Source organism: Leptodactylus fuscus, unplaced genomic scaffold, assembly GCF_031893055.1.
Source record: "Leptodactylus fuscus isolate aLepFus1 unplaced genomic scaffold, aLepFus1.hap2 HAP2_SCAFFOLD_245, whole genome shotgun sequence".
Taxonomy (NCBI): Eukaryota; Metazoa; Chordata; class Amphibia; order Anura; family Leptodactylidae; genus Leptodactylus; species Leptodactylus fuscus.
This window is the reverse complement of record NW_027440268.1, coordinates 79579-147500: the sequence shown is the minus strand read 5'-3', so window position 1 is coordinate 147500 and position 67922 is coordinate 79579. Positions and strand designations below refer to the sequence as shown.

At 45.6% G+C, this 67922-nt stretch overlaps 1 protein-coding gene across 2 annotated transcripts; it reads right to left on the bottom strand.

Annotated features, from left to right (window-relative positions):
* Nucleotides 1-19701: 19701 nt before the first annotated feature.
* Nucleotides 19702-58282, bottom strand: TGFB1I1 (transforming growth factor beta 1 induced transcript 1). Of its 2 annotated transcripts, XM_075261645.1 has the most exons (12): nucleotides 58134-58282; nucleotides 48794-48885; nucleotides 48558-48679; nucleotides 48413-48477; nucleotides 48214-48323; nucleotides 45735-45798; nucleotides 44106-44184; nucleotides 41660-42004; nucleotides 38037-38210; nucleotides 37444-37525; nucleotides 25646-25794; nucleotides 19703-20291 (listed from the first exon to the last, which is right to left on the bottom strand). In XM_075261645.1, the coding sequence occupies exons 2-12, from the start codon at nucleotides 48804-48806 to the stop codon at nucleotides 20025-20027; spliced, it is 1470 nt and encodes a 489-aa protein (XP_075117746.1). In that variant the 5' UTR covers nucleotides 48807-48885; nucleotides 58134-58282; the 3' UTR covers nucleotides 19703-20024. The 2 variants fall into 2 exon arrangements, with proteins under 2 accessions (XP_075117748.1, XP_075117746.1); XM_075261647.1 differs by lacking the exon at nucleotides 41660-42004 and having other exon boundaries at nucleotides 19702-20291.
* Nucleotides 58283-67922: the final 9640 nt, after the last annotated feature.

Here is a 67922-nt window from a genome sequence, read left to right as displayed (position 1 = left end):
ACCTGTGAAGATGTCACCGTCATGTGACCAGTATATGAGGGGCGGAGCTCAAGAGATGAGAAGAGGTACATGAAGGACCTGTGAAGATGTCACCGTCATGTGACCAGTATATGAGGGGCGGAGCTCAAGAGATGAGAAGAGGTGGATGAAGGACCTGTGATGATGTCACCGGCATGTGACCAATATATGAGGGCGGAGCTCAAGAGATGAGAAGAGGTGGATGAAGGACCTGTGATTATGTCACCGTCATGTGACCAGTACATGAAGATGGAGCTCTATAGATGAGAAGAGGCGGATGAAGGACCTGTGATGACGTCACTGTCATGTGACAGTACATGAGGGGCGGAGCTCAAGAGATGAGAAGAGGTGGATGAAGGACCTGTGATGATGTCACCGTCATGTGACCAGTATATGAGGGGCGGAGCTCAAGAGATGAGAAGAGGTGGATGAAGGACCTGTGATGATGTCACCGTCATGTGACCAGTACATGAAGATGGAGCGCTATAGATGAGAAGAGGCGGATGAAGGACCTGTGATGACGTCACTGTCATGTGACAGTACATGAGGGGCGGAGCTCAAGAGATGAGAAGAGGTGGATGAAGGACCTGTGAAGATGTCACCGTCATGTGACCAGTATATGAGGGGCGGAGCTCAAGAGATGAGAAGAGGTGGATGAAGGACCTGTGATGATGTCACCGGCATGTGACCAGTATATGAGGGCGGAGCTCAAGAGATGAGAAGAGGTGGATGAAGGACCTGTGATGATGTCACCGTCATGTGACCAGTACATGAAGATGGAGCTCTATAGATGAGAAGAGGCGGATGAAGGACCTGTGATGATGTCACCGTCACGTGACCAGTATATGAGGGGCGGTGCTCAAGAGATGAAAAGAGGTGGATGAAGGACCTGTGATGATGTCACCGGCATGTGACCAGTATATGAGGGCGGAGCTCAAGAGATTAGAAGAGGTGGATGAAGGACCTGTGATGATGTCACCGTCATGTGACCAGTACATGAAGATGGAGCTCTATAGATGAGATGAGGCGGATGAAGGACCTGTGAAGATGTCACCGTCATGTGACAGTACATGAAGATGGAGCTCAAGAGATGAGAAGAGGTAGATGAAGTCCGTAGAAAAAACACACTCAGCGGCACCACTTTTAACAGGACATATTCATTGGGAGTATGCGGCAAATCTCAGCGGTAAATCTGCACTCATTTCAACCCACACATATTATGGGGCATAACACTGGATATAAAAGACGTCTTCCAGTGAATACATGGCTGGGTGCTCTCTGTGTTATAATAGAAGAAAGTCCACTGATATACAGCACCATAGAAAAAAAGCAGGGCACTAGCCAGCCAGTGATTAAAACTTGACAAAATTTTAATTCATTCCATTAAAAAAAAAAAGAAAACACACATTGTGTCACTCACATACGGGATTGGATATAGATGAAACAAGGTATGACAGAAGCGACGATCGTTTCGTGCATGTTGCACTTCATCATGCTCCCTCCAACCAGGCGTTTCCGCCCGCTATTTAACAGGATATGCAATTTTGCCACTCCTACATCAATCACGTTAATATGACACTTCAAAATCAACATAACATTAAAAATCATTTAAAAACTGCTATAAACAAGTCAAACAAAACACTTATTACATCATATCACCTCAACTTTATTACTTTACAAACTTTCGTGTGACCTTTATTCTCTAATGATGTATCTTTCTTCTGATAGGCTTAGAATCACTTTAGCCCCGCCTCATTGGCGGACTTGAAGGAAGACTACTTCTCCCAACTCCTGTCTAAGTTACAGACACGCCTATCCTCTTACTCTAACTAAGTTGGGAGAAGTAGTCTTCCTTCAAGTCCGCCAATGAGGCGGGGCTAAAGTGATTCTAAGCCTATCAGAAGAAAGATACATCATTAGAGAATAAAGGTCACACGAAAGTTTGTAAAGTAATAAAGTTAAGGTGATATGATGTAATAAGTGTTTTGTTTGACTTGTTTATAGCAGTTTTTAAATGATTTTTAATGTTATGTTGATTTTGAAGTGTCATATTAACGTGATTGATGTAGGAGTGGCAAAATTGCATATCCTGTTAAATAGCGGGCGGAAACGCCTGGTTGGAGGGAGCCTGATGAAGTGCAACATGCACGAAATGATCGTCGCTTCTGTCATACCTTGTTTCATCTATATCCAATCCCGTATGTGAGTGACACAATGTGTGTTTTTTTTTTTTTAATGGAATGAATTAAAATTTTGTCAAGTTTTAATCACTGGCTGGCTAGTGCCCTGCTTTTTTTCTATGGTGCTGTATAGAGGTAGATGAAGGACCTGTGAAGATGTCACCGTCATGTGACCAGTACTTGATGGGCGGAGCTCTATAGATGAGAAGAGGTAGATGAAGGACCTGTGAAGATGTCACCGTCATGTGACCTGTACTTGATGGGCGGAGCTCTATAGATGAGAAGAGGTAGATGAAGGACCTGTGATGATGTTACTGTCATGTGACCAGTACATGAAGATGGAGCTCTATAGATGAGAAGAGGTAGATGAAGGACCTGTGATGACATCACCATCGTATGAAGGCGGAACTCAATAATGGAGAGAAGTGATGCTGAAGGATGTGATAGTTGATGACGTCAAGAATGGTGACCTTCCCCCCCCCCCCCCCCCATATATTATAGGACAGTGAACCCCCATACAATGGTGACCCCCTTGCTGACGGGGCAGTGACCTCCCATACATCGGTGACTATCCTGCACTTCGTGCAGTGTCTGCGACCAAGTCCAGTCCTGTGACCGTGTCCCACACTCCGTGCAATGTCTGAGAAGTCCAGGCCAGAGCGTCTGTGACCACAACCTGACAATCCCGCAGTGCTTGCGACCAGTCTAGAGTATCTGTGACTCTTTCCTGCATCCCATGCGATGTTGGTCCAAGTCCAGTCCAGAGCGTCTGTCACCACCTCCCACACCCCGCGCAGTGTCTGTGACCACCAATTCCTGAGTGTCTATGACTGTGTCCTGCGCAGTGTCTGTCACCACATCCCTTTGTGTCCAGTGTCTGTCACCACATCCCACACCTCGTGCAGCGTCAGTGACCAAGTATAGTCCTGAGTGTCTGTGACTGCACCCCCCTATATGTTCTGTGCCCTACACCCCGCACAGTGTCTGCGACCAACTCCAATCTAGAGATTCTGTGACACTGTCCCACACGCTGTGCAGTTTCTGTCACCACATCCCACACCTCATTGTCTGTGAGTAACCCACCTACATTGACCAGGCCCACTTCCATGTTGTTTTCAATTTTTGTCATGAGTAATATAAAATATGAAGTTTTGGCAAATGAGATGATTCGCAAACAATTTAGGGTGCATTTTATATAACTAAACCGTAACTAACAGGTAGTTGTGTGTGGCCTATTATCTGTATAGATTCTGTCATCCCACTATATGTCCTCATAGCTTGTCACCCTCTTATTCCAGGGAGAAGATTGTGCTGATTGGTAAACAGCAGAAGACAAAACGGAGAACCAAGAGGAGTATGACCCGCCTCTCTCCACCCAACTCAGCTCTGCTGCTCATGTAGGTGTATGATGTATGTATAGTGGAGTCTCCAGGGTGTACTACTCGCTTGTATCACCAATCCCTCCCCTTGTTCTTACTTTTGCTCCCCACAAATCTCCTTCTGCTGCTTATGTCGGTGGATTATGTATGACTGAGGTGTGTATGGAAGAGTTTGGCAGAGCCTCAGGTTACTAAAGGTTGGTAATCTTGCCCTCACCTCCACCACACTGGTGACCACCCTGCCCATGGGCTTCAGGATGGGTGAGTATATAAAGCATCTTCTGTATCTGTTCTATTGTTTTGTAGAGATTAGGAAGTTCTGGGTGATCAGTAGAAAGGTTTGCAGGTGAAACCTCAGGATGCTGACAACCTTTTCATACAGCTGCTGAAGTCTGGGGAGCAGAAGGAACTTGTTATAGAGGAGAAGCCGTGTCCTCCATGTATGAACCCCAGTTTCTCAACCAAAAAAACAAAAGGTAAATGTGAGAGTATCTGGATTAATTCTGTCCAGTCGCTGGTGAGGTAGAAGAGTCTGGTAGTAGGGAACGCTTTGGGCCTGCATTATGTGTTCATGCTAAACTCGATTTCTAGCATGAAAAAGTAACAGTAATAGGATATGTATAGTGACAACCAAAAATGAGACAGGACTAGAGGAGGCACACAGGTCCAGATGCTGCAATGGGAGGGACAGGCAGGGCTAATGTACAATGTGTGTTATACTCCTGGGTGGACTGTTCTATCCTGAAAAAGCGCAGCAACAAGGACTACTAAAAAATGAACAATATTTATATGAATGTGGTGGAGTAAAGTAGGCCGCGCTTGAAATGTGTAATAACTGATGTTTTATGTGATACTACAGGATCTAGATGTGTTATACATGTGTAATGTATATTATATCTGAAGAGCTTGTGATGTGTGATCTACATGTATGTTAGATTATGTGTCATGTAAATGTATGTTGTACATATGTGCTGCTTGTTAGAAGAACAACTTAAGCTGAGTGTGACTTGTGGATGCGTAATATATTATATGATGTAGATGCATGTTATTGTATACAGTGACACCTCTCAAGAAAACCACTCTTACTGATATTTCTGTATACTACTCCGTTACTGATATCTCTGTATACTGTTGTTACTGATCACTTCTTGGCTGCTCACATTCCAGCTATACCAAAAATTTTAATGTCCATTTGTCCACAAACAGTCCTGAAAACCGCCTCTTGGGTCAAACTGGTATAAAGACTCCTATGGGTTATTGTGTTAATTAGTCTCAGCATTGACCATAAAAGTAGGTTCCTTGCATGTCTACAATTCATTGAACAATGGGTATATAAGGCTCCGTTCCCAAGGAGTAACGCGCCGCTCATTCTGACATGTAAACACGTGTCAGAGTGGGGCGCTTCAAAACAAATCCCATTGACTTCAATAGGTGCCAGCTTACGCACACTACCCATTGAAGTCAATGGGAGGCATTATTATTATTATTCCTACTGCTTTCAATGTGATACGCGCGTAAGCCGGCACCGATTGAAGTCAATGGGATCTGTTTTGAAGCGCCTCACTCTGACACATGTTTACGCGTCAGAATGAGCGGTGCGTTATTCCATGGGAACGGAGCCTATCAGTACATGAAATATAAAGGGGCTACCCATCCAGGGATCTATTGCATCATTTGTAACCACAGCTACATATTATTTCTTTTCATTTATTAAACACTTATTTTCTGTCCTGGTGTGATTACAGTCATTCTTTCACCATCTTTGAGTTAACCTGTTTAAAAAATAACAAAACAAAAACATTTACCTATACTTGCATTCATATATAAACTGTACAGTCTCTAAGGGTATATACACTGAACAGTATAATCCAGTAATCATATATACTATATAGCAGGCATAGGGAACCTTCAGCTCTCCAGCTGTTGTAAAACTACAACTCCCAGCATGCATACTTACACTGCTGCTCTTGGAGCTCCCAAGGAAGTGAAAGGCGCATGTTGGGAGTTGTAGTTTCACAGCAGCTGGAGAGCCGAAGGTTCCTTAATAGTGATGAGCAAGTAGTATTTGAATACCTGGCCGGCATAGGAATGCGTGTAATCGGCCGAAAACCAAGGGGTGAAACTCTTCGAATATTCAATGCATTTAACCCCTTGGTGTTCGGCCGATTACACGCATTCCTATACCGGCGAGGTATTGGAATACTACTCGCTCATCATTATTCTCTACCCTTGCTCTATAGGAATCCACAACATCACACTTTCGTCTATGATGTAATATAACTAGAAAAAAAATCCAAGAGTGTTAGAATATTAAGAACCCTCCGCATTTAACATCTGTGGCTAGAACAACTCATGCAATATGTCATGATGGAGAACTGGTCTTCTGAGGTCAGGAACCCATGGTGACATTGCCTATGGCTGCCATTACAATGTTCAAGGCTCCTAGGCGGGCAATCCTGTATGTGAGAATCTTCCAGCACATTCATGTTCCCTGTCGTCCTCAACAGCGGCACAATGTGGGGTATTTCTGCCCCTGTGTGCTGGTAGGACAGGCGGATATTTAATTAGCCAATCAAATGCGTGGCAGGCCCTATAAGAGGGCACAAGAACCTCCCCTCTGCGTGTTTTTTTCTGTCCTGTGTGGACAGAGGACAGGTGGGAGGACTTGTGTCCTCTTTGAGAAGCTCAGCAGGATCACTCACCTCCTGAGCGGTTGTTTTCTTCTTGTCACCTTCTGTGCCCTGCGGGGAGAAGGTGCTTGTTAGCCATGTGTGGCTACCCCCCTCTATCCCCCCTGCCCCCCCTCTCCTCCGCTTCCCCTGCTCCTTGCCCATTCAACCAGGGCAGTGTCCACTTCTCGGGCAGAAAGAAGTTCTTTGTCTGTGGACCAAATATATGCAGCTGCCTCTTGGGCATCTGAATCCACCTTCATTCGGCATTACCGCCTGAAGGACCAAGTGGCAGATTCCACTGCCTTTGCCCAGACCAGTTTAAGATCGGTCATGGGTTTGTCCCACCCATCTTGGGGACCTGCTTGCTATATCCCCACATTGTGCCGCTGTTGAGGACGACAGGGAACGAGTGATTATGAAGATAATCTTGTTTCCCTTAGTCCTAACAGCGGCACAAGATTTCCCACCCTGGGAATCATATCTTATGTATAAAACTGTATATAAATGTAATGGAGGTACTTTTGTATTTACACGCAGAGGGGAGGTTCTTGTGCCCTCTTATAGGGCCTGCCACGCATTTGATTGGCTAATTAAATATCCGCCTGTCCTACCAGCACACAGGGGCAGAAATACCCCACATTGTGCCGCTGTTAGGACTAAGGGAAACAAGATTATCTTCATAATCACTCGTTGGCTGCTACTCCTATACTATGGATATTGCTGCAGACTGTACTCTGCATCAGCACATAGTGATCTATAAGGAAAAAGACCTGTTCAGTGCACCCAGGCTGCACCATATCCTTCAGAACATTCACTGGTGGCTGGCGACACTAGACAGCAAAAACTGAACAGCTCAATTACATATGGAACTGCCGCTCAGTGATTTAGAAGAAATTTAGATGACAGACTCACTTTAAGTTATCAAATGTCAGGAATCGCACAAATCTAGAAAATACTTTATTCACTATGAAATGTCATATATACAGATGCGAAATATTGTACAGATGTTTCGGTTATCCCTATCTGGTATCTACATGGTACATTGTATTCCAGCGGTGACATTAATATCATACATTTGTCTGTGGCTGATGAGGTTTTATGTTCTGGGTCCAAGACTCATCAAACTGGTTTAAGAGTGGCAGCAGAAGACTGTCTAACACCGCGAGCTGCCTCCATGTGCAGCGAAGACCACTGAGCACAAGACAAAGATTATTTTATTGTATGTCATTTTCATGTTTTGTTTTGCTTTTTTTTTTTTTTATGAAGCCCAAGATAAGTATCGAAGTGTCATTTAAGCAGTGAGTAACATGTGAGGCTAAAACTCCATTCTCTCTGTTATCAGGCAGGGGATGATTTGGCAACTCTGGTGCCACAAGTAAAGTTATATGTGAAACACGCACACTACACTGCCCCCTTGTGGTCCCCACACAAACACTTCCCCCTCAGTGGTCACCGCACCCAGTACACAGATGCAGATTCAGCAAAACCTAGAAAATCATTGCAATATGCAAATTATCAGGAGTCATGCGGTTGTTGCTGATATCAGGAAGAGTCAGGAAATCTGGATTGATTGCCATGCCCCAGGTTGTGCTGTGTCATCTCCAACTACCTCCTATGTTCTAGCAGCGTGGCACATATAGTCGTGAATGAAGCCAAGCACAGTAAGACTGCATGCACACGGAGTTACGCCAGGCTTGTAAAAATCCTCATTCACAGCCGTACACACGAGCACTGCGGACGGCTCCCGAACACTTCCCATTCACGTCCCATTTAGCGCGTGTACGGGACGTTTGCACTGCGATTTGGACGGTGCATGTTTGCGGTCGCGTTAATGCAACCGCAAACATGCACCGTCCAAATCGCGGCGCAAACGTCCCGTACACGCGGCGCATTGCGCGCCACTTTTACTCCGTGTGAACGAGCCCTAAAGCTCACTTCAGCCTGTCACTGTGCTATACTCCCCACGTATAGGAGGTAGTAGTAGACATGTTAGACAATACTGGATTGTATGTAGAGGGACTGGACAACAATCAGATGACTCCTAATTGGTCATTTTTATACTGCAGGCATTTATCTCGTTTTATAGTTTTTTTGCTGCATCTGCAACTATACATAGAAGCGACTTGTACTACCGCACGGTGCCAATTTAAGGGGCTAATTGTACTTGTGAAGTAGTGCTGCTGGTGAAATCTCTGGCCTGCAGGGAATTGTCATTATGGGAATCCGAGATGGCTTCAGTTCTGACACTACCAATGAAACATCAAGTCAAAATTGGGAATGAGAACATAGAAAAACCCTTTAAGAAATGATTCAACCTATACACTGCTGCCTAAAAGTCTCCTCTAAGTTCTAATTTGACTGATTTTTAGAGATGAGCGAGTACTGTTGGGATCAGCTGATCCGAACAGCACGCATGCATTGAAATGAATGGACGTAGCCGGCACGCGAGGGGTTAAGCGGCCGGCCAGCGTCAAAGCGGAAGTAGCAGGTGCTTCCATTCATTTCAATGTGTGCTTCCTGTTCGGATCGGCTGATCCCTACAGTACTCGCTCATCTCTACGAAGTGATTTTCTTACATCTGGTCCAATAGAAGGAGTCCGTTCTCTTGTAGAACCTTCAGTTCCTGTGACGCTTCCAACAAGCCATGTAAGCTAAGTGTAGAGGAAAGCTCCCGCCAGCGCTGCGGAGTAGAGAGGATAGACGGAAGAACTGATAGTGCAACAAGCGTGGAAAATACATTGTGAGAGTGTTCAAGTCTCGTCATTTTAAGCAAGTCCACCAGATAGAGGAACAAGGATCACCAGTATATACAACCCAGTTACCATGGGCCAGGAGATTAGAACTATGTACAACCCTAAATGTATCACTTTACTTGAACTCCTTAAAGAGGACCTTTCACCATATCTGGGCACAGGCAGTGTTATATACTGCCAGAAAGCTGACAGTGCGCTGAATTGAGCGCACTGTCGGCTTTCCCGATCTGGGCCCGGTGTAAAGCGCTATCGGTCCCGGTACCGTAGCGCTTTACAGTCAGAAGGGCGTTTCTGACCATTAGCCAGGAACGTCCTTCTGCCTCGCGGCGCCAATCGCGCTGTGCTGTGGAGCGGGGAGGAACGCCCCCTCCCTCTCCTGATAATGCTCGTCTACGGACGAGCTGTGTGAGCAGAGGGAGGGGGGCGTTCCTCCCGGCTCCACAGCACAGCGCGATAGGCGCCGCGAGGCAGAAGGACGTCTCTGGCTAATGGTCAGAAACGCCCTTCTGACCATAGAAGAGCTACGGTACCGGGCCGTAAGCTCTTCACACCGGGCACAGATCGGGAAAGCCGACAGTGCGCTGAATTCAGCGCACTGTCAGCTTTCCAGCAGTATATAACACTGCATGTGCCCGATCTGATGAAAGGTCCTCTTTAAAGAGGGCCTTTCACATCCTCATCGATGTGTGGTACTATATACTGCTAGAAAGCCGAAAGTGAGCTGAACTCAGCTCTGCTTTCCGGTATGTGGGCCACTGCTGGAGATACCCCTGATAGTACAGTCATAGGGGGCATTCCTTACTGCCCAGTGATGATACTGAACTGTACAGACCCAACCTTCCTGCAGTGGGGAGATATTGGAGCTGAAATTAACGCCGCCGATATCTCCAGGACTGGGGCACATACTGGGAAAGCCAACAGTGTGCTGAATCCATTGCAGTGTCAGCTTGGTAGTGGTATAGAATAGCACACATTCATGAGGACATGGAAGGACCTCTTTAAGGACGCAGACTAGTTTGATAATACAGGACACTGCCTTTTGTTATTCCCCTCATAATCATATCTTAATAGCCATAATTTTTTCGATTCCATTTCTACTGGTACCATTGTGGATTATGAGTGACTTTTTTTTTTAGCAATATAACCAAAAAAAAAAACTGTTTCGCTATTTTTAAAATTTTTATGACCTTCATCTTATGGGATAAATAATGGTTATTTGCAATATTACAATTGTACAGTCACTAATCATTACAGTCTTTAGTAATTATCAACTGCTAATATATTGCAATCCCATGGTATATATGTATACTACCAATTCCTTTCAATTGCTGACATTTTCACATGTGGCCTTGTCATATAAATCAGAAATGTTCACCTATCATCTTGTTACTTGGAACCTAATAAGTCCAGAAACATTGTTTTAGATAGAGGAGTCAATATAGGTGATGAAGGCCATCTTGAAGGGAGACAGGCCCCATAATGTTCTTTACCTTTGACTATAAGTCACATGTATAATTATGCTAATTCTCCTATGAGAGTGAGGTTGGCTGTAAGGCCTGGTTCACATGTGCGTCTGTAATCCGTTTGGGCAGTCCATACAGTATGGGTGCTTTCCACACAAGTCATGCGGACAGGAAAGTTGATCGTGAACTACTTTTCTGTCCACATGTTCTGTGCAGAAAGCACACAGACCCCATTATAGTCTATGGGGTCCGTGTGCTTTCACTGCTTGCCAGTGCGTTCGGTAGTCCATTCAGGGGGTACCCATGCGGATTACTGACACAGATGTGAACGAGTGATTATGAAGATAATCTTGTTTCCCTTAGTCCTAACAGCGGCACAATGTGGGGTATTTCTGCCCCTGTGTGCTGGTAGGACAGGCGGATATTTAATTAGCCAATAAGATGCGTGGCAGGCCCTATAAGAGGGCACAAGAACCTCCCCTCTGCGTGTAAATACAAAAGTACCTCCATAATATTTATATACAGCTTTAGACATAAGATATGATTCCCAGGGTGGGAAATCTTGTGCCGCTGTTAGGACTAAGGGAAACAAGATTATCTTCATAATCACTCGTTCCCTATCGTCCTCAACAGCGGCACAATGTGGGGATATAGCAAGCAGGTCCCCAAGATGGGTGGGATTAACCCATAACCGAACTTAAAACGGTATGGGCAAAAGCAGTGGAATCTGCCACTTGGTCCTTCAGGCGATAATGCCGGATGAAGGTGGATTCCGATGCCCAGGAGGCCGCTGCACAGATTTGATCCACCGGCAAGGCACTTTTTTCTGCCTGAGAGGTGGACACTGCCCTGATTGAGTGGGCATGAAGAAATGCTGGAGCCGACAAACCTTGGGTGGCATAGGCGATTTTAATAGTCTCGGTAACCCATCGGGATATTGTGGTTTTAGCGGCTTTGGCGCCCTTGTTTCTCCCCGTGTAGCTGACCAACAAGTTTTCAGTTCGCCTAAAAGGGCGAGTGCGCTGTAAGTAAATCTGTAGGCATCTGACCACGTCCAGTTTGTGCCATCTTTCTTCTTCAGCAGAAAAAGGGAAAGGAAAAAATACCGGAAGGGAGATTATCTGGTTTCTGTTTACAGCGGATGGAACCTTGGGATGAAAACCCGGGAGGAACCTAAGCTGCACATGGTCAGAGAAAAAGGTGGTATATGGCTCCTCAGCGGACAAGGCTTGTAGTTCACCAACCCGTTTGGCAGTTGTTACTGCCAATAGTAGCGCCATCTTGCCGGTTAATGACTTGAGGGAGATTTCCTCCAAAGGTTCAAATGGATGAACACATAGAGCGTTTAGGACCGGAATAAGGTCCCATTGGTGGACTGGGGTGTTTACCACCGGTCTCAGCCTAGTTGCCCCTTTAATAAAGGTGCTCACTAAGGAATCTTGAGACAAACGCCTCCCCAGATAGGCGGACAGGGCCGCTACGTGTACTTTGAGTGTGGCCACAGCAAGACCTCTGTCTAGTCCGTCTTGAAGGAAGTCCAGGATCGCCTCCGTAGGGGGATCGGTGGAGTCCACTTGATGCTGCAGACACCAGGCATTAAAGATGTTACTTATTCGACGGTAGTTCTTGTTAGTCGAATCTGCTCTGGCGCTGGATAGGGTCTTCAAGACGGCTTGTGACAGTCCTCTATTTCTCAATAGGGACTGGTCAACCTCCAGGCTGTCAGGTTGAGTCTCCTCAGATCCTGGCATCTCAGCTCTCCTTGGGTTACCAGGTCTGGGAGTGGGGGAAGCCTCCAATATATGCCCTGACTCATTTGTATGAGCTGAGCAAACCAAGCCCTTTTTGGCCAGAACGGGATTATGGCTATTCCCGAGGCTTGGTCCTGTCTTATTTTTATCAATACCTTCGGTATGATTGAAATTGGAGGGAAAATGTAAAACAGCCTGAACCTCCAAGGGATGGACAGGGCATCCACTGCCAAGGGATTGTCCTCCTGGTACAGGGAGCAGAAGGTCCCTACCTTGGCGTTGAGTCGGGTAGCCATAAGATCGACCTCCGGGAGACCCCATCTCTGGACGATCTGTTGAAATATGTCTGGATTGAGAGACCATTCTCCTGATACGGTAATACCCCGACTCAGCTGATCCGCTACTATGTTCAGGGAGCCCTTTATGTGAACAGCGGACAACTGGACCAGATTCTTCTCTGCCCAGGTGAATATGAGATTCGTCTCTCTCAGCAAGGTTGGTGACCTGGTGCCCCCTTGTTTGTTTATATAAACAACCACCATCGTATTGTCTGACCGGATCTTGACTGACTTGCCTTTCAATTCCGGGGCAAAGTGTACTAGGGCCAGGTACACTGCTCTGAGTTCCTTGAGATTGGATGACCCCAGCTCCGGACATCTCCATCGTCCTTGTACAGTTTTGTCTTGACAATGGGCTCCCCATCCCCACTGGGATGCATCTGTTGTCAACAGGGTCCACACTGTCGGGACCGTGGACCTTCCGTCTTTCAGGTGTATCCACCATCTGAGGGAAAGACGGGTAGCGGGAGAAAGGCAGATCTTCTTGTGCAGTCCCCGTGGAGACCTGTTCCAGGTCTTCAACACTTCCATCTGTAGGGGACGCAAATGCCATAAAGCCCAAGGGACCGCCCTGGCCGAGGATGACATTAGGCCCAGAACTCTCATGGCGGTGCGGATGGTTACCTGCCGAGTGAGCAATAGGAATCACGCACTGGCTTGGATCCTTTCTTTTCTTGGACGGGAGAGGAAGATCTGCATCGCTTCTGAATCCACTAAAAAACCAAGGAATTTCCTTCGGGTGGATGGAACGACTTCGGACTTCTCCCAATTGATAATCCATCCTAATTCTTGTAGGAAGTTGGTGGCAAGGTTGAGCTGCTGGAGGAGGGCAGCAGGAGACTGAGCTTTCAATAGCCAGTCGTCTAGATAAGGGACGATGAAAAGACCCTGAAGTCTGAGGGTCGCAGCGACCGGAGCGATCACCTTGGTGAATACTAGTGGGGCGGATGTGATGCCAAAAGGCAGAGCTGTGAATTGATAGTGCTCCCTGTGGCCTGCCATAGAAACGGCAATCCTGAGGAACCTCCTGTGGGAAGGAGCAATAGGGACATGTAGGTAAGCGTCCTTCAAGTCAAGGGTAACCATCACCTCTCCTGGTTGAAGAAAAACAGCCACGGAATCCACGGTCTCCATTCGAAATGACCTCTTTCTGATAAACTGGTTGAGGTACCTCAGGTCTATTATCATTCTCCAGCCCCCGGTGACTTTGGGGACCAGAAAGACGGGGGAGTAAACTCCCAGACCGTGATCTGAGGCTGGTACCTTCTCCAGGGCGCCCTTGGTAACATAATTGGCGACCGAGGCTTCCAGACTGGACTGCTGAGAAGGTGGAAGGATTCGGGTGATGACGAACCGATCTGGAGGTGGAAGGTGAAAATCGATATGATACCCGTGCTGTATAATCTTCAACACCCATGGGTCTTGAATGTGGGTGGACCATGCTTTGAAAAAGGAGGAGAGACGTCCTCCCACAGGAAGAGGGGCCACAGGGAGCTGCCCCACGTCAAAACTCAGGCTTCCTCTTGGCATCCTCCTTGGAAGCGCCACGTCCGGCACCCCTAGGGCGGTATCTAGAACGCCGCTGCTGAGCCGGGCGTCTATAATTAGAGGAAGAACCTCTGCCTCTAGAGGGAGCACGTCTGCCCCTGGATGCTTCAGGTAGGGACCTTCCCCTACCTTCAGCTAAACCCTCCATAATGGCATCCAAACTTTGGCCAAACACTCTTCCCGGTTCAAAGGGGAGAGCGCAGAGAGCTGCCTTAGATGCAAAATCTGCACGCCAAGGCTTTAGCCACAGGGGTCTACGGGCAGCGGTAGATAACACCATAGATTTGGCGGAGATCTTCAATTGATGGCGGGAAGCTTCCGCCAGATAGTCTGCAGCCCTATGAACTCTCTTCATAGAGGTCAGAATTTCGTCTCTATCCACGCCCGCATCTATATCCCGCTCCAAGGCGGCTAAACGGTTGCGCAGAAAGTCGCCAGCCGTGGAGGAGGCTATGGCCACAGAGGCTTGTGCAGAGGAAGCGGAGTAGATCTTCTTTAGAACAGAGTCCGCCCTACGGTCCAGAGGGTCTTGAAGATTGGAACCATCTTCTAGGGGCACCAGGGTTCTGCGGGACAGCTTGGCTACGGCCAAATCCACCTTCGGGGGAGGCCCCCAGGAATCCCACTGGGCAGTGTCAACAGGAAACAGAGTCTTGAAAATCCTGGAGAGAGAGTGTCCCTTCTCTGGCTGTTTCCACTGCTGTGCCATAAGGTCGGACAGCGTGGCGTCCGCATGGAAGGCAATATGTCCCCCAGAGGCAGACGTGGAGGCTTCCCCGTCAACATCTCGGCCCACTGTAGACCGGATGGACTTCAGCAGCCTGCCTGTTTGTTCATAGTGGAACACAGGTCTGCCGGAAATTACTGAGTCGTCCTCAGAGGAATCATCCTCTGCCACCCGCAGCTGTTCCAAAGGTGGCAGGGAGGAGGAACGGTGCTCAGGGCATGGTCTCTTGGTGAGCTGAGACAAGGTGGCATGGATTCCTTTGAGGGAATCATCCTGCAAAACAAAAGGAGAATACAAGCAAGGGAAAACCTATTTACCCAAGCGATGCCCAAAACTCACCATCTCCTTGACCCAGGCCATCATATCTCTGGGAGAGGGCTCCTCAGGTGGAGGACCTCTACACCCGCGACAACGGGCCCATTCATAGCCTAAAAATAATAGGCAAGTTATAGGACCACAATACATCAAAGGGACCACCCCTTAAACCGCTACCTACCATCAGGGAGCGGTGTGTCGCAATTAAAACAGGAAAGGTGTTTCCTCTTGGCAGAGGATTTCCTCCTACCATCCCCAGGAGGGGTAGTAGAGGATGACATATCCTGCAATAAGGAGATAATAGACCATGCAATACTGTCACCATGCATCATACCATTGCACTTTAAAAAGGGTAGATCTTACCAGGTTCAGAAGACCGGATCAGTAAAGGTGACAGACAATAACCAGACTCAAGGTTAACAAACGCAATTTAAGCTAGTGAGACCAGACTCACAACAATAGCACAGCCTTCCAGGTGCAGCAGGAAGGTACAAGTGACACGGCCGGCCTGACCTTTAACCTGGCCGGCCGGAAATGGGAGGAGCTAACCGCTCCCATCCACTACCCCAAACAGGGGTTAATAAGGCGTTTATCTCCCCTCCCCAGCAATCCCCAAGCCAGGGGAACACTCACCCTCTCCTCCGTAGGGCTCCGAGTACTGGGAGTGGAGCCTGAAGTGAAGATAGCGCTGGCCGCGGCCGCCGCGCCGCGAACTTCCGGTCAAAACCGGAAGTGAGCGCAGGCAAAGTGCGGCCGCCGCGAATGCAGCCATACGCAGAAGTTCCGGCTGCTGCGCGGACCCGCCGTAACCACGGACGCCGCTGCACAGATCAGTGGCGTGGTGCGGCTCTGAGGATCAGCGCTCAACAGACGCTGAAAGGGTAAGGAGGAGAGGGGAGGGAAGGAGGGGGAGAGGAGAAGGAGGATTCAGGGGGAAAAAGCCAACGCAGGCTAACCAGCACCCTCTTTCCTTAGGAAAGAGGGTGACTTTGAACAAAAACATCAAGCTCAACAGCTGAGCCCTGTAAGAGGACACAAGTCCTCACACCTGTCCTCTGTCCACACAGGACAGAAAAAAACACGCAGAGGGGAGGTTCTTGTGCCCTCTTATAGGGCCTGCCACGCATCTTATTGGCTAATTAAATATCCGCCTGTCCTACCAGCACACAGGGGCAGAAATACCCCACATTGTGCCGCTGTTGAGGACGATAGGGAACCAGTCTTAAGAGGATGATCTGATGGCTGGTTGCTAGAAATTTGACTTAAGAACCCCAGTTTCGTGTCATTTGCCAGGTTTCTCTGCACTGTCAGAGCTACATCTGTTTGTTCTGGTTATTATCTCTACCTCTAAGACTCTTTTTGCTGTAACCTCACTTCTACCTAAACTTTCATCTGCTTTATCCACCCGAGAGACAGTTTATCTCTTGGCTTTGTGCTAGCTTCCATAACACCTACTGTATAACCTGAGGTATTGTGGTATTATTATGATTATTATTATTATTATTATTATTCTGTTACAAAAAAAATATTGGGAAAAGGGATGTTTACTTCTTTTTTTTTTTTTTTAATTTAATTTACAATTTATTATTTTTTTTATATATTACTAGCCTCTGCCGGCAGCTTCGTCTGCATGTTGTTGGTGTCAATGATATGTTTATATTTAGCAAATTGCTGCCTTTGATGATCTGCCTGCTCCGGCGTTTCGGCACTTCTACATCTCTGCATATGCATAGCATACCCAGTGCTATTTACATCTCTGCATACGGACAGCATACCCAGCTGTGCTACATCTCTGCATAAGCTCTGCTATTTGGGTGAAAGGATTTTCTTATGTCAGTGTCTGAGCAGCTTCTGTGTTATAAATGGATTTCAATGAAATTTGGCACAATTCTCAACCCCCAACAGAGCCTGAACCCCACATTCCCTCCTCTTACTCACAAAGTCTACACCTCATATACCCCTCTTGCCCACACACAGCCTGCACCCCTTTCTCCCCTTTTGCACCCCCATATCCCCCTCTTCCTCACACATGTTCTCCTATCACCTGCCATTAGACTCCATTCCCAGCAGTTTGCACATTGTCCTGTTCAATCCTATATAGCTCCGCCCACACAATAGTGTGATCATATCCTAGATGGCTAAAGGACCTTTGATGACATCATCAAGGGTCCTTTAGTCTAGTATGAACATAAATTCTTTCATATCTGTTAAGAAGCCATGTCATTTACCGGAATAAAAAGTAGCCTATGTGTTAATCGAGGTCACAAACTATCTGTGCCAAATTTCATCCAAATCCGTTAAGCCATTTATGCATGATTGAGGAATGAACATCCAAACACACAAACTTTTTTGGTTCTTCCACTTCCTTTGTTTTTTTCTATATGGCTTAAATCTTTTTTCCTTATATATATCTCCATTTTGCTGTCAGCATATATATATATAAAAAAAAAAAAAAAAAAAATCTGGTTTTGCTTAAATACCGATATATATATATATATATATATATATATATATATATATATATATATATATATACTTGATTCATATTCACATTTAGATCCTTATGTGGCTTTTCGGATCCTATCATACAAATGCTTTTTTTTCTTTGGAAGAAGTGGTCATGGCGGTCCAAAGGGAAGAGACGGGAAATGTTGGAAGATGTCTCATGTGAGTATTACTGCGCAAAATATTACTGCATTATAATTATTGTAATGTTGCCGCTGGTACCCCCAACCCCAACCCCCCACCCCGCTGTCTGAAGCGGACACTCAAAAAATGAACAACACCCCCTTTGCCAACCCCCTCCCCCCCTACCCAAGACTTAATACGCCGGGGGGCGTGTGTCTTTTGATCGGCCGCCTCGGGCAGCAGTGAAGCTAGGTTCACCAACCACTGTGTACAGTACTACTGTATGTGAAATATATCTAGAATTATATATGCAAACTTGCACATACAGAGAATAGAGATGAGCGAATATGCTCGATCGAATACTTCGCCCGCATAGCTCCCGCTGCAAAAACACTTCCAGGGCTTTGAATTTTTTTCGATCCAGTATAACAGAGAAGTGGTTAAAATATTTTGTTCAGATTAACAACAATTCTCCTTCACATTGTGTAGGTGTTAGGCTAGCAGATACAGTTTGAGAGCCAAAGGAAGAACCTGTACTAGATATACTGATTATAATGGTTAGCATGGTGCAATGTGTTAAACACCCTCCGGGTTGCACCAATTCCAACCCCACAATGGAGTTCACCAGAGCCCCAGATGGTGGGGATGGACTTAGATGTGCTGCTGGGCAGAGCAGTGTAGATCAAGAAAAACAACACACAGCGCACCAAAAATCACAGCAAATCAGACATAGACTCTTGCCAGCAGACATTTGGGGTTGTGGTGTTGGTCCAGGGATCCAGAATGTTGAAGCAGGTGGCGGCATAGAGTAAATCGCAGTCATATGGTCCGAGTTGTCAGCAACAGGGTAACACAGTACAGAGGGGAATCCAAGTGGAACATCAGGAAGGTCGAGTCTGTAACAAGAACTGTAGCGGAGTACAAAGCGGAGTTCAGAGAGCAGGGGTCTAGAATGCAAGCCGAGGTTGTTAACAGGAACAGGCAGAGTACGGAATCAGGAGATGCAGGTAAGGTCAAAGGTCAAGGCAAAAGGGTCAGGAACACAATCAGATCAGGGAATGCTTACTATCAGGATACGGACAACAACTGAATATCCAGCACTGGAGTGCTTCCAGAACCCAGCTTAAATAGTACACCAGAGGGTAGGGTAGAATCTTGGGGAAAAACACCACCCAAAACCAGAGAATCCAGACATATAGAGATTAACCCATACCAGCCCCCTAACAGTATGGGTTAAACACCAGACCAGAGTGGAAAAAAACATAATGAAATTCCCAAATGTTTTTTTTTTTTTTTTTTTTAAGATTTGCGCAGGAAAGACTTTATATTGGGTGAACATTACAACAATGGAGTTATGATTATTTATATTTATTTATTTTTAAGATTTGTGCAGTCAAAAGAAGCAATGCTTTTCTGTTCAAGTATTTAATGAAAAAATGTTTTCCTGCCCAAAAAAGTTCTTAACAAATGAGATGCAGTGAGATAGAAGACAGATCTGTTTGCATGTCTACCATTTCCAGCAACTGAAGGTGTAAACTAATGCACAACCTTATGTAGACCATATGACATCAGCACTGTAAGGTCCACCTAGCACTGTCTATTGGCTGAGAGGCTGTCAGATCTTGCTATCACATGATGTGCGAGTCACTGAACACATGACATCTCTGTATTTGCTGGTCTAATACATGGTGGCGACCATTTTCTCAAATTTAAGTATTTCACTCATCTTTACAACTTCTTAAAAATCACAAAACTCATACAATATATTAAAGACAATTTATTTTCTTTAGTGAGGCAATACAAGAAAAATAAGTGTATATGAAGTTTTGAAGTAGATCAGTTCTCTCTAAACATATTTACTAAGGATTTTAAAAGTGGTGAAAGCAAATAATGAAGTTTTATTATAATGGACTTTAAACAAGTATAGAATAACATTAACTATTACATTACTGTTAAGTACAATATCTATTGCAGAAAATCTATAAACATTTATCCGATCCCACTCCTTGTGTACAGGAATAAATCCAAACACATTTCTTGTTCTAAATTGTTAAAAAAAACAAAAACTTACAAATCTCATCTAAGGAAGCATTCACACGGAGTAACGCCACCGTTACGAGCGCTCCCATTGAAGTGAATGGGAAGTGTTCGGCAGCCTGCCGTAGCGCTGGCGTGTACGGCTGTAATACACGCCCGGCGTTACTCCGTGTGAATGCTCCCTTACACATAAAGTAGCCTATATGAGTGAATATTTACCCATACAGCCGGGCAAAACAAGCCTGACAATATGGTTTGCCTTCTTGTTCACGGAAGGTTCCCTTGTTAAGTTGCCGTAGGCAAAAAGTGCAACTCAAATGCTGTGGATGAAACTTTCGTCCCATTGCAGTCACACATCGACCAGTTATAGGTTGATCACATCCAGCACACAGAGATCCACGACAAGAGTGGTAATGAGTCTCACATAGGGGAAGGCCGTCATTCTCAAAGAAACTTCCATTCAGGAAAGGCGTGCGACAGACCTATCACAAACCAAGCAGAACGTGATCAAATTAAATAGAGGAGGAGGAAAGAAAGGGATTTTTGTACTCTCTATAAATTCCTTTTCTCATTTTATTCATTGGATGACAGCATCATGGGTATAGACCTGGCCATCAGGAGGCTAACACTAAGAATAGGAAAAACAAAGGTTGGCTTTGTGTCTGGGCTACACCCTCTCCACAGACACCGTGCTTTCCAGTTCGTGTCACAGCAGTAGGAGAGAGACAGAAATAAGCAAAAAGCACAGAGCCATCACCAATATGTCCTGAACCCGAAAACTAACCTAAACAGCCCGAGAACAGGAACAGCAAGAAAAAAAAGTGTGGGATCTGTGTCCCCCTATGAATACATTGTTTATTCCATTGAGGAACACAGTACTATAGGACGTACTATAGGATGTGCTAAAGCAATCTCAGAGGGAGGGATTTACATGGCCATGTGAACAACCTAGCACACAGCCATTTAAAAGAACCTTATGACCCAAACTAGCATCAGCAGAGACCAGAGAAAGGATCTGATAGAGCCTGATGAAGGAATAGATAGAGGCTCACGTGGCAGCCTTGCAGACCTGGGTGACAGAAGTCTGATGCCAAACAGCCCAGGAGGTTCCAACAGCTCTTGTCCAGCTCTTTATGAGGACCCTCAAGGAAAAAAGAACAAGACATCTGAATAACAGAAGGGGTGCTAGGATTGTGCAGCAGGTGCGGTCATAATATCACAGTCGCAGCCTGTTCCACTACTTGATTCTGTCAGCTCAGAACCTGGGTTTCAACAGCTACACTGTTAAACGCAGTTAAGGTAAGATAGGGTGGAAAAGTGGATCTTAATACAGAAGGTTAACTTGCAGAGGAAGAAGCCAAGGAACATCCACCAGCAGCAGGAGCAAGAGATCTGCGCACCAAGCCAAGCAGGGCCAACCCCCAAATGTGAAGCACCATGGAATTAATGGTGCTATAGAAATAAACAATAATAATAATTTAAAAAAACTGAGCCAACAAGATGGCTGGAACCTCCGCGGTCTTGAGTTTCTTGAGAACCCGAGGAAAAATAGGGAACAGGTACACAAAGTGGAAGTCCGACCACAGAATCACAAGAGTGTCGGAGGTAATAGCTCGAGGGACCTGGCCATGTAGTGGGGGAGCTTGTGGTTCAGGTGGGAGGTGAAGCCCTGAACAATCAAGTTTCTGAAGATTGCTTCCCAACCAGAAAGGCTGGTGTCAGTGGAGATCATCTACCAACAAAGAGGAAGACTTTTTTTTTTCTTCTTATCCCCTGTGAGATTCCTGTGGAGGAAAACCACCAAAGAATCTCTCATTGAACTCAGGAAAGCAGGAGGATAATGCAATTGAGGCGGGATGGAGACTTGTCTCAGTGTGCCAGAATCGCCGGTTGAACAGGATGCGCGCGATATTGATCAAAAGGGATGGCCTCAAAGATTGAAACCATTGCGCCCAGGACTCACAAACAGCATGGAGAGTTCCTATGAAGGTTGGACACAACGGATCAGAGAGACAGAATCTTGCCCTCCAGAAGTAGAATCTTGCCTGGTGTGTATCAAAGATCATGCCCAGGAATTCCATGTGCTGAGAAGGCACAAGACAGGACTTTTCCTCATTGATGAGCCAGCCAAACTGGTGAAGAATGTCCAAGGTGATCTGCAGGCTGGACAGATTATCCATCATGGAGGGGGCTTTCACCAGACAGTTGTCCATGTATGGAAACACAGCAAGTCCTTTGGAATGGAGGATGGCCATGAGGGACACCATGGCCTTAGTAAATACTTGGGGGGCAGAGACTAGCCCAAAAGAGAAGCTGAAACAAACTGAAAATGATGCAAACCCACCGTGAAACAAAGAAAGCGATGATGGCACAATACGATGGGAATGTGGAAGTAAGTGTCAATAATGTCGATAGAAGACAGGAATTCGCCAGTCTCCAGAGGTGCCACCACTGACTGCAGGGACCCTATGGGGAACCTGCAGACATGGACAAACCTGTTAAGCCCATTCAGGTCCCGGCTGGGGCAAAGAGAGATGTCCTTTTTGGGAGCAGTGAACAGGGTGGAATTAAAAAAAAAAAAAAACATCCTGGAAAAGGTCTGAAGTGGGGATGGGGATAACGACTCCCTGCTGGCAGCCTGAAGAAAGGTGGCCACTTGAGGGGGAAAGGAGGCAAAGTAGATGTAAAAAAGCATATGTGTGATAGGAAGGAGAACTCAATGGAGTAGCTCATTTGTCACCACCTCTCAGACCCAGGCATCATTGACACTGTCAAGTCAGATCTCCCACAAGGCAGCAGCAGCCCCCTCCAACCAAGGAGCCAAGACTGGGTGGAAGACCTTCATGCAGAGGAGTTCTTGGAAGAGGAAGACCTGGATAACTTGGTATGGGACTGCCGGTCAGGTTTGGGCTTTAAGGAGGACTTCTTGTAGCATGAGTCCTGGAAAGGCTGTCCTCCGGTGCAAGAGGTGGAGCTATGAAAGGAGCTAAAATGTTGAGGTTGGCTGGAAGATGATGGCTGGTCCTTAGAATGCTTTTTTTTATGCCTTTGCCAAAAAAATTGTCATTGTTTGTCCCAAGAGAAAGGAAGAACCATGACCACCTTCATAGAGGCGGAGTCAGCATTCCACAAATGTACCCAAACATTACGACTGGCTATTACTGCATTGGCGGCTATCTTGACAGAATGGCAAGCTACCTCCAGGGAAGGTACTTGAAAGCATTCAGGATTTGAGAGATGAGCATCTGGTTGTCCTGAATGTTAGCTTTATTTGGAGAGACCCCTCTGGAACAGTTTGGCCTAGGAAATGCAGGCCTTGCAGACCAAAGAAACAGCAAGGAAGGCCAGAAGAAGGTGCCAGCCCTTAAGAAAGCTTCCTTGGCAACAGAGTCTACCCTCTTCTCTGAGGGTTTGCTGAGGGAGCCGGAATCAGCTAAAGTCAGAATAGTAGCTTGGAGCCACTCAGTCTGGGGGAGAGCTGCTGGAGAGGGTTGGCTGGGAGGGTCCTGAGCTGACTTAGGCAGAAGGCAGAGAGAGCAGATGAGTTCAGGCGAGTAATAAACATTGTGGCACCAGGCAGGGCCAAGGGACAGGTTGGCTAATTGCAGGAGAACATGGCAGAAGGGTCCCTAAGCTTACCAGACCACTGGAGAAGTGTGCTTGCCATACCGCTGCAGGAGGCTGCACAGAGATGTTGCCAGGTCCTGTGTCCCATAAGGAAATCTGGAAAAGTGATGAAAACTGCAGGGAACTGAAGAGGCTAAATGGAGCAAAAAAAGCCGAGTGCAGCTCAGGGAAAAAATAAACAGGAAGTAGCAGGTTTCCTGTGGAGAAGGACCTCCCCCGTAAGATTTCCTGTGTCCATTAGATTGGGAGAGGTACAAGGGACCTCCCCTGGGCCAATGGGGGGCTAGGAGAAGTCCTGGAAGCCCTACTTCCAGCCTAGTCCCTAGAGAAGCTGCGGCTGGTGTCGAGTAGCCCCTGGTGCAGAAGGTAGTGGGGTGGCTCCAGAAGGCCCAGTGAAAGCTGATAAAGGAAGCTGGGGGCCTGGAAACGAGCCACACATGAAAGAGAGCTAAATGAAGGGGAAAAAAACACCCCCAGGGAAGAAGAGAGGCCATGGTGCTAGCAGGAAAAAAGGGGCTTATTATCTAAAATTGTGGCCTCGGGAAGGGACACCATAGTGGGAAAAATGGCCTAGAATTGGGCCTTGGAGATGGGCCCATTAGAAAGTAGCCCAGAAGGCAGGTGGCTGGGGGTCAATGAAGCAACTTCAAGTGCTTACCTGATCCACCATCTTCAGGTGCCGCAGGGTCACCCTTTTGGTGGACCTTGTACATGGTAGTGGGGACACTGGCATTTCATGACCAGCAGGGAGCTCTTGACAGAGCGCAGTGCTCACAGGGTTGTGCAACTAGCATGGTGTACACACTGAAGATCCCCCCTTGCACCTGAAAACAATGCAAAGCAGAAAGACCTGAATCAGGTCATGTCTGCATCCTACGAGTACTAGGGTAAAACTGGTTAGCATAGTGCCTGTGGAGAGCTGGAGTTTACATCTTTTCCTATTCCAAGTGTCAGCATCCTGTCAGCCAGGTCTATACCCATGGTGCTGTGTCCCCCAATTAAATAATCAAGAAATAACAATTGAACACACAAGGTTTAAAAAACAAGGCCCTGAGTTGGTCAAAAGCTCATGAAGTGGCCAAACACAGATAAGGATTCTGAATAAGTGTCCTGCATGGTTATGTTCCTCTACAAAGGCCAATAAATAATTTCTTGTATGATTATCAGATAAAGAGGATGAAAAAAGACCACAATGAACCTGAGGGAGAGAAGCCACATGTAAGTTAAGCCTCATGCACATTACACTGATGAACCACACGGCTATTTTTCTACACACAGTTGGATTTAAATCTCATAAGGCTATTCAAAAGTCTGGTTTTTGTCCATTTGCATGGATCCATCAATAAACTTATGTCTACAAGAGTTCCATATAAACGGCTGCCCACAGATGAAAAGTAGGCATGAAAAAATGTTTAATGGCTGATTTTACAATGTTCATTTGCATGTAGACTTGTGATTTTGGATCCAGCAGTAAGTGACCCACAGTCTCACAATTGGGTAAAATGGAAAAAACATTGTCACTGATCTATGTTTCAACAAACTAAGGCTATTTCCCTGTTCTGATTCTGGAAGTGCAAATGATCTGCAGAGCTTTATCCAGGCATGAAAAATTTGCTGTTAGTGTGCCAAAATGGCTGTGAAAAATTCCTATTTCAATGACAACAGATCATTATAAATATTGGTCCTGTCAATAGCCGCCATTCATAGACAGAAAAATGAATGCGACCCTGTGACGGCGGTTAAAAAGAATGGCCGTCTCACTGCCAATATTCACTATCGCATGAATGTAGGGTTGCACTTTAACTTCTTCCTACATCACATAAAGTAATAGGGCAAACTAATGACTTAAAACCTTACCATTTAGTGGATTTCAATTCCACTACAAAAAGAATTGTACTGAATTGTAAGCAAAGAAAATATCGCAATCTTCTTAATTTACCTATTTGGTCTTTTGCAGAGGACTGCATTGTAGCTTCAAGTCCCAGTCCAACAAAAAGTCTGATGATCTCAAGAAAGATCGGCACATTCCTGAACTAACAGATTCCTGGGATCTTCTCAGTTTAGCTGCTGCTGTCTATATAAGGCCTAAGAAGCCGGTTTTTGTTGCCTCTCTGTTTTATTTCTGAGCGCTTTAATTTGTTCTTACTCATTTTTATGTGATACTGAATACAAGTGCCATCAAGTAATATCAGCATTACTGTGTACTCACATGACACACAAAACACTGAGGATGCCATAGCCCATTTAAGGCAGAGATGTAACTTTCCGTCACAGGTTCAGAACAACCAGCACAAACCGTTCCAAAGATACGGTAATAATCATATGAGCAATAGGGATCCTCATCTTTTTCATGGAAACCTGCAAGACACAGGAAAAACAGACACTCAAGATACACAGAAAAGTGATGACATCTGCTGAAGTACAATATAATATGTTCCTTACACACATCACCAGAGCCCACAGAACTAGACTATGGAAATGACATTAAGTGGCATTTATATTCAGCAATAAAATAGAAACATTGAGTGGAAAGAGACATACTGAGGAGATACATGTAAAATATGGGTGGAAACATAGCCTGCAAGTATTAGGTGTCTGTGACCCTCATAGACTGAGGTAACGTCTATGGTGACATTGAAGCTATTTGCATTAGGCAGTAGTTGTACTATTTCTTGATTTGGCACATGGTGGACCCTTTGCGACCTTCATAATGACCTACTCGCTTCCCAGCATGCTGACATCATAAACCCAATAGAAGGCTATAATTGTAAATATGAAAATTTGAGCTTCTTACTCAAAACCTTCCTGCAATGGTACCACATGGCCACACATAACAAATACTCCTGGTGCGATAACAAGGAGAGCTACTGCTTAGCAAAACACATCCAACCCCCGAGATCCAATTACAAGTTACGTGATCCTGCTATAGGATCCTTGTTTGATGAAAGAGAAGTCTCCAATTCCCTCTTTAAATATTACTAATCCATATATAGTGCTCCATCTGTAAGAAGGTGGGAGCCAGCACCTTTCAGAAAATGTCCTTAGTTGTGTAACTAGTTTAGGCCCTTACCCAACATTGGATTGTGCAACTGTATTTGTAGCTACTTGCACTTTGTGCATCTTATTGTGTGTTTTATGACAATTTTCTGTACTGTATGATGTTGCTACTGAGTCGTCACATCTACCTCGACCTGGTTTTTACTAGGATAGCGTGATGGCTCTTCAAATCGGCAAAGCATGGCTGACCCTATTGGCTGTGTAATCGGTATTTGTCAAAATATGTAATCACATGAAGTGAGAACACCTTCTTCTAAAAGAAAAGTTCTTCTATGTCTTTGGACCTTCCATCTGTACCTTTGTTGCTACTGGTTCAGCTTTCTGTCCATATGGTGCAATTCCAGAGCAGAGACTGGAAGATTATGAATGATAATCTGTTTTCCCTACGCCCAAACAGCAGCACAACTGGGGTATTTCTGCCCCTGTGAGCTGTTAGGACAGGTGGAACTTTTAATTAACTAACAGTTTTAACCCCTATAAGAAGCCGCAAGACCTCCTCCCCCCTGTGTTAGTACCAAAGTATACAAATAGAAATACAATATATACAATGATAAGGATCTGGGAGGGAGCCTTGTGCTGCTGTTTGGGCTAAGGGAAAACAGATTATTATTCATAATCTTCCATTCCCCCTACGCCCAACCAGCAGCACAACTGAGGATTTAGCAAGTATCGCTATTACCCTAGGGTGGGTGATCCTGGCAGGATGATGCCAAGACAGACTGTCCAAATGCTGTGGAATCCGCCACACGCCAATCAAGCCTGTAGTGCCTGGCGAAGGTCAGCTGTGAACTCCAGGAAGCAGCGGCACATATCTGTTCCAAGGAAAGGGAACGTCTTTCTGCCCAGGACATTGCCACCGCTCTGGTGGCGTGGGCACGAACAAACTCAGGTACCGAAAGGTCTTGAGCACAGAGGGAGCAGGTGATGGCCTCCTTGATCCATTTTGACAGTCACCTTCGATGCTTTGACACCTCTATTGTGGCCAAACACATTGATCAGCAGATTTTCTGATCTCCGGAAGGAGGCTGTACGGTCCAGGTAGATCCTCAGTGCTCTGACCAAGTCCAGCTTGTGCATCTTCTCTTCCCACTCGGAAGTGGGGGAGGGAAAGAAGGCCGGTAAAGAAATTACCTGGTTGATATTCTGAAGTGAAGGTACCTTTGGCAAGAATCCTGGGACAAACCTCAGCTGTACCCTGTCTGAGAAAAAGGTTATAAAGGGTTCCGAGGCCGCTAAGGCCTGTAGTTCTCCAACCCTTTTGGCGGAGGTTATTACCAACAGAAAGGTAACCTTGTATGATAGGTACTTCCAATCCACCTCAGATAAAGGTTCAAAGGGGGGAGCGCAGAGCCCCTGTAGAACCGCAGCCAGATCCCACCGGCGGACTGGAGGTTGTACCTGGGGGCAGAGCTTGGCGGCCCCTCTTAGGTACTGCTTGATTAGAGGATCTTGTGATAGTCGAGTCTCCAGGAGAGCGGACAGAGCTGAAACTTGAACCTTCAGGGTGGCTGGTGATAGCCCCCTCTCTAGGCCGTCTTGTAGGAATTCCACAATTGAATTTCTGTTGGAGTTGCGCTGGTTCTCCTCACACCAGCTTCAGAATATCCGGGCGATCCTCTGGTAGCTCCGATTAGTAGATTCCGCTCTTGAATGGGCTAGTGTCCTTAGCGCTCCCTGGGACAATCCTCTATCTCCACATACGGCGCAGTTAACCTCCAGGTAGTGAGGTTGAACCTGTCCAGGTCCTGGCAGAGCTGTCTGTTTAGAGTTACCAGGTTGTGGACTGATGGAAGCCTTCAGTAGTTCCCTCGACTCATCAGAATGAGGTGGGTAAACCATGCCCTTTTTGGCCAGAACGGCATGATCACTATTGCCGAGGTCTGGTCCTGCCTGAGTTTCGCCAATACCTTCGGAATCATCAGAATGGGAGGAAAAACGTATGCCAGTTTGAACCTCCAAGGTATTGACAGGGCATCCACCGCCAAAGGGTTGTCTTCCCGGTACAGGGAGCAAAACTTTTCTACTTTGGCATATTGGGTGGCCATCAGATCCACCTCGGCGAGACCCCACATCTTGGTAAGATGGTGAAAGATTTCCGGATCCAGGGACCATTCGCCTGACATCACCAGGCCTCTGCTGAGCTGATCCGCAAGGATGTCCAAGCGACCTCGAATGTGAACTGCCGACAACTGGGACAGATTCTTCTCTGCCCAGGCAAATATTAGGTTGGTCACCTGCAGGAGAGAGGGGAATCTGGTTCCCCCTTGTTTGTTGATGTAGTGGACTGCTGTTAAGTTGTCCGTCCTTATCTTCACAGCTTGTCCCTAAAGGTGAGGTGCAAACGCCAGAAGTGCACGGTGAACTGCCGTAAGCTCGCGCCAATTGGACGAGCGTGTTTTCTCCAGACGATTCCATGTACCTTGTACTGGGGTCTCCCCTAGATGCGCTCCCCATCCTGTGAGGGAGGCATCTGTAGTCAACAGGATCCAGGATGTCTGGACCGTGGACTTCCCGTCTTGGAGATGAGACCACCAAGCCAGTGATCGACGGGTACTGATGGATAACTGGATAGGCTTCTGAAGTCCTGAAGGACTGTGGTTCCAGGCTCTCAAGATCTCGCTTTGTAACGGGCGCATGTGCCACAGGGCCCAGGGGACTGCCTCGATGGTGGCGGACATGAGACCTAGGACTTTCATGGCCGTCCTGATAGTAACCTTCCAGGTAATGGACAGGTGATGAGCCGCTCGACCAATCTTCTCCTTGCGAGGAGAGGGCAGGGAGATCGTCATACTGAGAGAGTCCAAGATAAATCCCAGGAACTGGATCCGGGTTGATGGAAACACTTCTGACTTTTGCCAGTTTACTAGCCAGCCCAGCTCGTTTAGTAAAGCCACTGTGGTCTCTAGTTGTGTGGCGAGAACCTCCTTTGACCGGGCTTTTAGGAGCCAGTCGTCTAGATACAGAACTATGAAGATCCCTTGGAGGCGCAGGGCGGCTGCGACCGGAGCCACTACCTTTGTGAAGGTGTGGGGGGCCGAGGATATGCCGAATGGGAGAGCCGTAAACTGGAAATGAGACAACTTTCTGTTTAGGTGCACAGCAATCCTTAGAAATCTCCTGTGGGCTGGAAAAATAGGTACGTGGAGGTATGCGTCCCTTAGGTCCAAGGTGACGAAGTGATCTCCGGGCTGCAAGAAGGGGAGCATCGATCTGATGGTTTCCATACGGAACTGTACCTTGTGGATGAATTGATTCAGGTATCTGAGATCAATGATCATCCGCCATCCGCCTGATGACTTGGGAACTAAGAAGACCGGAGAGTAGACGCCTTGGCCGTGTTCTGTAAGAGGAACCGGTTCCAGCGCGGCTTTGTCCACGTACTCCTGAACGAACTTCTCTAGATGAAGTTGTTTGGTGCCCTGAAAAGGGTGAGTTGTTATAAATTTCTCTGCAGGATGAGAGATGAAGTTTATTTTGTAACCTTCCTGGATCAGTTGCACGACCCAGGGGTCCTGAATATAAAGAATCCAGGCAGCCGAATGCTGGGAAAGCCGGCCGCCTACAGCTGCGGGAGCGCGGGGAAGAGAGGTCGGATAGTCAGAAGGATGAGCGCTTCTGCTGGTCACGAAAGGCACCACGACCTCTCCCTCTGGCCTGGGGGCCAGAGCGTCTCTGGCCTCGAGAACCCCTTCTGGGAAATCCGCAGCCTCGAAAGGAAGGTCTTCTGCTGCTGGAGGGTTGAGGAAGGTTCTTCCCCTTGGAATCCGTGAGGCCTTCCATAATTCGGTCTAATTCCTTACCGAATAGCCTCCCAGGCTCGAAGGGGAGGGCACACAGATTAAATTTGGAGGCATTATCGGCTCTCCAAGGCTTCAGCCATAAAGGGCGTCTGGCCGCAGTGGAAAGCGCCATTGCCCTAGAAGCCAGTTTCATTTGGTAAAAGGTAGCCTCTGATAGGTGGTCTACCATCAGATTAATATCTGACATGGCTGATAGCAGGTCATCTCGATGTACTCCGGTGTCAATGTCCCTAGCCAGGGAAGACAACTCAGCCCAAAGGCCTGACAACACCTCGCTGGCAGAGATGCCCACCGAAGCCTGGGAGGAGGAGGCTGCATATATCCGCCTCAGGGAGCCCTCGACGCGGCGGTCCATAGGATCCTGTAAATTTGATCTGTCTTCCGACGGCACTACCGTGTGCCTGATTAGCTTAGCCACGGCCATATCCACTTTGGGGGGAACCCCCAGGTTCCATGCTGGGATTCAGCAATGGGGAACAAGGATCTAAAGCGTTTAGTGGAGTTGAACGCTTTTTCCGGCCGTCTCCATTCATCCTCCATCTTTCGGACTAAATCCGAATTTGCCCTGAAGGACCTGGATCTTCTGCTGGATCCTTCACCGCTCTCACGGTCCCTTGACCGGATGGTTTTGAGCAGCCTTGGCATCTTTTCCAATGGAAATATGGATTTCTCTGCTTCCTCGGATTCCTCCTCTGAATCATCCACCTCCCCAATATGGAGATCCTCCAAAGGGGGGAGAGAGAGCTCACTGGGCTCCACTCGAGGTCTTTTTGCCATGTGGGAAATGGTATCTTTAACTTCTCTCATAGACTGATGAACGAAGTCTTTTACCCAGCCGACCACATCACGCAGGGGGGTATCCTCTGATGGGGGGGCCTCTGCATCCTTGGCAATATCTATATTCATATCCGTCGGGTAAGGGAATCCTGCATTTACCGCAGGATAAATGCTTCCTCTTGGAAGTCGTCTTACCCCGAGAAGGGAGCACGGAGGATGAAGAGGAGGACATGCTAAGGAGAAAGCAAATACAAGTTATTCAGGCTCCTAGAAAGTAACCAGGTCTGCCCGCCCCTCCCCCCCTACCAAACCTTGAAACAATACGGTTACACCACCACAGTATGCTTGAGGGACAAACCGACAGCTTGAGCACCCAGAGAGTGAGCAAGCAAAGCAGTGATGACAGGGGGGAGTTTAAATAAGCCGGGCAAACCAAGAGGGGCGGTATTTACGATGAGGCCCCGCCCCCTCACTAAAGAGACCCAAATCTTGCTCTAATTGGGGCCCCTGGAGACTGGACAAGACCAGGAGGAGACCTGAATACTCCCCCCTCACCACCACAAAAGGAGGGGGGAGAAAACGGCACAAAAAAACGCAGTTAGCGGTGACCGACGGCCGGTGAACTGCGCATGCACGGCAGACCCGGAAGCAGAAGTCCACCGCTCGGGAACACAGCCGCGCACAACAGTTCCCCTTCGCCGCCGGAGAAGAGAAGTTCCTCCCCGCCTCCTGACCCGCCGACGTGCCGGCAGACGTGAGACGGGACGGGAGAGGTGCCCCCTGTAAGAGGTTGCAACACCTCTCCCCCCCCCCGCCACCTGTCCTGTCCGCACAGGACAGAAAAAAACACAGGGGGGAGGAGCAGGTCTTGCGGCCTCTTATAGGGGGTTAAAGCTGTTAGTTAATTAAAAGTTCCACCTGTCCTAACAGCTCACAGGGGCAGAAATACCCCAGTTGTGCTGCTGGTTGGGTGTAGGGGGAATGTTGTTTCCAAAAGTTAGTTTTACCAAATCTATAGTGAGCCTAAGAAGCGGTTACCATGAGTGTAAAAGAATGTGACAACTTGGTAACTGCTGTGTGTGCCATGAGACCATCATTCCCACACTTCAAGAAATGGTTTGTTCCTGTTGAGCAACTGATTTTAATCTATGTAGTTCTGAACATCATTGACCTTAGTAAATGCTGGTGGCAACAGGCCTGTGTGAGTACAGTGTATGTCTTGACTACAACACTGTTACAGTATACAAGTGGGAAGTCAGACTGGCGTTTGTGCCCTTTCTTTACGTAAGTCATAGTAGTAAGTTCAGAGTATTGCTTAGTTGGTGTAGCCAGAGTGGGCCATGAGCCCCTGGCCCTTACACACCCACCAACATGTCAGACATACACCTCTAACAGCAAAAACCCTGACCTAGATGGAATGTCCAATTAATACTGCAGACCTATATACCGTATTTTTCGGACTATAAGACGCACTTTTTTTCCCAAAAATTTTGGGGGAAAAGAAGGGTGCGTCTTATAGTCTGAAGGTGGCGCCTGGCATCCGCTGTAATAGAGAGGCGGAAGCCGGCAAGTGATAGACGCCATTACAGGTGCCGGGGCCTGAGACATCGCTGCGCTCCTCTGCCCTGCATGAAGCCAGCAGCGGCAGGGGCTCCTCTGTCCCCCCACTGCTGGCTTCATGCAGGGCAGAGGATCGTAGCGATGTCTCAGGCCCCGGCGTCTATCCCTCCCCGGCATCCGTCTCTCTAGTACAGCGGATGCCGGGTCAGTATCCGTGGCCTCTTCTCCCCCGGGGCCGGTCCCCACCAGCCCCGTACCTGTAAAGTTGCAGGCCGGCTACTGCGTGGCGATATCGCAGGAGCCGACCTGTCCGGGTGACAGCCGGGAGCCTAATGAGGCTCCCGGGCCTGTCACTGCTATATATTAGTATCGCGGCTGGTCTCTATGACCAGCCGCCGTAATGCTAATATACAGAATGTCCCATAGACGGCAATACAGTTGTATTGCCGTCTATGGGACTTGCGATCAAGTGACCGCAGGTTCAAGCCCCCAGGGGGGGAATAAAATAGTAAAAAAAAAAAAAAAAAGCTTTAAAAATATGAAATAAATAAAAGTTCTAAATCACCTCCTGTTTTTTTTTCCAATACAAGGTGATCTAAGCAATAGATATCCCCCAAAATGGTATAACTAAAAAGTACAGCTGGCCCCGCAAAAAAAACACTCTATGCATCCCCGTACAGCTGCAGGGTCACCTGTCAATGTGGCCTTGCAGCTGTTGCAAAACTACAACTCCCATATATTAAATATTTTACCAGTTTTTGCTTCAAAATTTTTTTTCCCTATTTTCCTCCTCTAAAACCTAGGTGCGTCTTATAGTCCAGTGCGTCTTATAGTCCGAAAAATACGGTACCTCTTTGGCTGCTCATTTTCAATTAATACTGCCCCTCATACTCACAGACTTGTAAGAAGGTTTCCTACAAGACAATTGAAGCATAGCTAAAAGTTTGGACAACTTTTGATTTTCTGTCAGTATATGTGTCATTAATACATTGTGTAATATACTTTTATTACCAAATTTTGGTTGCTCTCTGTGAAATCCTGCACTTTTTTTTCCTCTTCTCGCTTCTCATTTTTGCATTGTATACAGAGTATGAAGGGTGAAGAGCAGATGAGGGGGGTCACTTCACACAGCTATATCTCAGGCATAATAAAACTTACAGATTAGAGTTTGGTGTCCTATGAAAGAGAGGATATATTTCATATAACGCTAAGCATGCAGTTCTATCTGTATGAGTTCCGAGACCTCACTGGATTGGTATATGTATACCTGTGACTGCACAGAAATATCCCTATCTCAACTGTGTTTTTTGAGCCAGTGATATTTCTGGAAATCATTCAGATAGAACTGCATCCTTAGTGTTATATGAAAGATGAGAATCCTCTCTTTCATATGAACCCAACCGGTACTCCATACACAGTGAGAATTGAGGAACACCTCTCAATAGAGAAGCAAGGGAAAGAGTGAAAAAATGAAGGATTTCACAGAAAGAAGTACAAAAATTGTATATAACAAAATGTATTCCCTGTTGTCCGTACCAGAGGCACAATGTGGGGTATTTCTGCCCCTGTGTGCTGGTAGGACAGGCAGAATATTTAATTAACCAATAAAATACATGGCTTGCCCTATAAGAGGGCCCAAGCACCTCCCCCCTGCGTGTGTTTTTTTCTGTCCTGTGGACTATCTTCCTAAAACCCGGGGAAGTGATGGTCACCCTCGACCTGAAGGATACCTATCTCCATGTCCCAATTGCCCGTCCCCACAGAAAACCTACAGTTCACATCAAGGGCTCCCTGAACATAGTAGCGGATCAGCTGAGTCGGGGTATTACCGTATTAGGAGAATGGTCTCTCAAACCAGACGTATTTCAACAGATCATCCAGAGATGGGGTCTCCCGGAGGTCGATCTTATGGCTACCCGACTCAACGCCAAGGTAGGGACCTTCTGCTCTCTGTACCAGGAGGACAATCCCTTGGCAGTGGATGCCCTGTCCATCCCATGGAGGTTCAGGCTGTTTTACATATTCCCTCCAATTCCAATCACACCGAAGGTATTGATAAAAATAACACAGGACCAAGCCTCAGAAAATCGCCATAATCCCATTCTGGCCAAAAAGGGCTTGGTTTGCTCAGCTCATACAAATAAATCAGGGCATATATTGGAGGCTTCCCCCCGTTCCAGACCTGGTAACCCAAGGAGAGCTGAGATGCCAGGATCTGCGGAGCCTCAACCTGACAGCCTGGAGGTTGTCCAGTCCCTATTGAGGAATAGAGGACTGTCGCAAGCCGTCTTGAAGACCCTTTCTAGTGCCAGAGCAGAATCGACTAATAAGAACTATCATCAAATTGGCAACATCTTCAATGCCTGGTGTCTCCAACACGAAGTGGACTCTGCCAATCCCCTTACTGGAGCGATCCTGGACTTTCTTCAAGACGGTCTAGATGGGTCTGGCTGCAGCCACATTGAAAGTACATGTAGCCGCCCTGTCCGCCTATCTGGGGAGGCGTTTGTCTCAGGACTCCTTAGTGAGCACCTTTATCAAAGGGGCAACTAGGCTGAGACCGGTGGTAACCACCCCTGTCCACCAATGGGACCTTACTTCAGTCCTTACCGCTTTATGTGAAAAGCCATTTGAACACCTGGAAGAACCTTCCCTGAAGTCTCTAACTGGCAAGGTGGCTTTGTTACTGGCAATAACTACTGCCAAGAGGGTCAGTGAGCTACAAGCCCTGTCCACAGAGGAGCCTTATATCTCCTTTTTCCCTGACCACGTTAACCCTTCTTCTTTCTCTTTCCCTTTTCTTTACTCCTGAGAGAAAGATTTAGGTTTTGTCTTACCTGCTTTGCAGGGTGTCTGATTGAATATAATTCACCCAAGGTTACTTCATAGAATTCGACCACCTACCTCCTGATCGGCTCATCATCACTCGACCTCTTCCTCCTTCCCAATAGTCCAGCTTGGAAGCCTCCGTCGCCGAATATGTCTCCAAGGGCACCCTGGAAACAGTGCCTCTTTCAAACTGCGGTTAGGGGGTTTATTCCCCAGTTTGTCTGGTCCCCAAGACTACCGGGGGCTGGAGAATGATAATAGATCTGAGGTATCTCAATCGGTTCATCAGGAAAAGGTCGTTTCGTGTGGATTCCGTGGACTTCGACTTCGTGAGCTCTGTCGTAGAGTGATCCCACCTAGAAGAGGGGAATTACTTGCTATCTCCCCACATTGTGCCGCTGGTACGGACGACAGGGAACAAGGGATTATGAAGATAATCTTTTTTTCCTTAGTCCTAACAGCGGCACAAGGTTTCCCACCCTGGGAATCATATTTTATGTATATAACTGTATGCAATGCTATAGAATTACTTTTGTATAAACACGCAGGGGAGAGGTGCTTGGGCCCTCTTATAGGGCAAGCCATGTATTTTATTGGCTAATTAAATATTCCGCCTGTCCTACCAGCACACAGGGGCAGAAATACCCCACATTGTGCCACTGTTAGGACTAAGGGAAACAAGATTATCTTCATAATCCCTTGTTAATGGCACCAAAGCTGATAGAAAATTGAAAGTTGTCCACAAATTTAGCTATGCTTTAAGAACATACAGAGGGCAGTGGCAGCCACTATCCTGACACTGAAAAAGAATCTCTACCTCCTCCTGTTGCGAATTCTGGATGAAGGCCTTTAAAAAGGTCTCATGGCCTTATCTGTATTGGACCATGTTCATGCATAGGTTTGCCCACAATCTTCCTTTCTGCATCTAAATCCAAGCAAGCTGCTAGTGACTGAAAACAGCAGAAACACTCTCCCCACAGATCCTTTCAAAGGCATCTGTCATGGCTGGTGCTTTAATATATTGACAGACTCAATGTTTTGCCGAAGACACCACCTAACTAGAAAAGACTGGGCCCCATAGCAAACTTTTGATTACTCCTCCACCTTTAGGGAAATCAGAAATTACACTCCACTACTCACCTATATCTCTGACCCTCAAGAAACCATATAGTAAGTGCCCCCATATAGTAAATGCCTCCTACTGGCACCCACAGAGTGACTTTAAGCCACTACCTACTAGATTATTCCAGCAGGTCGGTTTTAGACAAACTGTGGCCCTGGGCAAAATTAAGTGGGGCCCCAAATACTGATATAGCAACCATCATATTTCCTTTTCTCACCGTGAAAACAGCAAAAACTCTCATTGTTGCTGTGATGCTGTCTCATCTTCACTATTGCAATTCTCTTCTAATTGGGCTTCCTCTTACTAAACTCTCCCCACCACAACCTGTCTTGAATGCGTCCACCAGACTCCTCTTTCTGTCAAACTGGTACACAGACACATCTACCTTGTGTCAGTCGATGTATTGTTTGCCCATCCACCACAAAATACAATATAAAATTATCACTTTGCCCCACAAATCTCTCCATAGTGCTAAGTTCAGGGAGCACTGTCTGCTGTGTTTAAACAGGGGGAGGTGAGAGCAGGGCTGATGAGGCACCATCATCATCATCATCAGCCTCCCTGCTCCCACACACACAGCAGACAGTGGTCACTGAACTTCCGGTGCTCGTTGTTGGCTAATTAGCATATCAATAAAAGCGGGCTCATTCAAAAAACGGCTGAAGGGATTGACAAACAAAAGGTATGTGTGGAATAGCCTTTCTAAAAGCTATGCAAATATATACTTAGTTAAAAATGAGTTTTTCCAATGATATAATCCCTTTAAATGCATGCTGAATTACTAGTATCAGTAATTTGATTATCTTCTGCTGGTTGACAGACAGTTTTTAACATAACCTGAGAATTCCGCTTGAATTTTACCTTCTTCCCCAATTGGTTTTCTGCATATTTTGCAGCAGAAATGCTCAGGATGCCAAGTGCGGCCAAGAGCAGTCACTAAATTCTGTAAAACAAAAATTATTATTATTATTATTATTATTATTATTTATTTATATAGCACCATTAATTCCATGGTGCTTTACATTTGGGGGTTACATACAATACACAGAATATACAGGTAGATATCATACTAACAGTGACCGACTGGCACGGTGGGGTAGAGGGCCCTGCCCGCGAGGGCTTACAGTCTATGAAAATTAAGACCAAAAACTGAAATCTAAAGAGACTCTAACAAGGGCAAGGATTACAAAACGCCACCTGTTAGTCAAGAGAAAGACAAGTAGAAGGTGCAAACAATGAAAAAGCAGGTGAAGAAGATAGGGATAGAGCCAGAGAAAAGTGAAAACCAATTGCCTGACAAGAAAGAAACAGAAGATGTACAGGACAGGAAGAGGATGACAAAGATAAAAGGAAGCAACATGGCAACCACAGAACATGAGCATGAACACAAAAGAAAGAGGAAAAGGTCTTGTATAAAAGACTAATTCCCTAAGACATGTTAATAGGACAATTACCTGTAAGATGGGTAGGTCACACAAGGCACAGCGGGGGGCATATAGTGCAAAATAATCCCTTTCGCAATATGGACGTCCATCTTTCTCAAAGAAATTTGTACTTCCAATATGCGACTTACAGTGGGCACACACAAAATGTTCAGGGTGCCACGTATGTCCTAATGCAGTCACCACCTGAGAAAATAAAAGGACATCCCATGGAAAGTAGAGGATAGTAATTATGTAATCTACTACCACACTCATGACAAAGTCCACATCGCTCACATCACACTCAGAGCTGACAGGTTTATGGATGACAAAGTCAAAATGGGACATCTATATAATAATTCATATAATCCATATCACCTTACAGTGTCACTCCCAGTATATTTCATGGTAGTGTCCTGCTAGTGTGACATCACCATGCCAGTGCTTTGGAGGAATATTAAATATCATTGAATTATAATCATATAATTGTGACATATAAGGGGTTACGGTAATTCTATACACTGCTGACAACAGTTTTGCAAGTCCCTGTTTTCTTACCAATCCCTGCTCCTGCTCACAGCCGCCTCCGCTTCCCTTTCTGCATCCCATATCATGTCACTGGGGCCCCTGGAAGGCAGAAGGGGAAGTGGAGGCAGCTGTGATCAGGAGCAGGGATCAGTAAGTGATGCCACGGGACAGCGAACACCAACAAACATTACTATCTTTATACTCTGGGGTCTTTTCAGACCTCAATTATAATAATCAGAGTCCCAGGGGAGGTGAGGGAACATAAAAAAACAGTGTTACTCACCTCTTCCAGGCTACGGCATTCTCCAGGCATCTTCGAGCCTATTTGGTGAAATCCCAGGCGTCACGTAGGCTAAGCTGGCATCATTATGCGTTGTGACACCAGCCTAGCCATGTGACATCTATACCAACGTTGAAGAGGGCCAAAAGCAGTGGGAGTGCGTTGGAACCCGGGAGAAGTTTGTTTATGTTTGTCACCTGCCCGGATCTCCGATCACTATACTCTGGTGTCTTTTCAGACCCCAGAGTATAATTGTTTATGGGTGGTCCACTATGTGGCATAATCCTGTGTGCAGGAGCCATGCTGGAACATAGTACTGTTTGGATGGGTTGTTATGAGACATTACACCATATTGAGGGGCCGTTATGGGTCATTATACTGTCTGGAGGCCACTTTGGAACATTATATTCTGTGTAAAAGGGGCATTATACTGTGTGGGGGCCAGGGAAGGGTGCGTTTTGCCGTGGGGGCCCCAAGTCAAAAGCCTGCTTGGGGGCCCAGTCTTTGCTAGTTATGCTACTGATAGATGCATGGGGGGGGGGCGTAGATGACATCTAGCCACAGAGGCAAACTGACCACTATCCTCCCTCCTGGGCTCCATCTCTTTACTGTCACGGCAGGGCCCCAATCACAAAGCTAAGGGGGTCCCTAGTCTAAGGCAGGGGTTGTGCAGCAGTCTAACAGTGAAATAAATTGGAGGCTGGTAATATTTTCATGTAGTAAGGGCTCCTGGAAGGAATTCTCCCGGTTGGCCCTAGGAACCCCAGTTCAACATTGACCCCAAGGATATAATTTTTTACAAGGAGACCGACCACATCACAATGAAGCCTCATGACAGACTTGTTACCACAGTTCAACAACTTGGAGCAGACAGAAAGTTCAACATCTGACCATACTAGCTGCCAGTGTTGTGGTAAGTAATCCACTCAGTCTATTGGGGCCTACAGTTACACTTGAATATAATGTATATACTCTGAACAGAGCCATGAAATTATGCTATATGATCCTTTATCGAAGTTCCCTAGACTATATACCAGGAGTCCTCAAACTTTTTAAACAGGGGGCCAGTTCACTGTCACTCAGACCACTGGCGGGCCGAAATGTAGTTTAAAAATAAATTAAGATTATACACTCCACAGTAGTTCCCCTCACAGTATTATATGCTTCACAGCAGGCCCCCCACAGTATTATATGCTCCACAGTATAAACCCCCACACACACAGTATTATTTGCTCTTCAGTACGCCCCCCTACACTGTATTATATGCTTCTCAGTACACCCCCCACACAGTATTATATGCTCCTCAATACACCCTCCCCACACACAGTATTATATGCTCCTCAGTACGCCCGGTACACTGTATTATATGCTCCTCAGTACGCCCCCCACACAGTATTATATGCTCCTCAATACACCCTCCCCACACACAGTATTATATGCTCCACAGAACAAACCCCCCACACACAGTATTATTTGCTCTTCAGTACGCCCCCCTACACTGTATTATATGCTCCTCAGTACGCCCCCCACACAGTATTATATGCTCCTCAATACACCCTCCCCACACACAGTATTATATGCTCCTCAGTATGCCCCCCACACACAGTATTATATGCTCCTCAATACACCCTCCCCACACACAGTATTATATGCTCCTCAGTACGCCCCCTACACTGTATTATATGCTCCACAGTACAAACCCCTCCCCACACACAGTATTATATGCTCCTCAGTACGCCCCCCACACAGTATTATATGCTCCTCAGTACACCCTCCCAACATACAGTATTATATACTCCTCAGTACACCCACCCACACTGTATTATATGCTCCTCAGTACGCCCCCGCAATTGTATTATATGCTCCTCAGTACACCCCAACCCCCCCCCACACACACATATGCTCTTGAGTACACCCCCCCACTCTATTATATGTTCATTATGACACACATACTCATTCTATTATACTTACCCATGAAGAGCCGCCGTGCATCCTCCTCCTCCTTCAGACTGCAGGCGCTGATGACTTACGTCATGGCGCCTGCGTCGGGGCATAGGTCACACTCTGCCCCAGGCGCACGGCCTACACTTACTGCTTTCAGCTGTATGTACATTTTCACATACAACTGAAAGCAGTGATCGCTCTCTAATGGGGAATCCTGTACTGGATTCCCCGTTAGTGAGCGATCTGGGCGACATCGCATGGGCCTCATGTGGCGGGCCGGAAAAATGTCCATGTTGGGCCACGTGTCCCCCAGGCCATAGTTTGAGGACCCCTGCTATATACCATTACACAGAATAAACATCCTGATGTTATTCCTTAATGCAGAATTTCATAACCATGGGGCACCACTATCAAATAATGTTTTACCTTTTGTCTCAATAGAGATGGCTGTGGACTTGTTTTTTGCAGTACAAGCTGTACTTTCACTAATATCGTCCTGGAGTACATGTGATTTTTGACCACTTTTCATTTAATTTTTGCAATTAATACATTAGTTTTAAAGTGTGGGTCACTATGCTCATGTATATGTTTTTACATGTACAAGAATTTTGGAATAGGAGAAAGGTGGGGGTTTTTTTTTGGGGGGAGGGGTATTTTATTTTTCTTTAAATATTAGGAGATGATTGTTTGTTTGTTTTTTTATTCCTAGTAATCTTGTGTTGCCTCTGTACTGTAGTGTATTGTAGCCTTTACTGACAGATTGTGCTTCTTTCAGAGCGAATGTGCCATGGGCAAAGATTATGGACACAGGAGCCTTATTCGTTGGCCAGGAGATTGATCATTTAGAAGAGCTGTATCTACTGTCCAATCGCCTGAATACCTCAGCTGTATAGTGAAGCCTCACCTGTCCTGCTATGGGTCGCTGGCAGCTTTCACACTGGCCTTTGGGTAGTGTTTCTATTCCTTGTTGTTTAAGACCACACTGAAGTTTCACCATCATAGAGTCCAGGTCACTTTTTCCATCAGGTTCCGCACATTTGGGATGGGACATTTCTTCTCTCTTCTCTGCAGTAGAACCTTCCTGCTTTATTCCAGAACTAGACATTATAGAACTCATTGCCTCTGGATCTCTGAGATTTGCAGATATCTCAGGATTTTTAGGAGGTAAAGACATGGCTTCACCAAAGCCAGGACCCCCACCTGAGCTCCTAGGGATGGAGGATTCAGGGTGCTGCTGTGCCAGAGACATCTACAGTGATAACAAATACACAATGAATAACAACTTCTGCTGCAACCTGATATCTTATCACAGAAGACAACAAAAAACAATGCAAAGCCTTTGTTTTTCCAAAGATTTTCTTTTGTTGTTGTTGTGTTCTGTAATAAGATATCACACTGCAGCAATTTAACCAAAAACAGAAGATTCCAGTTAACTCTGCTACATCTGTATGTCAATGCTTTATCTCAGAATGTATTCTTTTTCTTTAATTCCACTGCAGTAATATGGTGTCCCTTATGCAGTTTCTCATGAACACCCAGTAAGAAGTTATAGCGAGAGCTTGTGACCCTTGGCTTATAGAGTGTATAATGTGTATGACGTGGATAAATCATAAAATCCATGCTCCATTTACCTTACACATTGCACTCACTGTAATTGCAGACAATTTCTAAACGTAAGCAGGGATGTCTGGCATTAACCTAGCCTATCCATAAAAAAATAATACAAATATTCAACCAATTGAAAAGATGGATTTTTCCATAACAGTTGACACAAGTTCAGTAATTCCTCTGACTCTCAATGTTCCAGAAATTGTCTAAGAAGACCATTCCCATCTCTATAACAGATTGTGACTTGGATATAATTGCATATTACAAAGCATGACCGTCCTTGGTTTCTCATTGCTCTGCATTAACTAGCTGTTCACGAAACTAAACAATGTCATCTTACCAACAGCAAAAAAACTCTGACTGAAGAGAGCATCACTACCAGATGCCAAAATCAGAGCAGAATGGTCTATTTGTAAGAAAATGCATCTTTTATTCAATAAATTTCAGTTCCACATTCAACTCTTATCTTGCAAGATTAATGCACCACAATAAAGAAAATGTCTCCACAAGTACATTCTCTTTTCATGTTTCTAATACACTTCCACCAATTTCTAGTCTCTTCTTCATTTCTGTAAAATATCTACCAGCTCCTCAGGCTACTCTATGCACACCGAGCTTCAGTGGCGTCCAACACTTGACACCTAAGCTATCCCTATTCCCCTCTACCCCTTTCCAGATCTGATCAATCCTAACCCTAAAGAAAGTGTCTCTAAAGAACAGTGTGGCAGACTTACTAACCCTAAACACCAGAATTTGGCTTTACTTTACGATAGAACAAGGGGCTTGTAATGTGCATATAACACAGGTCAACAAAAAAAAAAATTTACTGGTGTCCAAAATATTTTAATGAATTTGGGGTATTTTTGGGGTGCTGATTCTGAATATGCTATCAGTTTTGCCAGATTGGCTCAAGTTTTTGAGATTTTTGGTATCTTATTTATAGCACTTGTTGGTAAATGCGACGCATCATCTCATTAATTTCTTTGGATTAGTACTTGAACTGAGCAGTTCTCAATATAGTTTTTTGTTAATTAGTGTTCTAAAAGTTTGTTCATAGCTTGATTTTTGCACTAACTTTATGTTGTTGTCTGTTTTCCAATGAAAAGCATGAACTCATCAAGAAGAAGTTGTCTTAACGATCCAGACTCATTCTGTTACATTTGTGGTGAATATACACTGCAAAAACATAGAAGAAACATAACAGACTTCATAAAAAAAAGTGTATTTGGCCTATTTTGAGGTTATGCTTGGGGACCAAGACAAGTCTTGGGCACCACACATAGTGTGCAAAGCATGTATCGAATTATTACGAAAATGGAGCAAAGGACAAAGAAAAAGCTTCAAATTTGGTGTTCCAATGGTGTGGAGAGAGCAAAAAAATCATCATGATGACTGTTATTTCTGTGCAGTGCAAGTGCAAGGATTCAATAAGCATAAGAAACGAAAATGGGAGTATCCTAACATGGAATCTCAAATCTCAAAAACTTGAGCCAATCTGGCAAAACTGATGACATATTCAGAATCAGCACCCCAAAGTTACCCTAAATTCGTTGAAATATCTTTGGCCCCAAAAATGCTGTTGACCTGTGTAATGTGTCATGTGATGATATTTATGGTCAGTCAAACTTTTGTTTCCCCCCCTGTCATAACATGAACTGTACAAAGCAGAACCCCATATAAAGGTTAAGTATTCACCAATCACAAAATGATTCCATGTTGACAAGAAAAATTAGAATCCTGACCGTGTTTTGTTTGTGAAAGTCCGAGAGTGATGCCATCAGCCTATCCAGTTCCAATGTGGCCGATGATGCGGACAAAGCCCTAAAATATGCAAATATATAGATCAGGCATGAAATCTGAAGATAAAGCCCGAATTACCCTAAGCATCTCAATATTATTCCGTTTACTTAAAGATTTCCCATGAGATTTATTTATGTTGCTAGATGGAGCCTGAAAACCACAAAGAGCACCAAATAAGATGAGCTCATGGCCACATATGAGGCTTTAAAGGGAATCTGTTATTTGCTTTAGCCAAATTTCCCTAATGACACGTTGGAATAGCCTTTAGAAAGCCTTTTCTAGCCCTACCTGTCCTTATGTTATTCTGCCTCCTCCTGCTGTTGCATGCATCCTCTTCCTTTTACTCTTTGCAGCATCGGTAGCAGCAACCCATAGTACAGTACATGCAAATCCCACGCATGTGCTATACTCTAGGCCCAAAGCAGAGAATAATAAGAGAAAGCCTTCACATGAAGAGGCATGTAACAGCAGGAGGAGGTGGGATACTGGGGATGACAGTGCTGTGGAACGCCCCCTGTGCCTTGTGCACAGAATTTGCATATAAGAATAAAGTATTTTATTCAAAAATTACATTGAAGAACAGATAAGGAAAGGTAGGGCTAGAAAAGGCTTTCTAAAGGCCATTCCAACGTGTCATTAGGGAAATGTGGCTAAATCAAATAACCCTAATACCTGATATGATCTGACAATTAGTAGATGTCTTCTCACCAGAAATGAGTACAATGATAGAAGAAATCTATGAGCTAGAAATTAACTAGAATGAAAACCAAAAGGAGAATGAAGAAATCAGGGATTCATATTCCAGGTGGAACTGGTATGAAGTTTACTCTGTAGTAACAGATAGAAAGTTTGAGAAATCTGTGAAGAAAGCCATTATTGAGAGGACATCTTACAGAATGATGAACAAACTACAAGAATCAACTCTCCGTCTCACCACATTCATAGTTATGGCTAATTCTAATGTGTAGTATCAGTGTAGGACTAAAGTCCACCAAATGCAATGATTCTGGGGACCCACCCTCACAACGTCGCCTGGGATATAGACCATAGAACAAATGTGGGTGTATTCTACTGGACCATTATTCTTTTGGAGCCTGGTCTTACCAGAATATTGTCTAGAACTCTGGTGGGCCAGTCCTCCACAATGATTCAGAAAAACAGTCAAGGGGGAAAAACAATTCATGAAAACAAAAAATTATTCCCAAGAGTTCAGGCTTCTGAAATAATCCTCATGCTGTTTCATCCTAAAAAGCCACAACTACAGGTCACAGAAATGTCACCAATCCTCTTAGTTTCTGACCCATATCTATATACAGGCACATTCACGCACAGCAGCAACCTTTACCAAACCAGTACATAATCAAAGGCTCAGTTTTCCCACAGTGGTGAATACAAACAACAAATGTATCTAAAATGGTGGCTGCAAATGCAAAAAATAATGAGCTACAAAAAATGTCACTGCTCTAATGAGGTAACACACATTAGGGATTGTAGTGTGAATATTTCATAAGCATTTTCTTCCTGGGGAGACGCCCTGTAAAGTGATAAGTGATTAGTTCCTCGTCTCTCACCTCCGTTCATCAGGAATTTCTGTTACGTTTTTTTCTCTTGGTGGAAACTGGGACATAATCTCATCTAAAAAGGTGGAAAAAACATAGGAACTTGGCACATTAGAAACAATGTAATGATAGTGATGAGCAGAGGACATGGGTTAGGGCTGAATTCACAGAGTAATCCTGCAGCCATTAACAGTCAGGAGTAATGTAACACGCGGAGCTGCATAATATCGCAGTTTATCCACTTCTCATCTGCCAATGGCTGCTACATGGGACTGTAACCTTTATGTAAGGCAACCATGGTCACCTACTATTCACACATCCGCTTCACTTTGCATTATTTTTGACTGTAGTTTTCCAAAAAGAAAAAGCTATTTTACGGCAGCGGGGGGAACACAGCCTTGATATGAGGCACAAGTGATCAATTATTTTGCAGTAAGTAACCCTATATATTCACCTCATATCAATAACCATGTAGTAACACTTATGTGAGGCACAAGGAGTTTCTAAGTTTAGCAGGATATGTATAGCTACTATAATGACATACTCCCTCAGTGTCTATCCTTCTCCCTCTCTTAGGGTACATGCTGCAGACCTTCCACAGGAAAAGAGTTCAACAAATCTCATCCTCACACTGTGAAAAAAAATCTCTGAAGGATAAATTGTCCTGAGGATTTCAACCTAGGATAGAACCTGCAGCAAATCTGCAATGAAGTCATGAATTTGCAGCTTATATATTCTGCCTGATATACCCTAAATGCCTTGATGAGGATAGTACAGGTCTTTCTATTGCTGCTCTCCCCAGCAGAACCACCTCAGGATTAATGCTGGGAAGACCAAGGAGATGGTGGTGGACTTTAGTAAGCGGAGAAGTGCTCCAAATTTGGTGGAGATCCAGGGGACGGGCAGTGAGATAGTCAGGACTTATAAGTATCTGGGCGTGCTCCTCAATAATAAGATGGACTGGGCCGATCACCTGGATGTGCTGCACAGAAAGGGCCACAGCGGGCTCTACCTGCTCAGGAGGCTGAGGGCCTTTATGAGTCCAAGGGCCACTTCTTAGGTCCTTTTTCATCTTCTTGGGTTTGGTCTGCTGGGGGAGTAGTATACCAGCCAGGAACAGGAATAGACTTCACAGGCTGGTTAGAAGGGCCGGCACTGTCCTGGGGGACACCCTGGTACAGGTGGTGGGTGACAGAAGGATACTGTCCATGGTGAGTTCCATGATGGAACCATAAAGTGAATGATTAACACCACTCTACAGTCATAGCTGCTTTAACCATAAGGCCAACGGTGCACTTGCTCTGGGCCCTATGTTAGAGGGGGCCCCATTGTGACAGTCCTGGATATGCTGTCCCACTGGGTTTCCCCAGTTGCATACAATGATGAAGCAAGGAGACATGTGCCCCCTGCTTCACCATTCATCCTCTCTTCCCCTGGAGTTGCAGGTACGATGTGATGACATCACTTACATTGCACCTGCAACTCCCTGAAGATTGGGACTGAGACAGAAGTAAGGAGAGTTGGGTGTTAGTTCTTTGTTTTTATTTCTGTGTGGTAGAGAGACCTTAAACTGTGCGGACAACTGCAGGAGGACTTTAACCCTTTCCCTGCCATCTGGCAAGGCTGGCACTTTAGTTGCAGAGGACATATGTAATATGTCCTTGCTATTAATGCCGGTTTCTCAGGATCAATTAGCGCTATGAAGTTGATATTGGATTAATTTTCAAAGAAGAGAATCTCATTTTTTAAATGATACCAAAATCACCATGATAGTCCCTACAGATCCAGAACAATCTGCCAGTGAAAAGGATGTTCGGCATTGAGAACCTAATGCAGATCTCCATTTCTGACAGCATATTTAACAGCTAAATCAATCAGAATCTGTAATTGCTATTATGATAATCTCACTATCATTTTAAAGAAGAAATTCTCTTTAAAATTAATCCATGATCATCTTCATAACTCTAAAGGATCCTGAGATATGAGGCTTTAAAGTGTCCTCCCACCAATATCCTCAGGCAGCATCTTAGAGCTGTGTGAAGGAGGAAGGAGCAGAACATCGGTTCATGTTATCCCCTCTTCTACTTATAACATTGAGTGGGGTTTGCCTCTTTTGATTAACCCCCTATTTTTTCTAACTTGTGCAACTATTGTAGAGCAAGACACAGTTGTTATATGGGTCATCCCTAGGGGGTTTCTCTCTTATTTACATGAGACATCACTAATTGTGTATATATGTGTTTTTAATATTCCAAATACAATTTTGAAGTTTTATTCACCTATCCAAGCCATAAATTGTTTAACATTTATAGATCAGACTCAGTTGTGTTTTGCTTGTTTTATCTGACTCTTCAGGGTTTCTGACAAGATGGAACATATCCTTCCAACCTTCAACTCTATGTCTCATTACTGATGGAGGAAGGTAATATAAGCTACCGACCATATGAAGGGTAGGTTAATACATAATACACTCATCGGAGGTTTTTCATACCTGTGATATTAAACTGAGTGGCATTGAGCTCATTCAGTAACCGATCCAGTTCGCACAAGCCGCCCCCTACACCCGCTGACACAGGGGGGAGGCCGCACTTTTTTACTGTGCTGAAAATAAAAGATTAAAAAGTCACTGAAGAGCAGACCCAGATGTGACAACAATTATCTCAAGGTCCAATGACTGAAGAGCAGCAGACCTGTAAAGATGGCTCTTGTCTGCTGGAAGGTTCTCCAGGTCAGCACTCGTGAAAGGCAGGGCCACCTAAAAATACAGCAAGATAGAAGTTGAAGTGTTGATGACCACTAGTACGGAGGATGTGACTTGGACTGAGCTGACCTCACCTTAGGGTCATATGGTGGTGGCGGAGGCCGCTGTTCACACGTCTCAGAGCATTCATGAGAGTCAGTTAACAGGACTGGACATCGAGTTGGAGATGTGACCTGCAGGTCAGCAAGTAGGGCATCTAGAAAGAACATAGGAAACGCTGTACAACAGTCCTGGATTCATTATGGCTAATATCACTCAACATGCAGTAATCAGGACAGATCATTTACATGGCGGATCAACCTCAACTTACCTAAATCCTCCATAGATCCCAAGTAGCTTCACAAAACACAAAGCAATTCCGATGGCAGCCAGAAATCCAAAGTCAATGCATGGAAACTGGAGCTGGGAGGAAGCGAAAAAGGATGTCAATAACAGAGTGCAGGCTGGAGAAGAGAGTGCAGAAAGGGATAAGAGTCCAGATAACGAAGAGAGCGCAGACTGGAGAGGAGAGCGCAGAAAGGGTCCAGATAATGAAGAGAGCGCAGACTGGAGAGGAGAGCGCAGAAAGGGTCCAGATAATGAAGAGAGCGCAGACTGGAGAGGAGAGTGCAGAAAGGGTCCAGATAATGAAGAGAGCGCAGGCTGGAGAGGAGAGTGCAGAAAGGGTCCAGATAATGAAGAGACTGCAGACTGGAGAGGAGAGCGCAGAAAGGGTCCAGATAATGAAGAGACTGCAGGCTGGAGAAGAGAGTGCAGAAAGGGTCCAGATAATGAAGAGAGCGCAGGCTGGAGAGGAGAGTGCAGAAAGGGTCCAGATAATGAAGAGACTGCAGACTGGAGAGGAGAGCGCAGAAAGGGTCCAGATAATGAAGAGAGTACAGACTGGAGAGGAAAGCGCAAAAAGGGATAAGAGTCCAGATAATGAAGAGACGGCAGACTGGAGAGGAGAGCGCAGAAAAGGATAAGAGTCCAGATAATGAAGAGAGTACAGACTGGAGAGGAGAGTGCAGAAAGGGTCCAGATAATGAAGAGAGTACAGACTGGAGAGGAGAGCGCAGAAAGGGATAAGAGTGCAGATAATGAAGAGAGCGCAGACTGGAGAAGAGAGAGCAGAAAGGGATAACAGTCCAGATAATGAAGAGAGTACAGACTGGAGAGGAGAGTGCAGAAAGGGATAAGAGTCCAGATAATGAAGAGAGTACAGACTGGAGAGGAGAGTGCAGAAAGGGTCCAGATAATGAAGAGAGTACAGACTGGAGAGGAAAGCGCAAAAAGGGATAAGAGTCCAGATAATGAAGAGACGGCAGACTGGAGAGGAGAGCGCAGAAAGGGATAAGAGTCCAGATAATGAAGAGAGCGCAGACTGGAGAAGAGAGAGCAGAAAGGGATAACAGTCCAGATAATGAAGAGAGTACAGACTGGAGAGGAGAGCGCAGAAAGGGACAAGAGTCCAGATAATGAAGAGAGTACAGACTGGAGAGGAGAGCGCAGAAAGGGATAAGAGTCCAGATAATGAAGAGAGTACAGACTGGAGAGGAGAGTGCAGAAAGGGTCCAGATAATGAAGAGAGTACAGACTGGAGAGGAGAGCGCAGAAAGGGTCCAGATAATGAAGAGAGCGCAGACTGGAGAAGAGAGAGCAGAAAGGGATAACAGTCCAGATAATGAAGAGAGTACAGACTGGAGAGGAGAGCGCAGAAAGGGTCCAGATAATGAAGAGAGTACAGACTGGAGAGGAAAGCACAAAAAGGGATAAGAGTCCAGATAATGAAGAGACGGCAGACTGGAGAGGAGAGCGCAGAAAGGGAAAAGAGTCCAGATAATGAAGAGAGCGCAGACTGGAGAGGAGAGCGCAGAAAGGGTCCAGATAACGAAGAGAGCGCAGACTGGAGAGGAGAGCGCAGAAAGGGTCCAGATAATGAAGAGAGCGCAGACTGGAGAGGAGAGCGCAGAAAGGGTCCAGATAATGAAGAGAGCGCAGACTGGAGAGGAGAGCGCAGAAAGGGTCCAGATAATGAAGAGACTGCAGGCTGGAGAAGAGAGTGCAGAAAGGGTCCAGATAATGAAGAGAGCGCAGGCTGGAGAGGAGAGTGCAGAAAGGGTCCAGATAATGAAGAGACTGCAGACTGGAGAGGAGAGCGCAGAAAGGGTCCAGATAATGAAGAGAGTACAGACTGGAGAGGAAAGCGCAAAAAGGGATAAGAGTCCAGATAATGAAGAGACGGCAGACTGGAGAGGAGAGCGCAGAAAAGGATAAGAGTCCAGATAATGAAGAGAGTACAGACTGGAGAGGAGAGTGCAGAAAGGGTCCAGATAATGAAGAGAGTACAGACTGGAGAGGAGAGCGCAGAAAGGGATAAGAGTGCAGATAATGAAGAGAGCGCAGACTGGAGAAGAGAGAGCAGAAAGGGATAACAGTCCAGATAATGAAGAGAGTACAGACTGGAGAGGAGAGTGCAGAAAGGGATAAGAGTCCAGATAATGAAGAGAGTACAGACTGGAGAGGAGAGTGCAGAAAGGGTCCAGATAATGAAGAGAGTACAGACTGGAGAGGAAAGCGCAAAAAGGGATAAGAGTCCAGATAATGAAAAGACGGCAGACTGGAGAGGAGAGCGCAGAAAGGGATAAGAGTCCAGATAATGAAGAGAGCGCAGACTGGAGAAGAGAGAGCAGAAAGGGATAACAGTCCAGATAATGAAGAGAGTACAGACTGGAGAGGAGAGTGCAGAAAGGGATAAGAGTCCAGATAATGAAGAGAGTACAGACTGGAGAGGAGAGTGCAGAAAGGGTCCAGATAATGAAGAGAGTACAGACTGGAGAGGAGAGCGCAGAAAGGGTCCAGATAATGAAGAGAGCGCAGACTGGAGAAGAGAGAGCAGAAAGGGATAACAGTCCAGATAATGAAGAGAGTACAGACTGGAGAGGAGAGCGCAGAAAGGGTCCAGATAATGAAGAGAGTACAGACTGGAGAGGAAAGCACAAAAAGGGATAAGAGTCCAGATAATGAAGAGACGGCAGACTGGAGAGGAGAGCGCAGAAAGGGAAAAGAGTCCAGATAATGAAGAGAGCGCAGACTGGAGAGGAGAGCGCAGAAAGGGTCCAGATAATGAAGAGAGTACAGACTGGAGAGGAAAGCACAAAAAGGGATAAGAGTACAGATAATGAAGAGACGGCAGACTGGAGAGGAGAGCGCAGAAAGGGATAAGAGTCCAGATAATGGAGAGAGTACAGACTGGAGAGGAGAGTGCAGAAAGGGTCCAGATAATGAAGAGAGTACAGACTGGAGAGGAGAGCGCAGAAAGGGATAAGAGTGCAGATAATGAAGAGAGCCCAGACTGGAGAAGAGAGAGCAGAAAGGGATAACAGTCCAGATAATGAAGAGAGTACAGACTGGAGAGGAGAGCGCAGAAAGGGTCCAGATAATGAAGAGAGTACAGACTGGAGAGGAAAGCACAAAAAGGGATAAGAGTCCAGATAATGAAGAGACGGCAGACTGGAGAGGAGAGCGCAGAAAGGGAAAAGAGTCCAGATAATGAAGAGAGCGCAGACTGGAGAGGAGAGCGCAGAAAGGGTCCAGATAATGAAGAGAGTACAGACTGGAGAGGAAAGCACAAAAAGGGATAAGAGTACAGATAATGAAGAGACGGCAGACTGGAGAGGAGAGCGCAGAAAGGGATAAGAGTCCAGATAATGGAGAGAGTACAGACTGGAGAGGAGAGTGCAGAAAGGGTCCAGATAATGAAGAGAGTACAGACTGGAGAGGAAAGCACAAAAAGGGATAAGAGTCCAGATAATGAAGAGACGGCAGACTGGAGAGGAGAGCGCAGAAAGGGATAAGAGTCCAGATAATGAAGAGACTGCAGACTGGAGAGGAGAGCGCAGAAAGGGTCCAGATAATGAAGAGAGTACAGACTGGAGAGGAGAGCGCAGAAAGGGATAAGAGTGCAGATAATGAAGAGAGTACAGACTGGAGAGGAGAGCGCAGAAAGGAATAAGAGTCCAGATAATGAAGAGAGCGCAGACTGGAGAAGAGAGAGCAGAAAGGGATAAGAGTCCAGATAATGAAGAGAGTTCAGACTGGAGAGGAGAGCCCAGAAAGGGAAAAGAGTCCAGATAATGAAGAGAGCGCAGACTGGAGAGGAGAGCCCAGAAAGGGATAAGAGTGCAGATAATGAAGAGACTGCAGACTGGAGAGGAGAGCGCAGAAAGGGATAAGAGTCCAGATAATGAAGAGAGCGCAGACTGGAGAACAGAGAGCAGAAAGGGATAACAGTCCAGATAATGAAGAGAGTACAGACTGGAGAGGAGAGTGCAGAAAGGGAAAAGAGTCCAGATAATGAAGAGAGCGCAGACTGGAGAGGAGAGCACAGAAAGGGATAAGAGTGCAGATAATGAAGAGACTGCAGACTGGAGAGGAGAGCGCAGAAAGGGATAAGAGTCCAGATAATTAAGAGACTGCAGACTGGAGAGGAGAGCGCAGAAAGGGATAAGAGTCCAGATAATGAAGAGAGTACAGACTGGAGAGGAGAGCGCAGAAAGGGATAAGAGTCCAGATAATGAAGAGACTGCAGACTGGAGAGGAGAGTGCAGAAAGGGATAAGAGTCCAGATAATGAAGAGATTACAGACTGGAGAGGAGAGCGCAGAAAGGGATAAGAGTGCAGATAATGAAGAGACTGCAGACTGGAGAGGAGAGCGCAGAAAGGGATAAGAGTCCAGATAATGAAGAGACTGCAGACTGGAGAGGAGAGTGCAGAAAGGGATAAGAGTCCAGATAATGAAGAGATTACAGACTGGAGAGGAGAGCGCAGAAAGGGATAAGAGTGCAGATAATGAAGAGACTGCAGACTGGAGAGGAGAGCGCAGAAAGGGATAAGAGTCCAGATAATGAAGAGACTGCAGACTGGAGAGGAGAGCGCAGAAAGGGATAAGAGTCCAGATAATGAAGAGAGCGCAGACTGGAGAGGAGAGTGCAGAAAGGGATAAGAGTCCAGATAATGAAGAGACTGCAGACTGGAGAGGAGAGCGCAGAAAGGGATAAGAGTCCAGATAATGAAGAGAGTACAGACTGGAGAGGAGAGCGCAGAAAGGGATAAGAGTCCAGATAATGAAGAGAGCGCAGACTGGAGAGGAGAACACAGAAAGGGATAAGAGTGCAGATAATGAAGAGACTGCAGACTGGAGAGGAGAGCGCAGAAAGGGATAAGAGTCCAGATAATGAAGAGACTGCAGACTGGAGAAGAGAGCGCAGAAAGGGATAAGAGTACAGATAATGAAGAGACTGCAGACTGGAGAGGAGAGCGCAGAAAGGGATAAGAGTGCAGATAATGAAGAGACTGCAGACTGGAGAGGAGAGCACAGAAAGGGATAAGAGTGCAGATAATGAAGAGACTGCAGACTGGAGAGGAGAGCGCAGAAAGGGATAAGAGTCCAGATAATGAAGAGAGTACAGACTGGAGAGGAGAGCGCAGAAAGGGATAAGAGTGCAGATAATGAATAGAGCGCAAACTGGAGAAGAGAGTGCAGAAAGGGATAAGAGTCCAGATAATGAAGAGAGTGCAGACTGGAGAGGAGAGCGCAGAAAGGGATAAGAGTCCAGATAATGAAGAGAGTACAGACTGGAGAGGAGAGCGCAGAAAGGAATAAGAGTCCAGATAATGAAGAGACTGCAGACTGGAGAGGAGAGAGCAGAAAGGGATAAGAGTCCAGGTAATGAAGAGAGCCCAGACTGGAGAAGAGAGCGCAGAAAGGGTCCAGATAATGAAGAGAGTACAGACTGGAGAGGAGAGCGCAGAAAGGGATAAGAGTACAGATAATGAAGAGAGTAGAGACTGGAGAGGAGAGTGCAGAAAGGGATAAGAGTCCAGATAATGAAGAGAGCCCAGACTGGAGAAGAGAGCGCAGAAAGGGATAAGAGTCCAGATAATGAAGAGAGTACAGACTGGAGAGGAGAGCGCAGAAAGGGTCCAGATAATGAAGAGAGTACAGACTGGAGAGGAAAGCACAAAAAGGGATAAGAGTGCAGATAATGAAGAGACTGCAGACTGGAGAGGAGAGCGCAGAAAGGGATAAGAGTGCAGATAATGAAGAGAGTACAGACTGGAGAGGAGAGTGCAGAAAGGGATAAGAGTTCAGATAATGAAGAGAGTACAGACTGGAGAGGAGAGTGCAGAAAGGGATAAGAGTTCAGATAATGAAGAGACTGCAGACTGGAGAGGAGAGCGCAGAAAGGGATAAGAGTCCAGATAATGAAGAGACTGCAGACTGGAGAGGAGAGTGCAGAAAGGGATAAGAGTGCAGATAATGAAGAGACTGCAGACTGGAGAGGAGAGCGCAGAAAGGGATAAGAGTCCAGATAATGAAGAGAGTACAGACTGGAGAGGAGAGCGCAGAAAGGGATAAGAGTGCAGATAATGAAGAGACTGCAGACTGGAGAGGAGAGTGCATAAAGGGATAAGAGTCCAGATAATAAAGAGAGCGCAGACTGGAGAAGAGAGCGCAGAAAGGGATAAGAGTCCAGATAATGAAGAGACTGCAGACTGGAGAAGAGAGTGCAGAAAGGGATAAGAGTCCAGATAATGAAGAGACTGCAGACTGGAGAAGAGAGCGCAGAAAGGGATAAGAGTCCAGATAATGAAGAGAGTACAGACTGGAGAGGAGAGCGCAGAAAGGGATAAGAGTCCAGATAATGAAGCGAGTACAGACTGGAGAGGAGAGCGCAGAAAGGGATAAGAGTCCAGATAATGAAGAGAGCCCAGACTGGAGAAGAGAGCGCAGAAAGGGTCCAGATAATGAAGAGAGTACAGACTGGAGAGGAAAGCACAAAAAGGGATAAGAGTCCAGATAATGAAGAGACTGCAGACTGGAGAGGAGAGCGCAGAAAGGGATAAGAGTCCAGATAATGAAGAGACTGCAGACTGGAGAGGAGAGCGCAGAAAGGGATAAGAGTCCAGATAATGAAGAGAGCGCAGACTGGAGAGGAGAGCGCAGAAAGGGATAAGAGTCCAGATAATGAAGAGCGCGCAGACTGGAGAGGAGAGCGCAGAAAGGGATAAGAGTGCAGATAATGAAGAGACTGCAGACTGGAGAGAAGAGTGCAGAAAGGGATAAAAGTCCAGATAATGAAGAGACTGAAGACTGGAGAGGAGAGCGCAGAAAGGGATAAGAGTCCAGATAATGAAGAGAGCGCAGACTGGAGAAGAGAGCGCAGAAAGGGATAAGAGTCCAGATAATGAAGAGACTGCAGACTGGAGAAGAGAGTGCAGAAAGGGATAAGAGTCCAGATAATGAATAGAGCGCAGACTGGAGAAGAGAGCGCAGAAAGGGATAAGAGTCCAGATAATGAATAGAGCGCAGACTGGAGAGGAGAGTGCAGAAAGGGATAAGAGTCCAGATAATGAAGAGAGTACAGACTGGAGAGGAGAGCGCAGAAAGGAATAAGAGTCCAGATAATGAAGAGAGCCCAGACTGGAGAAGAGAGCGCAGAAAGGGTCCAGATAATGAAGAGAGTACAGACTGGAGAGGAGAGCGCAGAAAGGGATAAGAGTACAGATAATGAAGAGAGTAGAGACTGGAGAGGAGAGTGCAGAAAGGGATAAGAGTCCAGATAATGAAGAGACTGCAGACTGGAGAGGAGAGCGCAGAAAGGAATAAGAGTCCAGATAATGAAGAGAGCGCAGACTGGAGAGGAGAGTGCAGAAAGGGATAAGAGTCCAGATAATGAAGAGAGTACAGACTGGAGAGGAGAGCGCAGAAAGGGATAAGAGTCCAGATAATGAAGAGAGTAGAGACTGGAGAGGAGAGCGCAGAAAGGGATAAGAGTCCAGATAATGAAGAGACTGCAGACTGGAGAGGAGAGCGCAGAAAGGAATAAGAGTCCAGATAATGAAGAGCGCGCAGACTGGAGAGGAGAGCGCAGAAAGGGATAAGAGTCCAGATAATGAAGAGAGCCCAGACTGGAGAAGAGAGCACAGAAAGGGTCCAGATAATGAAGAGAGTACAGACTGGAGAGGAAAGCACAAAAAGGGATAAGAGTCCAGATAATGAAGAGACTGCAGACTGGAGAGGAGAGCGCAGAAAGGGATAAGAGTCCAGATAATGAAGAGACTGCAGACTGGAGAGGAGAGAGCAGAAAGGGATAAGAGTGCAGATAATGAAGAGACTGCAGACTGGAGAGGAGAGTGCAGAAAGGGATAAGAGTCCAGATAATGAATAGAGCGCAGACTGGAGAAGAGAGCGCAGAAAGGGATAAGAGTCCAGATAATTAAGAGAGCGCAGACTGGAGAAGAGAGCGCAGAAAGGGATAACAGTTCAGATAATGAAGAGAGTACAGACTGGAGAGGAGAGCGCAGAAAGGGATAAGAGTCCAGATAATGAAGAGAGCGCAGACTGGAGAAGAGAGTGCAGAAAGGGATAAGAGTCCAGATAATGAAGAGAGTACAGACTGGAGAGGAGAGCGCAGAAAGGAATAAGAGTCCAGATAATGAAGAGAGTAGAGACTGGAGAGGAAAGCGCAGAAAGGAATAAGAGTCCAGATAATGAAGAGAGTAGAGACTGGAGAGGAGAGCGCAGAAAGGGATAAGAGTCCAGATAATGAAGAGAGTACAGACTGGAGAGGAGAGCGCAGAAAGGAATAAGAGTCCAGATAATGAAGAGAGTAGAGACTGGAGAGGAGAGCGCAGAAAGGGATAAGAGTCCAGATAATGAAGAGAGCGCAGACTGGAGAGGAGAGCGCAGAAAGGGATAAGAGTCCAGATAATGAAGAGAGTAGAGACTGGAGAGAAGAGCGCAGAAAGGGATAAGAGTCCAGATAATGAAGAGACTGCAGACTGGAGAGGAGAGCGCAGAAAGGGATAAGAGTGCAGATAATGAAGAGAGTACAGACTGGAGAGGAGAGCGCAGAAAGGGATAAGAGTCCAGATAATGAAGAGACTGCAGACTGGAGAGGAGAGCGCAGAAAGGGATAAGAGTCCAGATAATGAAGAGAGTAGAGACTGGATAGGAGAGCGCAGAAAAGGGATGAGTTCAAATAATAGGGGGAGAGCAGGCTAAAGTGGAGAGTGCGGAAAAGGAATGAGTCCAGATAAGGAGGAGAGTGCAGGCTACAGAAAAGAGTGCAGAAGAGCAATGAGTCCTAATACTGAAGAAAGTGCAGACTGGAGAAGAAAGTGCAGAAAAAGGATAAGAGTCAACATAATGAGGAGATTGCAGGCTGGGGAAGAGAGTGCAGAAAAGTTAATAAGAGTTGAGTTGTGTATTTTTGAGACAGGGCACTAGAGATGAGGAAAGTACAGTGTAAGGATAGAAAAAGTGAGAGTGCTGGTGTGTTCATAAGAGTGCAGAGAAGAGATGAGGAGAGAGTGCAATAGAGAGATGGATTGTGATAACAGGCTTGTCCTCCTTCCCCTGTCTGTAATCCAGAGGCATCAACCCTTACCCCCAATCCAATACCCCTAATCTACCCACTTTCTCATCTTCAGGAGAGGAGTGTTTTATGAGTGACAGATTAGGAAATTGTTAGAGTGCAGTCAAACAGAAATAAATAATGCGTCTTCTTATTGAAGTCTAGGCAAGAGAGGAAACAGAGTGTGCAAGTCATCTGACGAGTGCGGACTAGAAATGTAGAAGATATCCTAGTGAGAGCAAAACTTACAGTGTGAATAAGACGAAAGTGTTCTGTGGCGATAGGAGCATTCTAGGAAAAAGAACTAGCTTGCAAAAGAGCATTGAGACATACTTGGGGTCAGGAGTGTGGAGGAGAATGTGAGCGCAGAGTGCAGGAATGAGGATGGAGTGTGGGATTGGGAGGGCTCCACGTCTCCTTTTCTCCTTTTATGGGTAACAGAAGTCTCTTCTATGGGGCAGATATAAACACTGAGGAAGAGAGAGGGCCTGAAAAGCATGTGCAGATGGGAGAGAGACCGCCTGAAAACCATGTGTAGATAGAAGGGGTAACGAAAACCATGAGCAGAGGAAAAGACAGCCTGAAAACTAGATGTTCAGCTCACACATACTAAGTCACAGTAATGCATGTACAGCCTGTCAGAAAGGGTCTCTGTGTATGTACTGTACAATATACACAACAGGTTCTTGTATATGATACATGTCTGGGTATCTGTGCATACAATGCATTTGGGAGTCTCTGTGTTTGTACAACATGTCTGAGAGTCTCTGTGTACATACTATATGTCTGGGAGTATCCGTGTATGTATATGCCTAGGAGTCTCCATGTACATACATGTTTGGATGTCTCCATGTGCATACTACATGTCTGGGAGTCTCCGTATATGTATATGCCTAGGAGTCTCCATGTACATACAACATGTCTGGATGTCTCCATGTACATACTACATGTCTGGGAGTCTCCTTGTATGTATATGCCTAGGAATCTCCATGTACATACAACATGTCTGGATGTCTCCGTGTACATACTACATGTCTTGGAGTGTCCGTGTAGTACAACATGTCTGGGAGTATCCGTGTACTTACAATATATCTGGGAGTCTCTGTGTATGTACAACATGTCTGTGACTCTCCGTGTACATACAACATGTCTGGGAGTCTCCGTGTATGTACATGTCTAGGAGTCTCCATGTAGATACAACTTGTCTTGGAGTCTCTGTGTATGTATAGGTCTAGGAGTCTCCACGTACATACAACATGTCTGGATGTCTTCGTGTGCATACTACATGTCTGGGAGTCTCCGTGTATGTATATGCCTAGGAGTCTCCATGTACATACAACATGTCTGGATGTCTCAGTGTACATACTACATGTCTGGGAGTCTCCGTGTATGTATATGCCTAGGAGTCTCCATGTACATACAACATGTCTTGGAGTCTCCTTGTAGTTCAACATGTCTGGGAGTCTCCGTGTACATACAACATGTCTGGGAATATCCGTGTACTTACAATATGTCTGGGAGTCTCTGTGTACGTACAACATGTCTGTGACTCTCCGTGTACATACAACATGTCTGGGAGTCTCCGTGTATGTACATGTCTAGGAGTCTCCATGTAGATACAACTTGTCTTGGAGTCTCCGTGTATGTTTAGGTCTAGGAGTCTCCATGTACGTACAACATATTTGGGAGTCTCCATGTACGTACAACATGTCTGGGAGTCTCCGTGTACGTACAACATGTCTGTGACTCTCCGTGTACGTACAACATGTCTGTGACTCTCCGTGTACGTACAACATGTCTGGGAGTCTCTGTGTACGTACAACATATCTAGAGTATCTATGTACGTACAACATCATGTACATCATTATGGATTTTTAAGAAGATTTATTAAAAGTTGAATTTTAATTGGACCAAAGTATTTTGGACCTCAACAATTTGTTACCTTCACATGAAAGCTTTTCTCTTTGGAGTCCAGAGATTTGGAAGGTCGTGCACCCTTTGGTTTCCATTATATGGTGAGTGACAGTGTCTGCTTTTTTTTAACTTGTTTGTTGTACGTACAACATGCCTGGGGGTCTCCGTGTATGTACAACAAGTCTGGGAGTCTTCGTGTACATACAACATGTCTGGTAGTCTCCGCGTACCTACAATATGTCTGCGATTCTCCGTGTACATACAATATATCTGGGAGTATCTATGTATGTACAAGATGTCTTGGAGTCTATGTGTACATACAACATGTCCGTGAGTCTCTGTGTACGTACAAAATGTCTGGGAATCTCCGTGTACATATAACATGTCTGGGAGTCCACATTTACATACAAGATGTCTGGGAGTCTCCATGTACATACAACATGTCTGGGAGTCTCTGTGTACATACCACATGTCTGGGAGTCTCCGTGTAAGTACATGTCTGGGAGTCTCTGTGTACGTATAACATGTCTGGAGTCTCTGTGTATGTATAACATGTCTGGGAGTCTCCGTGTACATACAACATGTCTGGGATTCTCCGTGTACGTACAACAAGTCTGGCAGTCTCTGTGTACATACCACATGTCTGAGAGTCTCCATGTATGTACTACATGTCTGGGAGTCTCCGTGTACATACAACATGTCTGGAAGTCTCCGTGTACGTACAACATGTCTGGGAGCCTCTGTGCACATAAGGCATGTCTGAGAGTCTCTGTGTATGTACAACATGTCTTGGAGTCTATGTGTACATACAACATGTCTGAGAGTCTCCATGTATGTACAACATGTCTTGGAGTCTATGTGTGCATACAACATGTCTGTGAGTCTCCGTGTATGTACAATATGTCCGGGAGTCTCTGTGTACATACCACATGTCTGATAGTCTCTGTGTATGTATAACATGTCTGGGAGTCTCCGTGTACATACAATATTTCTGGGAGTCTCTGTGTAAGTACAACATGTCTGTGAGTCTATGTGTACATATAACATGTCTGTGAGTCTCCGTGTACGTACAACATGTCTGGGAGTCTCTGTGTACGTAACACGTCTGTAAATCTCCGTGTATGTACATGTCTGGGAGTCTCTGTGTACGTACAACATGTCTGGGAGTCTCCGTGTACGTATAACATGTCTGGGAGTCTCTGTGTACGTATAACATGTCTGTAAGTCTCCGTGTATGTACATGTCTGGAAGTCTCCGTGTACGTATAACATGTCTGGGAGTCTCTGTGTATGTACATGTCTGGGAGTCTCCGTGTATGTACATGTCTGGGAGTCTCCGTGTACGTATAACATGTCTGGGAGTCTCTGTGTACGTATAACATGTCTGTAAGTCTTCGTGTATGTACATGTCTGGGAGTCTCTGTGTACGTATAACATGTCTGTAAATCTCCGTGTATGTACATGTCTGGGAGTCTCCGTGTATGCATAACATGTCTGTAAGTCTCCGTGTATGTACATGTCTGGGAGTCTCCGTGTACGCATAACATGTCTGTAAATCTCCGTGTATGTACATGTCTGGGAGTCTCCGTGTACGTATAACATGTCTGGGAGTCTCTGTAGTGTTTCTTTCTGCGATCCTGCTATCTATGTCTTTCCCTGCATCGGGCTCTCTCAGTTGGATTCTTCACTTCGCATCTCTGGAAATAATTTAAATAAACCATTTCCTGTTTCACTTCACAGATAGAAGGAAAGAGAAGAGGATACAGATAACAGCAAGGGCTCGGCACACACATGATATCAACAGTGTACAACTCTGCACCCTAATAAAACCTCTTCTACAGATATCATCCCTCTACATATAACATTATCACCCGCTGTGCCCGTACATTATACTCTGTATGTAGATAAAAAACACAGCTAGCACACTGACAAAGCACATGGTCATGTGCATGTAGCCTAACAAACACGTCTCTGGCATCAGACAGAACCATCATTTAGATATACAAATAGAAGGATAGAATGCATGCATCCAAACACGTGATCATGAACAGGTGACAGAGACTGGGCAGATTACAGGCAGCAGGAGATTGGCAGAAGGAAGGTTAGCGAGTGAACACACTAATTCTTGAAGAAACGTGAGTGCACTCCCAGATGTAACCAGTTACTTAGTTCTGCTAGGAAAGGCAGAATGCCAACATTATCCATTTGTAGAAGCCATCCTTCTCGCCATTCTCATCCTCCTTCTCGCCATTCGCATCCTCCTTCTCGCCATTCGCATCCTCCTTCTCGCCATTCTCATCCTCCTTCTCGCCATTCGCATCCTCCTTCTCGCCATTCTCATCCTCCTTCTCGCCATTCGCATCCTCCTTCTCGCCATTCTCATCCTCCTTCTCGCCATTCTCATCCTCCTTCTCGCCATTCTCATACTCCTTCTCGCCATTCGCATCCTCCTTCTCGCCATTCTCATCCTCCTTCTCGCCATTCGCATCCTCCTTCTCGCCATTCTCATCCTCCTTCTCGCCATTCTCATCCTCCTTCTCGCCATTCTCATCCTCCTTCTCGCCATTCGCATCCTCCTTCTCGCCATTCTCATCCTCCTTCTCGCCATTCTCATCCTCCTTCTCGCCATTCTCATCCTCCTTCTCGCCATTCTCATCCTCCTTCTCGCCATTCGCATCCTCCTTCTCGCCATTCGCATCCTCCTTCTCGCCATTCTCATCCTCCTTCTCGCCATTCTCATCCTCCTTCTCGCCATTCTCATCCTCCTTCTCGCCATTCGCATCCTCCTTCTCGCCATTCTCATCCTCCTTCTCGCCATTCTCATCCTCCTTCTCGCCATTCGCATCCTCCTTCTCGCCATTCGCATCCTCCTTCTCGCCATTCTCATCCTCCTTCTCGCCATTCGCATCCTCCTTCTCGCCATTCGCATCCTCCTTCTCGCCATTCGCATCCTCCTTCTCGCCATTCTCATCCTCCTTCTCGCCATTCTCATCCTCCTTCTCGCCATTCGCATCCTCCTTCTCGCCATTCTCATCCTCCTTCTCGCCATTCGCATCCTCCTTCTCGCCATTCTCATCCTCCTTCTTCCTCCTCTTTTGAATTTTGGATTTTTTACAGATGTTGCTCTGTTTGCGCCACAACCCAGTGGAGGAGACCAGAGATTAAGAGTAAAAATGACACTGGCTGTGCCACCTGCTAGGCCAGGGCCACTGCTCACACACTCCAATCCCTCCCTAGGGCCGAACACAGTCAAGGGGGGTCCTGCAGCACTACCTTATGGTGCTATGGGAAGAATATGCAAATCCGCCTTCCATGATGTAATTAGGAAGACAGTTGCTGCCTCATTGTTGCAAACCAATAGAGGGCGCTCACTGGAATGTGCAAGCCTGTCTTAAGACAGGATTCCAGTGAAATAACCCAATAATGGCTGCTCCCTTTAGCCTCATGCCCGACCTTCCAAGAGGCCTTTGTTTAGCAATGACGCTGGGATTATTACCAGGTTATAGTCTCTCAATCGATAACCTGGTAATAATCCCAGCGTCATTGCTAAACAAAGGCCTCTTGGAAGGTCGGGCATGAGGCTAAAGGGAGCAGCCATTATTGGGTTATTTCACTGGAATCCTGTCTTAAGACAGGCTTGCACATTCCAGTGAGCGCCCTCTATTGGTTTGCAACAATGAGGCAGCAACTGTCTTCCTAATTACATCATGGAAGGCGGATTTGCATATTCTTCCCATAGTTCCTTGCAAAGTGGAGTGCTAAAGGCTTAACAAGTCTCCACACACCTATATGGTGGTCTCTCCCTAAGGAGTGACAATATCCCCCGTACCTTATGGTGATGATAGTGGTCTTATTACCTCCAGGGCACTCCTAGTTGGAAATGGGACCTCTCTACACTGAGCTGGTGTGGTGTTGTTCAGGAGGGCACTGATGGTGATGCAGGCAACGACTCAGGGAATCCAGAGTTGCAGTGAACCAAGAAACTGTTCATTTTTCTGAGATTTCCAATAATAAATCAAGTGAAATCCGCGCTTACCAGAGGTGTTCTTGGGAAGTTTCAGCGAGCAGCAGAAGTCTCATTGTGCACCCTCTGCTATTCTTTCCTATGTGTGTGTACAGTACAGGCTGCTGTTGCTGCTGACTCATCTCCCTGCTCTCACACACACATAGGAGAGAATAGCAGAGAGAACGTCCTGTGCACGCTGGAGGCTAATTAGCATGTGAATAAAAATGGGCTCATTCAAAAATTGCTGAGGCAATGAGGGTCAGAATGGAAAGAGCGCTATTTGGCTTTTGGAGGGCAGATTTTGCTGGAATAGTTTTCAGGTGCCATGTCGCATTTGCAGAGCCCCTAAAGTACCAGTACAATGGAAACCCTCAAAAAGTTGTCCCTTTTTGTAAACTACACCCCTCAAGGAATTTATCAAGGGGTATTACCACTTTGAGCCCAAGAGTGTTTCCCAAAAATGAATGTACATAGTGAAAACTATTTTTTTTAAAAACCCATATATATGCCATTTGGGTGCCCAATGCGTTGCGCTCAGTTTGCGTCATCAGAGACCTGCACTCCTAAATCTATTAAGTGAGCTATCCTGGCTAGAAAGAAGTTGTATATGCACTTTTAGCTTCTGGACTATAGATTTAGAGGGATTTTCTGGGCGCCATGTTGTTTGTGCAGAGCCCTAGGGTGACAGTAAATTGGCATTCCCTAAGAAGTGACCCCATTTTGTAGGGACAATTTTAGAGTCTCTACAAATGTGACATGGTGTCCAAAAACCAACAATCTAAATCAGCGGTCCAAAAGCACTTAGCACTCCTTCACATCTGCGTCCTCCTGTGTGTCTAAATGGCAGGATAACATACTTAACAACGCCATATGTGATATAAACTGCTATTTGGGAACAGCCAGGCAAAAACAGGAAGGGGCAATATTTTGGTTTTTGGAGCACAGTTTGGGTTTTGGACGTCATACCACTTTTGCAGAGCCCCTGAATTGATGGTAAAGCCCGACACTTAACCAGTGTCGGGCTTGCACGTGCCGGCCTAGCCTGGCGTCCAGATAAGCTCAGTGCACAAGTGCCGATCTTCAAGCTGTGTGCATGCGTACCAAGTGCCCGAGCCCTGCCGGCAGCCGACCAGCGCTTGGTACGCATGCACACAGCCTGGATATCGGCACTTGCGCACTGAGCTTATCCGGACGCCAGGCATGTGCAAGCCCGACACCGGTTAAGTGCAGGAAATGTTCTCCCGCCCCCTTTCTCCACCTGTGTGTGTTAAGTAGCTGACCTGTAGCCTGGGGGTACACGTATGGAGCCATCCAGGCCAGGTAAGACAAAGTTTTCATGTTGTTTTATTCATTATGTTCTAGCTACGGAGTCCTGTCCCTTTCTAGGCACAAGGTGCTAGCCGTCTAATATCCATCTGGTGTGAAGTGTTTATCAATAGATTAATACCTATGCTGGGAATAGCGGTACTACTTTGGAACTATGTGTTTTCTGGCGCACTAAAAAGAAAATGTATTATAGTATTGGGGCTCTGTCTTTCCATTGAGCAATTTTTCGTTTTTTATTCATTACCTAAGCCACTCTATGGTATTTCATTTGTCATCCAGTTGTTGTTCTTTTTTATTCCTATTGTTTGATGATTTTTAATGTTTCTTATGTATATATCTATGTTGCTTGAAGTGACTGTGCACTTGAGGAAGGACTACCATATGTCCGATACGCGTGGTGCTGTTCCATTTGTTATTAAAGAAGTTTCTGTCATCTTCTGGGTGAGCGCTGTTCTTCAGGCCGATCATTGTATCAGGCCAGCCCCAATTTTTCGTTGTACATAACCCAATTTGGAAGGTACACCCCTCAAGAGATACATCCAGTGGCATAGCGAGCATTTTTAACCTTTGAGCATTTCATTCATTTCCAGAAATGAATGCGCAGCTGATAATGTAAAGTGAAAATTAAAATTTTTCCAGAGGTACGCCATTTCAGTACCTGATATGTTGTGCCAAGCTTATGTCATTAGAGACAGACACTCCAAAAATTGCTAATTGTGTATCCCCGGACACAACAGCTTTTGGAGCATTCGTCTCTGATATAAATCGGGCACTACATATTAGGCACTAAAATGGCATATTCCTGTAAAAACTGTCATTATCTCTTCACCATCAGCTGCATATTAATTGCTGATAAACTAATTAATGCAACACTTGGGGGGGTTAAACATGCTCGTTATACCCTGTACAAATTCCTTCAGGGGTGTAGTTTCCAAAATGGGGTCATATGTCAGGAGATTCCACTTTACTGGCATTTCAGGAGCTCTGGTGTCCAAAAACCAAAATATCACTCCTTGCCTTCTGTGCCCAAACAGCAGTTTATACCCTCATATGACATTAAGTCCGTTATCCCGGGTACACCAGTGTCATACATGTGCCCTAATATCAGTATATACCACATATGACATTAAGTCCGTTATCCCGGGTACACCAGTGTCATACATGTGCCCTAATATCAGTATATACCACATATGACATTACGTACGTTATCCGGTGTACACCAGTGTCATACATGTGCCCTAATATCAGTATATACCACATATGACATTACGTACGTTATCCGGTGTACACCAGTGTCATACATGCGCCCTAATTTCAGTATATACCACATATGACATTACGTATGTTATCCTGGGTACACCAGTGTCATACATGTGTCCTAATATCAGTATATACCACATATGACATTACGAATGTTATCCGGTGTACACCAGTGTCATACATGCGCCCTAATATCAGTATATACCACATATGACATTACGTATGTTATCCTGGGTACACCAGTGTCATACATGTGTCCTAATATCAGTATATACCACATATGACATTACGTATGTTATCCTAAGTACAGCAGTGTCAAACATGTGTCCTAATATCAGTATATACCACATATGACATTACTTATGTTATCCCGGGTACAGCAGTGTCATACATGTGTCCTAATATCAGTATATACCACATATGACATTACTTATGTTATCCTGGGTACACCAGTGTCATACATGTGTCCTAATATCAGTATATACCACATATGACATTACGTATGTTATCCTAAGTACAGCAGTGTCATACATGTGTCCTAATATCAGTATATACCACATATGACATTACGTACGTTATCCTGGGTACACCAGTGTCATACATGTGTCCTAATATCAGTATATACCACATATGACATTACGAATGTTATCTGGGGTACACCAGTGTCATACATGTGTCCTAATATCAGTATATACCACATATGACATTACGAATGTTATCCTGGGTACAGCAGTGTCATACATGTGTCCTAATATCAGTATATACCACATATGACATTACGAATGTTATCCTGGATACACTAGTGTCATACATGTCCCTAATATCAGTATATACCACATATGACATTACTTATAATATCCTGGGTACAGCAGTGTCATACATGTCCCCTAATATCAGTATATACCACATATGACATTACTTATGTTATCCTGGGTACACCAGTGTCATACATGTCCCTGATATCAGTATATACCACATATGACATTACGAATGTTATCCGGGGTACACCAGTGTCATACATGTGCCCTAATATCAGTATATACCACATATGACATTACTTATGTTATCCCGGGTACACCAGTGTCATACATGTCCCCTAATATCAGTATATACCACATATGATATTACATACGTTATCCCGGGTACACCAGTGTCATACATGTCCCTGATATCAGTATATACCACATATGACATTACGAATGTTATCCGGGGTACACCAGTGTCATACATGTGTCCTAATATCAGTATATACCACATATGACATTACGAATGTTATCCGGGGTACAGCAGTGTCATACATGTGTCCTAATATCAGAATATACCACATATGACATTACGAATGTTATCCGGGGTACACCAGTGTCATACATGTGTCCTAATATCAGTATATACCACATATGACATTACGAATGTTATCCTGGGTACACTAGTGTCATACATGTCCCTAATATCAGTATATACCACATATGACATTACTTATAATATCCTGGGTACAGCAGTGTCATACATGTCCCCTAATATCAGTATATACCA

Excerpts from the sequence above, each read along its gene's own strand:
- TGFB1I1 (XM_075261645.1), bottom strand. Across the intron at positions 48,478-48,557 it reads CACCACCATATGACCCTAAG|GTGGCCCTGCCTTTCACGAG; the intron begins GTGAGGTCAGCT and ends CTGTATTTTTAG. Across the intron at positions 20,292-25,645 it reads CTCAGTGTTTTGTGTGTCAT|GTCTGTCGCACGCCTTTCCT; the intron begins GTGAGTACACAG and ends GGTTTGTGATAG.